General features: G+C 37.7%; 1 protein-coding gene and 2 pseudogenes across 5 annotated transcripts; 2 read left to right on the top strand and 1 right to left on the bottom strand.

Moving 5' to 3' along the window:
• Positions 1-31429: 31429 nt before the first annotated feature.
• On the bottom strand, positions 31430-32754 carry LOC149154546 (BAG-associated GRAM protein 1 pseudogene; annotated as a pseudogene).
• A 16582-nt stretch (positions 32755-49336) lies between these two features.
• On the top strand, positions 49337-53758 carry LOC149154545 (serine hydroxymethyltransferase 3, chloroplastic-like). Of its 5 annotated transcripts, none has more exons than XM_089439798.1 (12): positions 49337-49501; positions 49731-50017; positions 50475-50670; positions 50987-51161; positions 51255-51372; positions 51500-51612; positions 51775-51897; positions 52341-52445; positions 52580-52666; positions 52768-52875; positions 52985-53057; positions 53159-53758. In XM_089439798.1, exons 2-12 carry the CDS (start codon positions 49786-49788, stop codon positions 53449-53451), a joined length of 1623 nt encoding a protein of 540 aa, XP_089295924.1. In that variant the 5' UTR covers positions 49337-49501; positions 49731-49785; the 3' UTR covers positions 53452-53758. The 5 variants fall into 5 exon arrangements, with proteins under 5 accessions (XP_089295924.1, XP_089295923.1, XP_089295927.1 ...); XM_089439797.1 differs by having other exon boundaries at positions 49695-50017; XM_089439801.1 differs by having other exon boundaries at positions 49337-49534.
• A 140-nt stretch (positions 53759-53898) lies between these two features.
• Positions 53899-56699, top strand: LOC149154544 (elongation factor TuB, chloroplastic-like; annotated as a pseudogene).
• The last annotated feature ends 15390 nt before the right edge of the window (positions 56700-72089 follow it).

The following is a 72089-nucleotide window of genomic DNA, read 5'->3' as shown; positions in this document are numbered from 1 at the left end:
GAACTTAGGGGCTCTAAATTGATAATTACCACAATTTTAGCAGGGTCCACCATCAACCCTTTCATACAAACAATGTGGCCCAAAAGTATACCATATGGTACAAAAAATATAGATTTCTTCAAATTTAGGGAGATTTGGTACTTCCTACAAGTATCCAACATTAGATGAAGACTTGAAACATTCTTTTTAACTAACCCGGACACCATCCAATCATCAAAGTAGACCTCAAAAAACTTGTGAATAAATTCCTTAAAGGCGTCAACTACCACCCTAGAAAAGATTGCAGGGGAATTCTTAAGGCCAAAGGGCATAATTGTATACTGAAAAGAGCCCCATTCTGTGGTGAAGGTGGTTTTACTTCGATCTTATGGTGCGATCTTGATCTGGTGATATCCTGAGAATTCATCTGTAAAAGAGTATGCTTCTTGACCACCAACATTTTCCAATACTTCATCGGCGAACAACGTAGGGAATGGATCATGTACACAAGCATCATTCAATTTCCTTAGATCTACACAAATCCTAATGCCATCCTTTGTCTTCTTCTCTTGAACTACCATAGGACTAACCCAGCCTGATTCTTCTACAGCCTTAATAATCCCTGTTGCGAGCATCTTATCTATCTATTTGTGCAACTTTTCTTTGTATTTAGGATTCAATCGGTAGGGGTGCTACTTTACCATCTTTGCATATGGCTTCAAATTGATCTCTCGTCGATAAGGTACATTTGCCATCATGTTCTCTTCCTATCACAACAAGTCAAACTACCATATTTGACCAAATCAACATATATAAAGATATCACATTAGGTTAGCTCAAACACAACCATCATAGATCAAAATCATAAATCAACCAAAATCATAGATCAGATATAATCATCATATACCATAGTCATAAATCACATGCATAATAAAACTGAAATAAAATGATGATACTTATCCTTTCATCAATCCTTAGCTTCTACCTTTGTCTTTATTCCATACGCACTTCGGCTCGGTTTCTACACCCGGCAAACACCTGGTGCCTTCTCCTCAAGCATGTGCATAGACACATAGTGTGCATCACACATACAACCACACAACATACCACACCATGCAATACATGCATATACACCTGACATACAACACATACACCTACACCTAGTGTATACAATACAATGCGTCCATCTACACCCTATGTGAAATACCACCCAATGCATGTACCTACACAGAGTACTGCATGAGTACACACTCCATAATACCATGACTACATAATGCACATACATAATACCACATGCCCATAACACAACATCGATGACATGCACACAATACCACACGTACACTAATACCATATGTACAACATGTACACAGTGCCACCTGTACATTGCACCACCTACACAAGATGTGCACAAAATCACATGTACACGGCGCCACTTGCACAACGTGTACACAACACCACGTGTACATTACACCACTATACAATGTGTACACAATACCACATGTAAACAGTACCACATGCACGATGTGTACGTGACACCATATGTACATAGCATCACATGCATGACATGTACACAGCACCACACGCTCATAACACTCTATGTACAACATGTACACAACACCACATGCTCACAATACCACTTGTACAATCATGCACACAACACCATATGTACAACGTGCATGCAACACCACATGTACATAACACTGCATATCCAACATGTACATAGAATCATCCGCACACAGCACTGCATATCCAACATGTACATAGAATCATCCGCACACAGCACTGCATATCCAACATGCACATAGCACCCTATGCACACAGCACTGCATATTCATCGTGCACACAGTACAATATGTACACAATACCACATATCAAACATGTACATAGCATTGCATAAATAACATGTACACATGCTATGTATACACAACACCACAAGTTCACACATCATAGATGCAACATGTACAACATATACAACATATGCATAATAGTAGTACCACACATACAAAACCACACTGTCCTTACCAAGAAACCTTGCTTCCGGTATCTCATCCATGCTTATCCTAGCATGCCGCAGACCACACTGCTTTCACTTTGTTGATGTATCCTTCAACATTACCTATCATAACATAAACATAGGCATAATACAAGTATACAATACCAAATCATATCCACATGATACTGACCTCATATATTTGTCATGACTACTCTTCCCAATTGATTCCTCATAAGACCAGGAACCTCTTCATGTTTTTCTCCTGCATAAGCAATCATTCCTCCACAAGAATGATCCCTAACAACCCTGTTAGATAGTAACATAGATACATGGATACATACATACATATATAAATGTTAGCATAAAACAATCATGATCCTGTCAGACAACGACATACATACATACATGTATACATATATATAAACTTCAACATAATCATGATCATAAAATAATTACCAGATAACATAAGGTCTAGGTTAAGAGAACTTCCTTATTTATGCAAAAGCATTGAGAGAAATAGTTCCCAACATATCCAAAGCATATGACACAGTTGATCCATTTACTTTACCTTTTCTTGTTACATTTCTTGTGTTTGCACTACTACTATCCATTTACCACAATGGACCCAACCATTCCAACAAACTGTCATAGTCTTACCTTCCACTGCGCTTACTCATGCACAGAGCTTCATCTGAATCTTACATTACCTTTCGGGTACCACACAGCTCTCCCTGAGCTCCATCAACTTTCCTCTTTCCCAACCAATTCCCAAGACTCAAAACAATAAAATAGAAGACAAGAAACAAACAAGAAGAAGACCATAAAAACAAATAACAGCATGACTCTGCAAACAAAGTGGTATGGCCATACACTAGACATAAACAAAGCCTCAAATCAAGCTCAACAATTCATAAAAGACCAAAATCACAAGACTAACAACAAACACCATGACTCAATCCCCATGGTTCTCAGGGAAAGTTCAACCTGAGCCTTATTCAAGATTTCATGGCAACCTCTCTTGCCATGCAACTCCCTGCATCATGCTCACACATGTCAACTACATGTTCCAAATATCAAGACAATCATATCTATCCATTTTAAATCAACTCTTACAAACAATCATGTCATAATCCATAATTAACTCATAGTCATTAGACATAATGCTACAACTATCACATGCTAAACTCAAGTAAATATCAATTGTCTCAACACATAAGTGTTAGCATAATTATCTTAATACAATATCAATCCTTCATGCCACTATATAGACTCATACTCATATCATGCAATAAATCAATCATTCAACAAATTATAAATATACCATGTCAGATAATTCAACTAGGTGACATAATAGGCACCAAACACTCAAACACCAAATAGATGTCATAATCAAATAGTCAAGCACCAATATACGACATAAGAAAACTCATACCTTCATGTATATCAGGGGAGGCTATCTTGTCTACACAATAAAGCTAGGTTAGCATGATACAACTTCACAACATATCAACTCAAACATAAATCATGACATCCCTAACAGTAACTAACTAGCATGTTCACGTCATAAGCTCATAAGCATTTGTCATTCATGCATAACAAGCACATATGTATGATCAATCTAGATTAGTATGACACCATATCACAAATATGTCGGTTCATACCTAAATATCACAACCATAACCTTTTGTATAGGTCAAACTAGGTTAACACAATACATATAACATCAAGATCTTCAAGGCAATGAACATAACCATCGCGCATATGACCAATCCAAATTGTAACATCAATATCTCAATGAGATGTCCCTAATCATCAAGTTAATAGCATATAACAACAATAAGCTATATATCATACTCATCAACAACATACAACATAATCATCAGGTTATCTAATATAAAACAACAATAGAAATGCATACAACTACAGGTTACTATCATTCTTGACTATCTGACACATGTGCATATAACTAAACTAATCAATCAACATCTATCATGAATGTAATCATAACATCAAAAGACATGTACACAAACCTAATGTATATAAACCTAATGCATATATAAAAATCCTTAACTTACATACCTGCATGCCGAACATACAATACATGTATGACGATCTGCTCTTACCCCAAAGTCCAATGCTGCAACCTTATTATGATGATCTACATCTCCTGCTCTATCTCAGCCAACACATTAGCATAATAAAAACCAATAGCATCATGATGACCTAAATTGCATACAATGACTTCACAAGGCATGTTTGACCTACTATACATGCATAATCATAGCCACGTCCATACATGCATAACAACAACCATTACTCCATTGTACACATTGCCACATGCAACCAATAGTATGCATAAGCAATTCCAAATCAACTACACCTATGCATAAACGCATGTAGTTGAACATAAGCGACCAATCCTTGTAATCAACCTACAAGACTGATACATGAAATCAAAATATTCAAAAATGTAACCTAACATACGAGGATGTATGTAGGTATCATGTAATCAACATGTAAGCGACATATGATCCATACACAATCAATGACATGTTCCAAAAATCAAGACATCGTGTCTATTAATTTGAAATCAGTTTTTACCAATACTAACAACCTATAAGCATACCCCCTTACTATCCATGGTCCACACTAAGGTAGAAGGAGGAAGTTACTATAATGGCCTGATCTCCAATGTCCAATTATGGAAATGGGATCTCCAAATCTCTACTAAATTTAACCACACTTGAAAAGAAATTGATTTTTATTTATCATACATTTGTATGAGACTAAGTCAAAAATATTGCACTTATTCCACTTGTAACATCATAACTAAAAACATGCCACTTTTCCAATTCCTTACATGCAACTTTTCAAATTCCTTGCATGCAACCTTTCAAATTCCCTACATGCAACTCTTCAAATTATTTGCATGCAAATAGGCATAGATCAACTACATCTAGATTATCATACTCCATTACTATCCCATCCAAGAAAAAATAACATTTTCTTCAAACAATTACCATACTTTTACATTTTCCACAAACAACTACGATACTATTACATTTGCATGTAAGCATTTATTCAAACACTTTACATGCAAACTAATATAGAAAACCATTCGCATACAAGTAAGAATATATCAACTACAGAAACACTATTACACGTCAATACTATCCCCAACCACAAACAACATACTCATTGGGGCATTTTATCAAATAGTTTGTATGCAATTAATCATTGAACCATTTAAGCATTTCATCAAACACTTTGCATGCAAACTAATACAACGAATGATTCAATGCATATATCCTAAACTGTCGCAGTACAAGTTATGGAAACTGAACCATATGATCAGTGGAATTATTCCTGACTATGGTTCAAATTTCAGCTTCTGAGATTTCATAGATGAAAAGTTATAACAAAATACCAACACAGTCTTATTTGGTGCACAATTCTAGGAGTATCCAGAAAGCTCAATTTAAACTGGTCATATCTCCTACAATATAGTGAATAAATGTCTGAAATTTTTATCACAATATAAGAGGGATTTCCTTTCATTGTGGAAAAAATTTCAGCTCTTGAGAGTGCCCAGAATAAAAGTTATAACAAAAATGTCAGCGTGACCTATTTGAGACTTGATTTTAGGAGCATTCAGAAGGCTCGACTCCCTCTGCTCATATCTCCTAAACTATTGCGACCCAATATCTGAAATTTCTACCACATAATCATTGGTATTTCCCCTCAATGTGGAAAATTTTTCAGCATCTGAAAGCCTACAGAAGAAAAGTTATTGCAGAAATGCCAACGTGACCTATTTAAAAGTGCATTCAGGAAGGTCATTTCCTTAGATCGTGATTCCTAAAGTATTGTGAACCAATATCTAAAATTTTTACCACATTATTAGTGGGATTTACCTTCAATATGGACAAATTTTTGACTTCTAATATTCCATAGAAGAAAAGTTATAACAGATATGACAGAAAGGTATAAAATTTAACCTTTGTTCTTCATTTTACCTATGATAGAGCCCATCCAGTCCAAGTGTTTGAACCATGCTCTGATACCACTTTGTAACAACCTCCGAGGTAAATGTGCATATAACCATCATAATAGGAACATAAATACAATAAACATATCAGCCATCAAAATCCATATATGCATTAGTACATTTGCACATGAAAATCAAGGGAATGATTTTTTTTTCATTAATAAATGCAATGAACCAACCGGAGATGGGACTACCACGTTCCACCCGACCATAGATTGGCTGAGCCAAGTATCTCTTCAGCCAATCACCCTCGTGCCATATTCCAAGCATGAATGTGGTATCTCATAGAACACATCAATCAAAACTCATCCACAGCTTCCAGAGGCCACCCACCTCAACCCATCAAATAGTGATTCCACCTCACGGTCGGACATCACCAAAAACCATCATCAGATTGGTCTCCATCCAAGCCTTCCAAGGATTCCAAAGCATTTGTCCAACCAAGGCACAGGGCTTCCAGAGCAATTGCCCAACCAAGGCTTCTAGGACTAGTAACTCAACCCGCCAAGGGCTTCCAGAGCGTTTGTCCAACCAGGGCTTCCAGGACTAGTAACTCAACCCAAGTTGTTACAGGGCTTCTAGAGCATTTGTTCAACCAGGGCTTCCAGGACTAGTAACTCAACCCAATCTATGGAAAAATGAGAACCAACCAAAACAAAGCAATGAAAGTAAACCCACAATCACCATGGCTATCCAGGAAATGACAAGGCTAGGCAATCCACTGTCGATCCAGGCAATCCTCCATGCCAATGATAGATCACAACCAAGAAACCACATGCATGTGCCATGCATGTCAAAACTAGTGAATAAATCATACATGCAACTCGATACCTGCAAGCAAATCTGATGTAGCTGTTGATGTCGATGCTTTCTTGTGCTTGCATGTTCTTCCATTGCCTTCTTGCTCCAAGAATCCAAGTATGCCACACCCTCCAAGAGTGTTCCAAGAAAACTCTAAGTCTCTAAGAGTATGAGAGAGAGAGAGGGAATAATGAGAGAACTCCAAAGCTAAACTTACCAAGTCCTGCCCACTGATCCTCATAAGCCTTTTTATTAATGAGGCCTTTATTTTCTTCATTTTCCATTATTTTCCTTCAATTTCCTCCACACATGTAAAATGTGACCTTTCACCTTCCTTTTCTCCTAATTTCCATTATTTTCATAAATAAATGTGCCAAAATACCTTTTTGCCTCTTTAATGCCTTAGCCATTGCCTTTGCCAATTTCCTTAGCCATAAACAACCAAATGAACACCCCCTAGGATGTCTTGCCCACCATTCAGCTTGGAATACGTGTCCCATCATCCGTGGTATTTATATATTTTTACATGGAATTTTCACAAGGATTTGTTACAGAACCAAGGGCGCAGAGTAGTATCAAAGGAAGATTAGCCCCCGACAGGAACAAAATGCCTTATCACCTTAATTCTAAGCAATAGGTCACATCTCTTAGTCCCATGGAGGAGAAATGCTCAAGGAGCTCAACGTCAGAGAAGCTAAAGACATCGGGACTGAGGAGTATCAGAACACTGCACCACTGTGAAGTTGCGATATGGAGTTTCTCTGATAAGGAAGTACAGATAATTAAAGGATGTATGAGTCGGCAGCTGCAAAATTGAATGCAGGTACAAAGGAGTTGGTAGTTAAAAGGGGCTAAACCTACAGAAGACTGTGTAACAAGAAATCGAGGACAACATTTGTAGCAGAGATGAATTCGAGAGCATGAAGGAAGAAATCAACTATTTCACATGCATGAATGGTTGTGATAAATAAGAATAAAACAATCACCTTTATGGATTGTCAAGATCTATGGAATGATAAATAACCATGGGACTCTCGAAGGAGAGTGCAGGTCACCTGAGAATTAATTTCTAAGCATAGGAGTTATGTGCAATCAAACTATGAAGAACTGCAAGGTCCATCTTTGTTTTGGGTGATGTGACAAGAAACTATCAGAAGACGTAAGAGTGGCAAGAGAAACCATGCCTAAGTACAGATTGGCAGCGAAAGAATAGTGAGGAGAGACTCCCTTATGTAGAGTGCCTCAGTGGAACAAAACCATCACTGACAATGGAAAAGATGGGGAGTGAGCATATGTGTGTGTGTGCGTAGTGTTGTAAGAGAGTGCTTAGAATCAGATAGGTTGAAGCACCTAGGAGGACTATGTGTAATAAAATAGTAAGAACAACAAGAGCACTATGTGGATAATTGCAATGGTAGTGTTGAAGAGAAATCAGTGGAGAGCCCTTGATAGAGGAGGCAAAGCACAGAGGAATTGTTACTGTGAGCAGCAAAACGAGACATGTTGCAAGTGAGTACAGAAGGAAGAGTGCAGAAGTCAAATCTGCAAATAGCCATTATTGGTATTTTACTTGTATTATTTTTGCCTCTGTTTTCAGTTTGAAAATTGTACGAAATAGTAGAGCAATTGCAAGAGCAAGTTGATGCCTGCATACTGAAGAGGTTGGTTCCTCCTGGCAAGTTGGTGCTTGCTAACCAAAGGGGGTCGTACCTCCTGTGAGTGGGTGCTCACAAACAAACAGATGTAATTAAGTGGGTGCTTAATTTACATCATAAACAAACAACAAAATTGGTGGTTTTTTCCCTCTGGGTTTCCACGTGAAAAACACTGTGTCAAATGTATGTTGCTCATGTGATTGTTGTTTGAACATGTGTGTCTGAAATATTGTTGGCTCACTGTTTTTGTGAATGAATTCTCTCACAAGTTAAAGAATATAAGAAGGGACTGAAAGCATAATAAGAAAAAGAAAAAGAGTTTCTTAATTACTAATTCACCCCCCCAGCAATTCCTTATTTCAACAATTGGTATCAGAGCCTAGGTTCCTTCAACAATAGTCTAATCGTTAGAAGGTAGATCTATAAGGAATTATGTCTAGGAAAGAGAGTCAAGAGGCCTACTCAAGTAGAATACTAGCCTTTGATGGGGCAAACTATACCTTTTGGAAAGTGAGAATGGAAGTGTATCGTATGTCCTTGGAGTAGATGTTTGGACTTCAGTACTAGTAGACTACAATGTCCCTGATATTCCTCCCACTGATGCAGATGGTAAAAAATTATATGGGAACAATGCTAAAGCCAAGAATGCCATTCTCTTTGGCCTTAGTCAATCAGAACTTGTAAAAGTTATGCACTGTAAGTCTGTTAAGGAAGTGTGGGTAAATATTAACTAGAGTCATGAAGGAGATGAAAAAGTCAAGCAAGTGAAACTTCAGACTTTCAGAATGAGGTTTGAAATCTTGAGAATGAATGAGAATGAAAGCATAGCAAAATACTTCCTCAGAGTTGATGAAGTGACTAATATGATTAGAGGACTTGGTGAAGAAGTCAAGGAAGAGATGATTGTTCATAAAATATTAAGATCTATACCCATGATATTTAATGCCAAAATCTCAGCTATTGAGGAAATGGCTAATTTAAAGGATCTCAAGATGGATAAGCTACATGGTACTCTCACAGCCTATGAGATGAGAGTAGGAATAGATAAATTTGAACCAAAGGAAGCAACATTCAAAGTATCCAGAAAGGGAAAGGAGCACAAAGATCATCAAGACTGCTCCAGCTATGAATATGATCAGGAGTTAGCTCAACTAGCCAGAAAACTGAAGCGTGGCTAAGGAAATATAACGGGAAGTTGCCCTTTAAGTGTTTTAACTATGGAAGAGTTGGACATTTCTCTTCCAAATTCCCTTATAAAGAAAAGTTTGAAAGGGAAGAGGATTTGAAATTTGGAAACAAGTCTCAGACACATCAGAAGAAAAAGCCCTATAAGAAGAAGGGGTTCTACTCCAAAGAGGATAACTCAGCACCAAAGTCAGACTGTGAAGACTCATCGGAGAATGAGTTAGATAAGTATCTTCTTATGGCCTTTGAAACATACTCCAAGAAACAAGGTATTATGGACTCTGAAGAGGAAGAAGAATAAGGAGTAGTAGACCTTGAAGGGGAACTCATCAGTGCCCTCGACGAGTTAAAGAAATCAAGGAAGAAGAATAAGTAGTTGAAGGAACATTTATAGCATGTAGAGGAAGGTATGTATAACTCTGATAATGAGGAGTTTGCCTATCAAAAAGAAAGGCTTGAAGAAGATATCAAGAGCAAGGACAATCTAGTCCTTCTATTGAAAGAAAAACAAGGAAACTATGAGAGACAGGAAGAGGCGAACAAGTAGTTTAAAAAGGAGTTGCTAAAGTTAAAAAGGGAAATAATCTCACAAATATGAAAAGATGATATTTTGTCTTTGAAATTTGAGATAGAGGAGGCAAAACGAAAAGAAGAGGTTCTTCAAGACCTGATTCAAGAATGGGAAGAGAACTGTCAGAGTCTTGAAGCAGAGGTTGTCTCTCTGAGAACCGATCTTGAGAAAACAAAGACCAAGAAGGGTATAAATGAAAATTTTGCTGAAGGGATAAGGAGACTAGATGAGATTCTGAATAGCCAAAGGCCCTCGGGAATCAAAACCGGTCTGGGATACTCTAAGACACAAGAATATTCTATTGGGAAGATAAACTTCAAGTCTGCAAGATTCAAAGAACCATAGAGCCATGGGAAGAAGCATCATGAAAGAATTAATGAAGACAAAAGAGAATTCGGGCAAAGAGGAGATCGTCAATGGAGAACGAACCAATTAGTCAAATGACCAAGGTATTTTCCTGCACAATCTCATAATGCTTCTAACAATAGGCATGCCTATTTGTTTTATGGTCATTGCTATAAGTGTCATATCTTTTGACATAAAGCCATTGATTGTAGAAGGATCAAAGTTGAAAGAGATGAAAATCCCAGATATAATATGCATTGGATTTCTAAGTCTCAAAACTCTTCTCTTAGAAATCAGAATGTCTTCTCTCCCTTGCTAAGTGAAGTAGAATGCTTCAAATGTAATAATTTTGGGCACAAATCCAGTGAGTGCAGAAGCAGGTTTGAATACCTGTCTAAGTCCCAAAATGTCAGACAGACAACTATCCAAAAGGATAAAGGGAGCTAGAAACTAAAGACTAAAAATAGCATGCAATGTGGACTCACCTTATCAGCTCATAATCAAGAAAACAAATGGTATGTGGATAGTCATTGTTCCAAACATATGTCTGGGGACAAAAGAAAAATTTTGTCGCTTAAGGAAAAGGATAGAGGAAGCAATGCCACTTTAAGATCCAATGCTCTAGCAAGAATCAAGGGAAAAGGAGTAGTCGGTCTTGATCAAAGAATAGAAGCACAAATTGTGTTGTATGTAGAAGGTCTCAAGCATAATCTTCTCATTGTTAGCCAGATGTGTGACAATGGCTATGCTATGACCTTTCGATCTAAAGACAGTGAGATTCGCAACATAAAGAATGGAAAACTAGTGGGAAAAATAATCAGAACCCACAATAATGTATATGTGTTTAATGATTCCAGGGTTAACTGATATTTAAGAAAAACAAGTAAAGCACGGTTGTGGCACAAGAGGCTTGGGCATATGAATTTTTACAGTTTGATAAAAATAAGCAAGATGGGAGAAGTGAGAGGATTACCAAGACTGTCAAAGCCCGATAACACAATCTGTAAGTCATGTCAATTTGGCAAGCAGACTAGGACTCATTTCAAATCAAAAGAGTTCTCCTCATCCAAACTTTTGGAGCTCATTCACACAGACATTTGTGGCCCAACTAGAGCAAAAACCTCAAAATGAGAGAGGTATTTCATGTTGCTCATTGATGATTTCACCAGGGCTACTTAGATTGTTCTCTTAAAAGAAAAATCGGAAGCGTTCAAGAATTTCAAGAAGTTTAAAGCTCAAGTAGAAAATGAGAAAGACTTAAAGATAAAATTCTTAAGATCAGACAGAGGGGGAGAGTACACCTCAAGAGAATTTGAGGAATTCTGTGAAGAGCACGGCATTAGGAGGCAGTACTCAGTGGCTATAACTCCTCAACAAAATGGAGTAGTAGAGAGGAAGAACAAAACAATCCAGGAAATGGCTAGAGCAATGTTAGATGAAGCAGGAGTGTCTCACAACTTTTGGGGAGAAGCGGCCTAGGTAGTAGTATATCTGTCAAACAAAACTCAACTCAGGCCTGATAGTGCTAAAAATCCCTATGAGTTAGTGAAGGGAAGACCTGCATCAATTAAACACCTCAAGGTGTTTGGAAGCAAGTGCTTCATTAAAAGGAATGAAAATAATCCTAGGAAGTTTGATTCATGCTCTAATGAAGGGATATTGCTCGGGTACTTTATTTGAACCAAAGAATATAAGTGTTACAAGAAGCAGACAAGGAAGATTAAGGATTGCATCAATGTAATAGTAGATGAGGTAGGTTCACAACCTGAACCCTATAAAAGAAATATGAACTCAAATGATGAAGAAAGTTCAGATTTGAGGTTTGCAGATCTGGAAGAAACAAATTCAAATAGTGAAGGTGAGGAGGTTGGCACGACTTCAAGGTCAAAGACACCCTCCAGGTATGTACAAAAGGAGAATCCTGAGAGTTAGATTCTTGGAGATCAGAAGGAAACTTGTGGGCAGTACAAGTTATGCAAATTTGGCTCTGTTATCACATATAGAACCCAAGAACCTCTGTCAAGCAAGTGAAGACAAGTTCTAGGTGAAAGCTATGAATGAAGAACTTGACCAGATTGAAAAGAATGATACATGGGAGCTTGTTCCAAGGCTAAGAGAGAAAAATGTTATTGGAACCAAATGGGTTTTCAAGAACAAACTGAATGAACAGGGTCAAGTAATCAGGAACAAAGCTTGATTGGTCTGCAAAGGGTATGCCCAAATAGAAGGGGTAGATTTCGAAGAAACATTTGCACCAGTAGCTTAACTGGAGGCTATAAGGATCTTCCTTTCTCTTGTCATCCATAAGAATATCAAGGTATAGTAGATGGATGTGAAATCTGCATTTCTTAATGGAGATTTAGAAGAAGAAGCTTACATAGAAAAGCCAGAAGGATTTCCACTCACCTTCGATGAAGGTCTCATATGCAAACTAAAGAAGGCTTTGTATGGATTAAAACAAGCCCCCAGAGCTTGGTACGAAATATTAGATAAATACCTTTAGCAACAAGACTTTAAGAAAGGCACAGTTGACAGTAACTTGTATGTAAAATCCGAAGGCAACCATCTACTAATAGTAGTTGTGTATGTGGATGATATAATATTTGGCAGCGATATGGAACAATTGGGACATCAATTTGCAAAATGTATGCAAATAGAGTTTGAAATGTCCATGGTCGGAGAACTATCCTTCTTCCTAGGTCTGCAAATTACTCAGTCTCCACAAGGAGTGTTTATATTCCAATCCAAATAATCTTAAGGAAACCCTGAAGAAATTTGGAATGGAAGATTGCAAACCAATCAACACGCCCATGACAATAGGCTGCAAATTGTGCAACGAAGATGGAACACCGTAGGTAAATCAGACTAAATACAAGTCAATGATAGGAAGCTTACTATATCTTACAGCTTCAAGGCTAGACATCATGCAAGCAGTGGGGACTGTGGCCAAATTTCAGGCCTTTCCATGGGAGAGTCATGTTGTTGTTATGAAGCAGATTTTCAAATATCTTCAAGGTACAACATAATATGGATTGTGGTATGCTAAGAGCGGAGATTTAAAATTGAAGGCCTACACGGACACAGATTGGGCTAGAAGCCTTGATGACAGCAAGAGTACTTCTAGTGCAGCCTTCTTCCTGGGAAAATTCTTGGTGTCGTGGGTCAGCAAGAAACAGGCCTCCATTTCTCTATCGACTGTTGAAGCAGAGTATATTGTTGTTGCTACCTATTGTATGCAAATTCTATGGATGAAGAAAACTTTGAAAGATATACAAGTAGAGTTGATTGATCCCATTCCAATAATGTGTGACAACACAAGTGCCATCAACATCTCCAAAAATCCAGTCATGCATTCAAAGACTAATCATATTCCTATCATATTCCATTTCTTGAAGGAATGGGTTGTAGCCAACACTGTCAGACTCGAATATGTATCCACTAAAGAGCAGCTCGCATATTTCTTTACCAAGCCACTAGCAAGAGAACCATTTGAATATATTAGGCAACAGATAGGAGTTGCGACTCCTCCCTCCAAATGACTTCATTTTGGTAGGAGGTGGTAGTTACTCAGCATGTTGAACTCATGGGAGAGTAGGATGCAATGGTTCGAGGAGAGTGCTCGAGTAATATTATTTTCCACTGATGTCAAAGTGGGAGAAGATTGTGTCGTAAGTAATGATTCCATGTCATGTGTTCCATGTGTATTACAAGTTGTCAGTGAGTATTCTAAGGTGTTATTCGAGTTGTGGTTGTTTCCCATGCGTATGAGTTATTGCTATGTCATGTCCCAATCATAGATCCACTTTCTTAGGATCTACATTTGTCGAAATCAGTAATTTGTATCCTATATATATGTAACCTTTGTGACCAATAAAAATATCAAGTGATTTGTGTGTGTCATAATGTGCTCTCTCTATTTTTTCTAATATGGTATCAGAGCTGGTACTGGCTTGACTCCCTCAAGGGAGGGCCAGGAAATTGTGAGACACCTTGAGTGTTATTGTTTATGTACGTATTAGTATAGATGTGTGAGAGTTTATTTTTAGTGTGTGATTTTTTTTTTGTGATCTTGTGTGTGTAGATCTGTTTGTTTATTTGCAGCATCTTCAAGCATCGTCAGATCCTTCCATTATCTTGCTATATGTAAACTTTTGTTTGTGCTTATATGCATGGAACCTTGCAAAGGAGTTAAATTCATGCATGTAAGGTTTTGTCAAAGTTGTGTGCACTATCATATTATAAATTTGCAAAATCATGCCCATGAATTGTACATGTTGCTGCACGAATCTGGATTTGAGATCTGGGGTGAAGGAGTTTCAAGTGGCCAATGATATATGTCAAAAGTGTTAAAATTGGAGGCAAATCTCAATTTTTCGCTTCTACGGGGAAGAGATCTCTGTGTCAGATGTTTATGTTGCAATCTTGTTCCGATCTCAAATTTTGGAGTTTGCATTTTAAACATATTGAGTTTGGTCATCTCAATATGTGAGTGTATGTTTGTTGGAATTGACCACTCTAACAAATGCTACTTTATGAAGATGAGAAAGCTCCAAGACAAAGATTGAACCAGATGAACAACTTTTGACCTATGCTAAGGAGGGACGTGGTGACTTGTCTATGCCTGAATGATAGTTGATAGTTTGATGATTATTGAGTTTATAGTTGTGAAATATTTCAATTCTGGTTATAAAAATGGTTGGTGGTTCTTAAACTGGAAGCCCTGGTGTCTGAAACATCAATTATTGTGTGTTAGTAAGGTCAAGTTGTTTGATCAACTTTTGAACACATTCAGTATCCAGATCCCCATCCTAGCAACTAGCGGATAGTCGAAAGCGGAATATTTGACAAATGGTGGTTGGTCCATAGGATGATTCATTACTTGACGTCTCTTATCATCAAAGCCCCGACAAGTTGATGTGTCAATATTGTTGATCTTGCAATGTTCATCAACGATGGTCAGAGGCGGTTACATTTTAAATGGAGGTCAAGTGACAACTGAGAGATGTAGTGCTGAAAGAACGTTGTTTGTGAGATTCTAGAGTGGATGTGAGTGTTGATGAAGACCAGTCAAACATAGATTATCCGTGTTGTTGTAGTATGTGTTTTCAATGTTTTTCATGTAAGAATTAAGGGAGGGTGTTGGAAATAATGCTTCCATGTCATGTGTTCCATGTGTATTACAAGTTGTCAGTGAGTATTTCGAGGTGTTATTCTAGATGTGGTTGTTTCCCATGTGTATGAGTTGTTGTTTTGTCATGTCCCAGTGATAGATCCACTTTCTTAGGATCTAGATTTGTCAAAGTCAGTAATTTTTATCCTATATATATGTAACCTTTGTGGTCAATAAAAATATCAAGTGATTTGTGTGTGTCATAATGTGCTCTCTCTATTTTTCTAGTAGATTGACATTAAAGTAGACCATGCCTAGCCTGAGGGGGAGCTTATGGTGTTTCCATCAATACCAAAGGGGGAGATTGTTGGACATTTGATGGTGTATGGGTGGTTGTGTAAGTGTTGGCATTGATGTTAAACAAGGGTCAACATGATGATTGGGTGTTTGGGAGGAATCCCATGGTTGTTGGAGTGCTTTGTTTACCAAAGAAGCCATAAAATGATGATTACCGTGATGGGATAGATGGAATTCCATGGTAGTTGTAGGCTTCTTGTAGAGAATCATCATAATAGCAGGCTTACTGAAGAATCCATAAAATGATCACCATGGTGGATGAGAGTTCAGTTCTCCAAGCACAAAGTAGAAGAATCAAGGAGAAAAGTGTTGCAGAGAAGGTTTGTAGCCATCTCACAGGTAGCAAATGTACTTAAAGCCTACATCAGACCCCATCCAATGTGAAGTGTAACACCCTCCTCCTACATCTACCCAAGCAACTGGCCAACCGGGTAAACATGCGACGCACTATGATATGATTCGACCTCCTAAGTCACATTAAGGAAGTGGAACCGACAGAAAGACACCATGCAGACACCCAACATCATCAACAGAACCCTCAGAAGACAAGTCAACAACTCAGATAGCATGTCCCTGCGTCCCACTGTTGTTTTAGGTCTCTTGGGCCAGTGTTTCTCTCATTTTATGGGCAAGGGAGTGACCCGCAACCTAAAGTCGCTCTCACAGGCCTGCCTACCAGCCACTGTGGACTAGAATTGTTAGTGTTATGCCAGTGACTCCAAGATTTGAGCCACTTTTTTAGGCCCAGAGCCCAAGTCACTACCTAGAACTGATCCATCTCTTCAATTTAGTAAAGTAACAGGGAAATGAAAGTACTAAAGCAAATACTTGTTCAAGACCTTAACTGGATCCCTACTAACCATGATGAGAATTTCATCAAACATATCATCAACATGTAATCTATAGGTGTAAATAATAGAGTTAAGTGTAGGGATCTCATACTTATCTGAGAATCGCTATGAACCATTGTTCCCTTATGCCATTTGCTGCATTATCATATATTAGGTCATAGACACATTATCCATTCACATACAAGGAAAAACATGTTGAGATCCATACATAGATCTTGTCATAAAATATGCATATAACCAACATAATAGAGATAGCAATATCAATAAAATCACAGCCATATACACCACATATAATCCATCATAATACTCATATGAATACCAGGAGATATCACCTTTCATTAATGATGCAAAATCGAAACCCGAGATGGGACTTCTACTTTCCACCCAACCGTAGAATGGTTGAGCCAAATTCTCTCCAGTCATTCACCCCCGTGACATATTCCAAGCATGAATGTGGGATCTCATAGAACACATCAATCGAAAACCATCCAGGGATTCCAGAGGTCGTCCACCTTAACCCATCAAACAGTGATTCCACCTCACGATCGGACATCACAAAACCATCATCAGGTTGGTCTTCATCCAAGCCTTCCAGGGCTCCAGAGTGTTTGTTCCAACCAGGATCCCAAGACTAGTAACTCAACCCGTGGCTATCTCCAAGCTCTAGAGCATTTGTCCAACTAAGGCTTCAAGGACTAGTAACTCAACCCACCAAGGGCTTCTAGAGTGTTTGTCCAACCAAGGCTTCCAGGACTAGTAACTCAACCCAAGCTGTTACAGGGTTTCCAAAGTGTTTGTCCAACTAGGGCTTCCAGGACTAGTAACTCAACCCAAGCCGTTACAGGGCTTCCAGAGCATTTGTCCAACCAAGGCTTCCAGGAAATAATAACTCAACCCAAGCTAAAGGAAACATGAGAAGCAACCAAAAACATAAGAAGGAAATAAACCCACAAACTCCATGGCTATCCAGGAAATGGAAAGGCTATGCAATCCACTATCAAACTAGGCAATCCTCCATTCCAATGACAGATCACAACCAAGAAACCACATTCATGTGCCATGCATGCCAAAACTAGTGAAGAAATCATACATGCAACTCAGTACCTACAAGCAAATCTAATGTAGTTGTTGTTGTCGATACCTTATTGTGCTTTCCTTCTCTTCCTTTGCCTTCTTGCTCCAAGAACCCAAGTATTCCACACCCTCCAAGAGTGCTCCAAGAAAACTCTAAGTATCCAAGAGTATGAGAGAGAGAGAGAGAATAGTGAGAGAGTTCCAACACTGAACTGACCAAGTCTGCGCATTGATCCTTAGAAGCCTTTTTATTAATGAGGCCTCTATTTTCTTCAGTTTCCATTATTTTCCTTCATTTTCCTCCTCACATGCAACCTGTGACATTTAACCTACTTTTTCTCCTAATTTCCATTATTTTCGTAAATAAATGTGCCAAAATGCCTTTTAATGCCTTAACCATTGTCTTTGTCAATTTCCTTAGCCATAAACAACAAAATGAACACCCCTAGGATGTCCTACCCACCATTTAGCTTGGAATACATGTCCCATCATCTGTGGTATTTATATATATTTACATGGAATTTTCACCAGGGTTGTTACATAACCCTCCCCCTTGGGGGAACACCGTCCTCAGTGTTCAATGACACCTATAACCAACAAGACCATTGAAAACAAAACATACTACCCATGGAGCTTTATAACATAGCTCGTTGCAGTATTTACAATGACCATTTGCTAAAACAAAACATCATGACAACATGACAACATACCACATAGTGGAGCTTTATAACACAACTCATTACGGTATTTACAATAATCACATATACACATTTGCTAAACCAACAAATAAAGGATATGATGCCCGTATCAATCAATAAGGGAATCCAGAGGCTCACACCTCCACCCTCAAAGTAGTACCAGGATTCACCTCCTTCCCAGGAAGTCCATAATCTACTGCCACAGTCAAAGCTGCATCCAATGTCTAGCATTGCAATCCCATGCCACTTGTCCTCTCAATGAACAATTACTGGCTCATTGTTCCAGGGCGCACTCCCAATGTGTATCTGATTCCATCTGACAATGCTTATGACCAAAACAAATCCATCCCTGGCCTTCCCTTCCCTGCTACACAATCCCTCAGGCAATCCGGTCAACCCTTCCATGCAGTCACTCACCTTCCAAGTTCCGTTGGCACCCCCATCCCAGGTAGTCCATCCCTTGGCAAGGCTTCCTCGCATCAAAATATATAAAAACCAATGCATATACCTACCTCAAAACCATCATATTGGTCGTAGCATGCTCATGGAAATTAATGGACACTATTGGACCAGTATCCCACAATGGCCCTACTCTTGAAGGCTTTACCAGCATATTGTTGCCTGTTTCAATTCCGTTGTTGCTGCTGCTAATTCTTGTAGTTGATTTCAACCACCCAACTGGGCATTTCATGCATTCCTGTACCAAGCACGTAAATTCCATTAGATTTAAAATAAATTCACATCATACCTCATGGGTAGCCCATCAATAAGGTGCACTTGCAATCTTGTTTACTTCTTGTCACGACACGTCAAACTAGCATCATGTATAAAACATCACATCGGGTTAGATAACCATCAAAATCATAAATCACATGTAACCATCATAAACCAAAATCATAAATCACATGTAATCATCATAAACTAGAATCATAAATCATATGCATAGTAAAACTGAAATACAATATTGACACTTATCCTTCATCGATCCTTATTTTTGCCTTTGTTCTTTTGTACACACACCGGATCGGTTGGCACACCCAAAAAACACCTAGTGCCTTCTCCTCCACCAGGTGCACATATGCATAATGTGCATCACACACATACAACTACACATGCCATACAACATCATGCAACACATGAACCTATACCTGACATACAACACATACACCTACACCCAGTGTACATACGTATACATGCACAATGTACATCAGAAGAAATTCATCCCCACATAACGTGTGACACCACAAAATGCATAAACGTACACCCAATATACAACACAACTCATACACCTATACTTGATGTACAACACAACTCGTACACCTACAGCCAGTGTATAACATAATACATATGCCTACATCCAGTGCATAACATAATACATACACCTACACCTGATGTGAAAAACAACATAATACATCTATACCCGATGTACAACACCACACAATACACCAGTACCACATGTACCAAGCACCACCTGCACAATGTGTGCACAACATCACATGTACATGACACCACCTGCACAACGTGTACACAACGCCATATGTACACTGCACCATTGTACAACATGTACACAGTTTCACACACACGACATGTACGCGACACCACATGTACACAACGCCACATGCAAGACATATAGACATTACCACCTACACACAGTGCCACTTGTACAACATGTACACAACACCACATGTACAACGTGCACACAACACCACTTGTACCTAGCACTGAATTTCCAACATGTACATAACATCATTTGTACACAACACTGCGTATCAAACATGTGCACCTCACCATATGCACACAACACTGCATATCCATCATGCACATAGTACAATATGTACACAATACCATATATCCAACATGTACATAGCACCATCTATACCCAGCACTGAATATGCAACATTCATACAACACTATCTGTACTACACCATGTACATAACATTACATAATCAACATGTACACACACTAAATATACACCACACTGCATGCACACAACATCATAGGTGCAACAAGTACAACATATATGACATATGCACAACAGTCGTACCACACATCCAAAACCACACTGACTCTTTACCAAGCAACCTTGCTTCCAGTGTCTTATCCATGCTTGTCCCAGCATGCCACAAACCACACTTCTTTCACTTTGTTGATGTATCCCTCAGTATAACCTATCCATAACATAAGCATAGGCATAATACAAGCATACAATATAAATTCATATTCACATGCTACTGATCTCATATGTTGTCATGGCTACTCTTCCCACTTGATTCCTCATAGACCAGGAACCTCTTCGTGTCATCTTTGCGTAAGCAATCATTCCTCCACAAGAATGATTCTTGATGACCCTATCAAACAGTGACATAGATACATGTACACATACATACATCATAAAATAATAATGATCTCGTCAGTCAACGTCATACATACATACATATGTACATATAAACATTAGCATAAAATAATCATGATTCATGATCACCCTGTCAGACATGACATACATACACGCCTACATGTATACATATATAAACATCGACATAATCTTGATCACAACAAAATTGCCAAATATTATAAGGTCAAAGTTAAGAGAACTTCCTTTATTCATGCAACACATGTGCAATGTTGAGAACAATAATCCCAACATAGCCAATGCACCCGACACCTTAGATCCATTTACTTTACCTTTTCTTGATTACCTTTCCCATGATTGTTCTGTCATCATCCATTTACCACAATGGACCCAACCAGTCCAACCAACTATCATAGTCTTACTTTCTGTTGCGCTTACTCATACACCGAGCTTCATCCATGTCTTACATTACTCGTTGGGTACCACACAGCTCTCCCCAAGCTCCATCAACTTTTCCTCTTTCCCAACCAATTCCCCAGACTCAAGACATAAAAGGCAAGAATGGAAACAACAACAACAAGAAAACCATGAAAACCAATAACAACACAACTCTGAAAACAAAGTGGTATGGCCATACTCTAGACATAAATAAAGCTGCAAAACAACCACAAGCAAATAAAAAAATTCCAAAAGCACAAGACTAACAACAAACACCATGACTCAATCCCCATGGTACCCAGGGAAACTCAACCAGGGCCTTCTTCAAGATTTCATGGAAACCTCTCTTGCCATGCAACTTCCTGCATCATGTTGTCATTAACACATAACTGTTAGTGCATAAATAAACATAACAATACACTAGTTACCTCATCTTGTTGTGCCAAGCACGTTGCTGAACACATCCACGCCATCTCTCAAGGGACTCCAATCCTTTGATAGATCCACCTGTCACTAAGGACTAACTAATATACCTGTCAAGCACATGTTCATGAATCTAGCACATATCCACAATGTCAAACAAAATCAAGGTTAAAAAGACTATGCAAAGCACTCATTTGTTTGGAATTTAGGGTTTCCAAACATAGCCAAAGGAATTCTTACCTGATTCCTTTCTTTTACCTTTACCCTGCTACAATCGAGTCTGACTATATATTGTCACGTCACCCAACTGTTAGTTATATAAACACATCAACTATTACCTCATCACGCTAATACCAAGCATGTTTCCTACAACTTCTCACACATGTCAACCACATGTTCCAAATATCAAGACAATCATATCTATCAATTTGAGATCAACTTTTACAAACAATCATGTCATAATCCATAGTCATTAGACATAATGCTACAACTATCACCTACTACACTCAAGTACCTATCAACTGTCTCAACATATATGTGTTAGTAAAACCATCTTAAAGCAAGATCATTGGAATGCATACTCATATTATGAAATTCATCAAACATTCAACCAACTTGCAAACATACCATGTTAAATAAATCAACTAGGCACCAAACACTCAAACACCAAATAGACATCATAATCAAGCAACCAAGAACCAAATATACGTCATAAGAAAACTCATACCTTAGTGTATATCATAGGAGGTTATCTTGTCTACACAATAAAGCTAGGTTAGCACGATACAACTTCACAACATATCAACTCAAACAGAAATTATGATATCCATAACAGTAACTCACTAATATGTTCATGTCATAAACTCATAAGCATTTATCCTTTATGCATAGCAATCACATATGTACGATCGATCTAGATTAGTAACACACAATGTAACACAATAAGTCGACTCATACCTGAATGTTGTAACCCTAACCATATGTATAGGCCAATCCAATTTAGCATGATACATATGACATCAAGATCTTAATGAAATAACCCTAATCATCAAGTTACTAGCATAAAACAACCATAAGCTATATATCATGCTCATCGACAACATATAACCTAATCGTCAAGCTAACTACCATATAACAACAACAAGTTAACCTATAACATACTCATTAACAACATATAACATAATCATCAAGCTAGCTAATATAAAACAACAATAGCAATGCATAAACCTACAGGTTACGGTCATTCTTGACTATCTAACACATTTGCATATAACTACACTGATCAACTAACATCTACCATGAATGTAGCCATAGCATCCAAAGGCATGTACATAACCCTAATGTATATAAATCTAATGCATATGGCAATCCTTAACTTACATACCTGCATGCCAAACATACAATACTTGTATGACGATCTTCTCTTGCCTCGAGGTTTGATGTTGCAACTTCACTTTAGTGATCTGCATCTCCTATTCTATCTCAGCCAACACATTAGCGTCATAACAACCAATAACATCATGATGACCTAAATTGCAAACAATGACTTCACAAGGCATGTTTGACCTACATTTCATGCATAACTATAACCAAGACTATACATGCATAACAACTACATATAGACATGTAACACATGAGTACAAAACCATATACACACCATTCTAGCTAGAGTTCAGTCATCAATGTATGACCATACCAACTACAAAAACCATGACCTCATGCACGACAATAAAAAACACCTCACATGCACTTGATAATATGTAATCACTGACATGCATAACAATGCATAATCAACCATGCACACATGAAGACATAATCCACAACCACACCTTCAACCTTCACACGGAGACATCACTACAACCATGATCAACACCATGAAAATGTAACAAACACATGAACTACATGCATAAGGAACATATATGCAATCAACATGAAAGCATGATCAACACATAGCCCAAGGAGAGCGCAAACATGCTCTAATACCACTCTGTAACACCCTCCTCCCACATCTATCCAAGTAACCGGCTAAGCGGGGTAAACATGCGATGAGAGGCCTCTATGATATGATTCGACCTCCTAAGTCACATTAAGGAAGTGGAACCGACGAAAACACACCATACAGACATCCAACATCATCAACAGAACCCTCAGAAGATAATTCAACCACTCAGACAGCTTGTCCCTAAGTCCCATTAATGTTTTAGGTATCTTGGGGCATAGTTTCTCTCATGTTATGGGCAAGGGAGTGACCAACAACCTAAATTCGCTCTCACGGGCCTACCTGCCAGTGACTGTGGATCGGAATTGTCAGTTCTATGCTAGTGACTACGAGATTTGAGCCACTTTTTCAGGCCTAGAACCCAGGTCACCGCCCAAAATTGATCCATCTCTTCAATTTAGTAAAGTAATTGGGAAATGAAAGTACTAAAGAAAATACTTGTTCAAGACCTTGACTGGATCCCTAATATTCATGACAAGCATTTCGTCAAACATATCATCGACATGTAATCTACAAGTGTAAATAACAAAGTTAAGTGCAAGGATCTCATACTTATCTGAGAATCGCTATGAACCATTGTTCCCTTATGTCATTTGTTGCATTATCATCTATTAGGCCATAGACACATTATCCATTCACATACAAGTAAAAACATGCTGAGAGCCATACATAGTTGTTGTCATAAAATATACATATAACCAGCATAATAGGGACAAAAATATCAATAAAATCACAGCCATATACACCACATATAATCCATCATAATACTCATAGAAATACCAGGAGATATCACCTTTCATTAATGATGCAAAATCCAAACCCGGGATGGGATTTCCATGTTCCACCCGACCGTAGAATGGTTGAGCCAAGTCTCTCTTAAGTCATTCACCCTCATGCCATATTCCAAGCATGAATGTGGGATCTCATAGAACACATCAATCGAAAACCATCCAGGGCTTCCAGAGGCCATCCACCTCAACCCATCAAACAATGATTCCACCTCACAGTCGGACATCACAAAACTATCATTAGATTGGTCTCCATCCAAGCCTTCCAAGGCTCTAGAGTGTTTGTTCCAACTTGGCTCCCAAGACTAGTAACTCAACCCACGACTGTCACTTTTGTCCAACCAAGGCTTCTAGGACTAGTAACTCAACCCACAACATTATAGGGCTTCCAGAGCGTTTTTCCAACCAGGGCTTCCAGGACTAGTAACTCAACCCACCAAGGGCTTCCAGAGCATTTGTCTAACCACGGCTTCTAGGACTAGTAACTCAACCCAAGTTGTTATAAGGCTTCCAAAGCATTTGTCCAACCAAGGCTTCCAGGACTAGTAACTCAACCTAAGTCGTTACAGGGCTTCCAAAATGTTTGTCCAACCAAGGCTTCCAAGAACTAATAACTCAACCCAAGCTAAAGGAAACACGAGAACCAACCAAAAACACAGGAAGGAAATAAACCCACAAACTCCATGTCTATCCAAGAAATGGCAAGGCTAGGCAATCCAATGTCAATCCAGGCAATCCTCCATGCCAATGATAGATCACAACCAAGAAACCACTTGCATGTGCCATGCATGCCAAAACTAGTGAAGAAAGCATACATGAAACTCGGTACCTGCAAGCGAATCTGATGTCGTTGCTAGTGCTGATGTCTTCTTGCGATTTCTTGGTCTTCCTTTGCCTTATTGCTCCAAGAATCCAAGTATGCCACACCCTCCAATAGTGCTCCAATAAAACTCTAAGTATCCAAGAGAATGAGAGAGAGAGAATAATGAGAGAGTTCCAACACTGAACTGACTAAATCTACCCATTGATCCTCAGAAGTCTTCTTATTAATGAGCCTCTATTTTCTTCATTTTCCATTATTTTTCTTCATTTTCCTCTTCACATGCAACCTATGACCTTTCACCTCCTTTTTCTCCTAATTTCCATTATTTTCATAAATAAATGTGCCAAAATTCCTTTGCCTTACCCATTGCCTTTGCCAATTTCCTTAGCCATAAACAACCAAATGAACACCCCCTAGGATGTCCTGCCCACCATTTAGTTTGGAATACGTGTCCCATCATCCATGGTACTTATATATATTTACATGGAATTTTCTCTAGGGGTGTTACACAAAGTGCCCTAGAAGAGTATTCCAATGATATGCGGAAGTGCAAAAATGGATTCTTGGATCAAAAGATATGGTATGCTAAAGTTCATGGATTTGAAGCCTTATGAAGGAAGGAATATTGGAATATCGAAGGTCCGGGACATAGGAGGATCGTAACATTGGGGATAGGAATGTCAGAGGTCAGTAGATCAACGCATCGGAATATCGGAGGTCAGTGTATTGACTCATTGGCATATCGAAGATCTGGATACCAGAACATCGGGGATTGAAATGTCAAAGGTCAGCATATCGGTGCATCAGAATATCAGAAGTCAGTATATTGGCGCATTTGCATATCAGAGATCTAGATACCAAACCATCAGGGATCGGAATATCAGAGTTCAACAGATCAACGCATTGGAATATTAGAGGTCGGCGCATCGACGCATCGGAATATCGGAGAACCGTGTCACTGGGGTATTAGAACTTCTCCATTGTGGTACACTAAGAGTTTACGATAGTATTAAAAGTGTCGAGTAATGCCAAAGAAGATTAACAAAGGATTTTGTTGCAAATCCTAGGGTTGACGGGCCCTCTTCTCTCTCCTCCCAGTAGGACACATGGCAACATGAGATTGGTTCCAATAAGTTGCAATGTTATCTGACATCATCATGATATTGTAGTATGACATGACATGTGGCATGTTGATTCAATGATATTGGGTGCCCTAGTTTTCCAAATCAAGGTGACACGTGTCATCGTTTTAAAGACACCATGTGGAGTGATGACGTTATATCAGAGCTTGGCATATCGAAGGATTAAGATATCGGAACTCTAAAACATATGGTTATTGAAAAGTTTTGATGGAGGGGGCTTTTGATATTGGGTTGGCTCTTGGTCATGTAAATCCAAAGAACCAAGGGCGCAAAGCAGTAGCAAAGGAAGATTGGCCCCCGGCAGGAACAAAACGCCTTAGCACCTTAATGCTAAGCAGTAGATCACAACTCTCAATCCCATGGAGGAGAAACACTCAAGGAGCTCAGCGTCAGAGGAGATAAATACACTAGGATTGAGGAGTATAGAAACACTGCACCACTGTGAAGTTGCGATATGGAGTTTATCCAATAAGGAAGTACAGAGAATTAAAGGATGTATGAGTCAGAAATTGCATAATTAAATGCGGGTACAGAGGAGTTGGTAGTTAAAAGGGGCTAAACTTGCAGAAGACACTGTAACAAGAAATCAAGGACAACATTTGTAGCAGAGATGATTTCGAGAGAATGAAGGAACCAATCGATTGTTTCATGTGCATGAATGGTTGTGATAAATAAGAACAAAATGGTCACCTCTGTGGACTGTCAAGATCTGTGGAATGATAAATAAGCATGGGACTCTCAGAGGAGTGTGCAGGTCATCTGATAATTAATTTCTTAGCACCGGAGCTCTGTGCAGTCAGACTATGAATAATTGCAAGGTCCATCTATGTTTTGGGCACTGTGACAAGAAACTATCAGAAGACGCAAGAGTGGCAAGTGAAGCCATGCCTAAGTATAGATTGGCAGCTAAAGGACAGAGAGGAGAGACTCCCTTGTGTAGAGTGCCTCAGTGGAACAAAACCATCATTGACAACAGAAAAGATGGGGAGTGAGCATATGTGTGTGTGCGCAGTGTTGTGAGAGTGTGCATCGAATCAGAGAGGTTGAAGCACCTGGGAGGACTTTGTGTAATACAACAACAAGAGCAACAAGAGGACTGTGTGGATAATTGCAAGGGTAGTGTTGAAGAGAAGTCAGTGGAGAGCCCTTGACAGAGGAGGTAGAGTGCAGAGGAAGTGTTGTTGTGAGCAGCAAAAAGAGACCTGCTACAAGTGAGCACAAAAGGCAAAGTGCAGAAGTTGAATATGCAAATAGCCATTGTTGGTATTTTACTTGTATTATTGTATGCCTTTGTTTTTAGTTTGAAAATTGTATGAAATAGTAGAGCAGTGGCAAGAGCAGGTTGGTGCCTGCATACTGAAGAGGTTGGTGCCTCTTGGCAAGTTGGTGCTTGCTAACCAAAGGGGGTCATGCCTCCTGTGAGTGCATTCTCACAAACAAACAAATGTAATTAAGTGGGTGCTTAATTTACATCATAAACAAACAACAAAATTGGAGGTTTTTTCCCTTTGGGTTTCCATGTGAAAAACACAGTGTCAAATGTATGATGCTCGTGTGATTGTTGTTTGAACATGTGTGTCTGAAGTATTTTTGGCTCATTGTTTTTGTGAATGAATGCTCTCACAAGTTAAAGAAAATAAGAAGGGACTGGAAGCATAATAAGAAAAAGAGTTTCTTAATTACTGATTCACTCCCCTCTCAGAAATCCCGTATTTCAACGTGATGTTGCGTCAATATCTCTCTCATGATGAGTTTGAACAATTCTTAAATGATTGCCACATTAGAGCATGTGATAATCATATATTTCGGTATACCACTGCTCAAATTTTTTTTCGCACCAAGTAATTTTGGTCTTCAATATTTAAATATTGTATCAAAATGGTCCAAAAGTGTCATCCTTGTCAAATATTTACTCAAAAGATGTACACTCACCTTGCTCCACTTCACCCTTTGGTTGTTGTCGGACCCTTTTCTAAATGGGGCATTGATTTTATGGACACCACTACATCATGGTACTAGTGTACTACTTCACTAAGTGGGTTGATGCCATGCCTACCTTCTCTATGATGTAACCACCATTAAATTATTTTTGTTCAACCACATCATTACTAAGTTTGGGGTACCTAATACGATCGTGATGGATCACGTTCACATTTTTGTAATCATATGATGGAAGAATTAACATCCAAGTTGGGTTTTCCCAAGAACATTGAACCTCAATCATCCCTAAGATAATAGACAAGTATACATTGTAAACCATGTCTTGAAAACCATGATCTAAAGGATGATAGGGAACCATAAGTCGAATTGGCATCTTATGCTTATTTATGCATTTTGGGCCTATTGAACCTTAGTCAAACTATCACAAGCTTCATTCCTTTCCTACAAGATGGAGGTTATACTTCCGATTGGGTGTGAAATTCCATCTTTCAAACTAGTTGTTGAACTATTACCCAACACTTCCATCGAGGAAGAAAATCTCTTACATTTGGGATTAATAGTGTCGCTATGCTACTATAGCCAATGAGACTCATAGGAAACATATTAAAGTCTAATATGATAAATTCATTTGACCTTGTGTTTTCAAAAAAGGGGATCTGATTCGGGTCTATGATCAAGATCATGACAAGTTAGGTGTAGGTAAGTTGGAGCCCCTTTGTCATGTGACTAAGGCCTTCTAGTCGCTCCCACAACAAGGCATGCCAACGACTATGGAATTTTTCAGACAGTTCTGTGCTAGCGACTCCAGATTCTGAGCCACTTTTTCAGGGCTAGGTCTCAGGCCATTGCCCAGAACTTCATGAAACTTTCAAAAATGATAAATAACAATGGAATAAGGCTACTAATATAATCACTGGTACAAGTACTTGACCTTACCCCTACTAGCAATGATAGGCATTTTTTCAAACATGTCACAAATATGTAATCTACAGGCCATAACAACATATTTGAGCATAGGGGTCTCATACTTATTTGAGATTCGTAAAGAAGCACTGCCCCCTTATCACAATAGCAACATCATCATCTATTATGTCATATATTCATTGTAAATTAATTTTCTAATCAAAACATGGTGAGAGCCATACATCAATTTTGTCATAAAACATACTCATAACAAGCATCTAACCAACAAAATTAACAAGGATACAACAACCATAAAAATCACATGTGAACCAATACATTTGCATATGAAATACCAAGGAGAAAGAGCTATTATTAATGCATTCATAAGTCAACCAAGTCTGGGACATCCATGAACCACCCGACCATAGATTGGGTTGAACAAAATCTTTCTTTCAGCTAATCGCCATTGTGCCATATTCTAAGCATGAATGTGAGATTCACAACAAAACCAATCCAAGTTTCCTCAGGATTTACCGAAATCCCCACCAGATCACTAGGCCCTAAACAAGCATGGATGCCTCTAGATCTCTCCACATACACTGTGAGGAATTTTCCTATCTCCTAGATTCTAGGTTTTACCGTATATCCTGTCATTCACTAGTCGAGGACTCCTAGGCCTAATCGAGACTCCACCCTCTAGGATTTACCGTATATCTTGCCATTCATAGGTCGAGGATTCCTCAGCCTGATCAAGGGCACACATCTCTAGGATTTATCGTATATCCCGCCATTCACCGATCAAGGATTCCTAGGCCCAACAAGGTACACAAAATATGGATTTACCGCAATCCCACCTTCTCTAGTTCAAGGATTCCTAGGCCTTGTGTTCTTCTTCAGAGACCACCTCACTCAATTTCAAAACCATCTGACAATCTAGCTTAACCAAATAAAAGAGAACCCATCATGCCATGGCTATCCGAAAATGGCAAGGCAAGGCTGAAAATCACTGTCACACCTGGCAGAACCCATGCCAACAACAACAAGAGAACCAAATACACATGTGCATGTACCATGCATGTCAAATCTAGCAAGGAAAACACACATGCAAATCGATACGTACAAGTAATCTTGTTGTAGTCATTTGATAATGCTCTTCATTACTTGATCTTTGCTTCCCTTTGCCTTCTTTTTTCTTCCTTTGCTTTCATTGATCCAATGCTAGAGTGCTCCAAGAATTCTCTAAGTGTCCAAGGGTGTGAGAGAGAGAGAATAGAAAGAGAGAGCTCCAAAGCTGAACTGACAAAAAGGTACCAACTGATCCTCATAAGCCTTTTTATTAATGATGCCTCTATTTTCTTCAATTTTCCATTGTTTTCCTTCATTTTCCTCCTCACATGAAACTTGTGAACTTTCACCTTCCTTTTCTCCTACTTTCCATTATTTTCATAAATAAAATGCCAATTAATGCCTCATTCCTTTCCAAAGCCTTTGCCATTGCCTTTGCCAATTTCCTTAGCCATAATAAACCAAATGAACGCCCACACTAGGATGATTTTCCCAACATTTAGCTTGGAATATGTGTCTCATGACCTTGGTTATTATTTTTCCTTTATTAACTTTATTACATGGATTTTTGACTAGGCTTATTACAAGTCCCACCATGACATTATCTTGGCATTAGGAGGGGTGTTTTGTCATAGTTGGAAGTAAGATTCAAGATAGTCAAAAAATATATCACAATCACCATTGGTACCCTTAGATACCAAATGTATAGCTAGAAACACAAAATACAAAGCTCCAACATGCTCGGTTTGGCTTGCAAACAAATAATGTATCAAGAAGTATGATGCCATAAGGATGCCAAATGATGCTAGCGAGCTTAAGGAGAATGATTCAAATGAATGTGAAATGCTAGTAACTTTTGAGCCTGACATCCCACAAGCACCGTGCACCTCCTACGCAGAATTTATATTGTTTCCTTTGACATAGTAAACATCTAAGTCAAAACCTAGAAGACAAACTCTGACCATCACCAAGAAAACCAATTTGTAGTAATGGGAACCAACTAAATGTTGAAACTTTGTCATAGCAGTATCTGGGGGACACATAGGATTGTTGCATATTGATCTGAAGGATATCTCTCGAATTATCCCATTGCACTCATCAAGAACATGCCATTTCTCTAACTCAATGTGTGTATCCTTATGCTCAACACAATATTGATGGGTAAATTTAAAATCATCATTCAAGAACTTGTTGAAAAACTACTTTGCTATACAAGGGAAAACCTCCTTGGTGATTATAGGAACCAAAAAATCCTCCTTAATGAAAGATTGGAATGTTTGATCAATGTCTCAGAGTGTAGTGTCATATTGGGTGGATTCCATCAACTCACTAGCTTTATAAAAGCCTTAATTGAGTTGTTATGTGCATGTAAAGCATACTTTTTAACTGCCCTCTGGAGAGTTTTATGTACATAATTTTGATTCTAAAAAGATTCAATCTTATATTTAGCGCTTCCACATGTACTTGGTAATAGAAGTACTCCTTGGGCCCCATCACCAACCTGGAGAATTATAGTGATTAAAGGGTTAATGAATTCATGTTGAATTTTATTAATCTCTTTAATATCTCCAAATGGGAAAATCACCACCATTTGCTTTGAAAAAACATTTGAGTGAAAGAAAATGTGCCATGCTAAGACATATGTTCACCCATTATATAACACTGATCTTTCTAATACATATGAGTAGTTGTGTTCAACCACCTCATTTGCTGGTACATCAAAAATTGTTTACAAAGGCCCAAGTTTTTGGTGGACTACCATGCGCTCTTGTTTATCTTCAAACAACCTTCATTGTGCCACAACTCCTACAAACCCATTGAGAATTCCTAAAAATTGATAGGAAACTTCTTTGCACTTTTATGCATGAAAACATTAGGCCAATGAACTATCTAGTGAGTGCCAAATAGCCTCACTTTGACCTTCATCATCCATTATGAGTGTCACTGAGATGAAAATTTTACTTTTATAGATGATATCCCAACCATAGATTGTTACATTAATCTTCACAAGAAGCTCTTCAACATAAAAATCAAATTCTTCTCCCTATATTGGATTCCTTAAACCAAGAACTGTGGAACTAAAACGTTTCTGTGAGTCACAAGTGATGACAACATCAAGATCCAATGTGCCATTTATGTTTGCACCAATTAGGTTTTTTGCTTCCAACAATTCTAGCATAAATGAGCTATGCCATTCCACTTTGGTTGAAACCATCTCATCGCTGCAATGGAGCAAATTGATGTCGGGTGAGAAGGATGAATTTTAGGTAAAGGAGAAAGTCTCATCGGGATGTCTAAAGAAACTTTATTAAATATATTGAATAGAAATATGTTTTCCGTCTCTACCAGATCAATGCAATGATTAAAGATAGTCATCTGATAGAACACATGAAAATTTAGTAAACTGGATATATGTTGGTTTCTTTCTCTGAAGTAGCGTACATATGCAGGTTTCTTTATGAATAGTAGCGTACATATTTCAGAATATAAAATTTGAAAGTTAGAGTTTAAAACACTGATTCACCACCCCCCCTCTCAGTAGTTTTCCCAACACTTGGAATCAGAGTAGGTCCCTCAGAAGAAGCTTGATCACTTAAAGGGAGATCCATCAAGATGAGTAGTCAAGAAGGAGAATTTTCTATTAAGCCACCTTTGTTTAATGGAACTAACTTTGTATTTTGGAAAGTCAGCAGTCGCTTGGATCCGATGTATGGGCAATGGTTGAAGGTGGATATCAATACCCATCCTCCATTCCCACAGATGATGCAGGGAAGAAACATTATGAGACCAATGCAAAGGCAGTCAATGCTCTCTTAGGAAGCTTGGCTGAATCAAAATTTGTGAAGGTCATGCAAGTGACAAGATTATCCAAAGCTATGAAGGTGACACTAAGGTAAAAAGCGCTAAACTTCAAACATTTAGAATTCAATATGAGACTCTTAGAATGCATGATGATGAAAGTATTGCAAGCTTTTTCCTTAGAGTAGATGAGATCATTAACTCAATGAAAAATCTTGGTGATGAAATAAAGGATTCTACTGTTTTTGAGAAAATTCTAAGATCTCTAACCTCAAAATTTGATTCCAAAGTCTCTGCCATTGAAGAAATGCAGGATTTGAAGAATCTCACTATTGAACAGCTCCATGGGATTTTAACAACTTATGAAATGAGAAAAGGAGGTCCATCAAATATCAGAGAAGAAACATTCAAGGCTACATATAAAGGGAAGGAAAAGGGAGAGCTTAAGGAAACATGTTGCATTTCAAATGAAGAAGTGAAATTTTTGAAGAAACTTTAGGTATGAACTGACAGGTTTAGAGGTAAGCTTCCTTTTAAATGTTTTTCCTATGGAAGAGTAGGTCACTATGCTGCTAAATGTCCTTATAAAGAAAATCATGAGAAAGGGAAGAATGTTCCAAAAGGGAATGTTAAAAGAAGTTTTGATAGCAAGAAAAGCTTTTATACTCATGAAGATAATGAATATTCTTCCAATAATGAGGATGTTGAATCTGATCAAGATTATCAGTTGCTTATGGAATTTGAAGAAAAATGTGTGGATGAATCTGATGATGTTTTTATGGATGCTCTAGAAGAAAAGGAAAATTGTATATATAAGGAAAATACTCTTGTTGAAGAAATAACTCAACGAAAAATATGTTTAGAAGAAGCTAAATCAGCTGAAGAAGGTTTGAAGAAACAAGTTCTATAAAAGGAAAGGCACTGTAAAAATTTAGAACTTGAAATAGTGGGTCTAAGAAAGGAACTTGAGAAAACAAAGGCTCTAAATTTTAGATTTGCTAAAGGATCTGAGACTTTAGAAGAAATCATCAAAGTGCAACTCTCTCCTCTAATCAAGACAGGTTTCAGATATAGTTCAAATGGTGAAAGATAAAAAACTATGAAATCTTCTGAAACATGTATAGAAAACTACATCAATGCAATAAAAGGAAGCAATCACCATAATTGTAGTTCTCAACAAAAGAATGGAGGATCAAATCCTTATCATGCAAAACAACCTTACCATAATTAAAGAGCAAGCTACTCAAGAAGGTATTATACTCCCGGGTATTCCTACTTCAATGTTCAATACTTCACTTGTCACAATTTTGGTCACAAAGTTGTTCATTGTGTTGCTTATAAAACTATTGTGACTAGAGAAGCAAGAAAACAAAAGAATGAGATCGGGTCAAAGAAATCTTCTTATGATGTTTTTTCACCTCTTCAAAATGAAATTGAATGTTCTCTTTGCAATAACTTTGGTCATAAAGAAACTGAATGCAGAAGCAGAATGGGACCATCTTACCAACATGAACAGAAGATAATACCACCCAAGGTATGGAAAAAGAAAATTACAGATACTGAAAATTGTGGTCTAGATTTGTATGTAGGAGATCAAGAAAATCTATGGTACATTGACAATGAATGTTCAAAGCATATGACAGGTGACAAAGATAAGTTTATTTCTTTTAATGAAATAAAGAAAGAAAATAATGTAACTTTTGGTAATAACTCACCTGTTGCTATCAAGGGAAAAGGAACTGTGTTGTTGAAGAAAAGGGTCAAGGCTGGAAATGTATTATTTGTTGATGGATTAAGACATAACTTATTAAGTGTTAGTCAAATGTGTGGCCAAGGGCATGAAGTTATTTTCAAATCAAAGAATTGAGTGGTAAGAAATGTAGAAATTTTGAATAATTTAACACATATTCAACAAAGATTATCCTGATCATGTACTATTGCGGAATACATACACAATACATAAGATCCTCTACGTTGATCATCAATTTAGCAGCATCAATAACAATAAAACATCAAGAGCATTCACACATTAACACAGTATGTAACCCGGGGAAAGCATCTCGCTAAAAACCCCAACTATCTGTATATTAATGATTGACAACATGTAACATTACAAAGTACAATGCTTATCACAAGCAATCCAGTACCAGCTCCACCTATTACACACAATACAGCTAAGATCTGATCTCCAAATCTATTCCACTGCTTGCCTGCCTCCACTGCTCAATACCTGCTCAAGAATGAATGAGAATGGTTTACCAAACTCGTATTTCACCTCCAAAGAATCACTCACACTGTGTAAGACGTGAGAAGAGGCTATAATACTGGGAAAATACATGAGCAAACTCATTAGCATACTCAATCCCTTGATTATGCAAGATCTGATGTACAACTATAGTCACAACTGATAGCAATCTGATTCTCTAACACCTGTCCCTGCTGAACTGAACATGCACTGACATGCAACTGAGTTAACTGATGTATTCTATAGTTGCATTATGAGTTAATAATTAGTTTAACAACTCATCATTAGTCTATTTGCAGTTAGACTAACTACAACTAGTTTAACCAAGTCAAATTGAACACAACTCCATCAACTCCACAATCAACTCCACCAAACTCAACTGATTGAGTTCTAACTGAAGTCATGCATGAAACAACTCAACTGACTCATAAGAAAAGCCTACTTCCTTCTGACAGCTGCATGGGCCACATCTGTAGCTCAAACTGAAGTGCTCCAAGAGAATAAGATCAAGTTTATAGTCCAAATATTATTATGAGACAATAATATTTGACTTTTCTATTTTGGACAGCCAGTCTAAAAATATACTTTGATCACTCCTGATGTGATCACTCCTGCTGTGGTCACTCCTACTATGATCACTCCTGCTGTGGTCACTCCTGCTGTGATCATCCCTGCTGTGGTCACTCCTGCTGTGATCATCCCTGCTAAGATCCAAAAATAGAACTTGCGCCATAATTTGCCTGCGGGCCCACTTAGTGAAGGCGACTCTTTTCACTAAGCTCCATCATCTTGTTGCAATCTCAACACTCCCTCTCGACAAGAGATGGATTATCAGCAACCCCTATCCTGCCTCGGTGGTATTCGAATTTTCTCCTGGTGAGAGCCTTCGTCAGAATATCAGCATCCTGATCCTCCGTTGGAATGTATGAAAGCAACATGATCCTCCGCTGCACACAATCTCTGATATGATGGTACCTGATGTCCTTACTGCCATATACTCGGCCTCTTGAGCTCCCTGCCCAATCTGCATCCTCCTATCTGTACCAAGATCCATATCCCGATGTGCCTCTCAAGTAGCGCAATACATGCTTGCCCGCCTTCCAGAAGAGCTTGGTAGGCTTAACCATAGCTTGTGAAAGCTGGTTAACTGCATAGCATATATCGGGTCGTGTATTGACCAAATACATCAGTGACCCCACCAACTGTCGATAAACAGTGGCATCCACTTCTTCTCCCGAAGTGGCATCCTCCTTCCTCCAACCTCCAGGAAGAGGAGTATCAACAGGCTTGCAGCCATGCATGTTGAACTTCTCCAGTATCTCCCGAGCATACTTGCCCTGAGAAACAAACAGTCCACCACTGCGCTACCATATTTGCAATCCTAGGAAATAGTGAAGGAGGCCCAAGTCCTTCATCTCAAACTCTGTAGCAAGATCCTTCTTGCATGACAATATCAACAGCTCATCACCCATTAGAATCAAATCATCAACATACAGTACAATGATAAGCAACTTACCCTCCACCACAATCTGGTATAGGTTAGGATCCGCCTCGCTCTTGGAGAATCCAAGTCCTGTGAAATAGTTGTCTATCTGTGTGTACCAAGCATGTGGTGCTTGCTTCAACCCATACAGCGCTCTCTTGAGCCTGCACACATGCGACTCGCTGCTGAAGACCTCAAAGCCTTCGGGCTGCTCAATGTACACCTCCTCCTTAATGACTCCGTTGAGGAACGCAGTCTTCACATCCATCTGATGAATGTGCCATCCCATCTGCGCTGAGAGAGCAAGAATCATCTGTATGGAAGAATACCTTGCGACAGGTGCAAAGGTCTCCTCATAATCAATCCCCTCTATCTGTGAAAAACCTCGGGCAACAAATCTTGCCTTGTACTTCTCTACACTCCCGTCAACTGCCTGCTTAACTTTGTAGATCCATCTCGAACCCACCACTGATTTCCCTTCCGGTCTAGGAACAACCTCCCATGCACTGTTTCTGACAATAGAATCATACTCTTCCACCATGGCGTCTACCCATGCGGGATCCTCCACAGCTTCCTCGAAAGAGGATGGCTCAGTCGCAACACACTTGCTCATAAGAGCCATGTATCCAGTGTACCGATCAGGTGACTGTCTCTGCCTGCGTTGGGCTGTAGGTGGTCCTACAAATTTCTCTGCATCTTGAGCTAGTCGCTCAGCTTCTGTCAAGCGCTTTCGCCCTCTGATGGTTGGCACTGCATGAGTGGTCTCTTCCACTCCATGAACCTCGTCCTTTGGCTGATCCACATCCTGAAGCTCATCCTTAGGAACTAATAGCTCCTCATCTACATGAAAGTGTAGCTCCCTCTCAAGCGAACACTTCATGACTTTCTCCTCCTGAAATTTTATATCCCGTCGCACAACAGTTTTACCACTGTCTGGCAAATACACACGATATTTGTGGGGCGTATCAGTGTACCCCACAAATATCCCAACCTCTGCGATCGGCTCCAACTTCTTCCTGGCATCCTTCGTCACATGTATGTAAACGTTAGCACCAAAAATCCTCAAATGAGAAAGATCAGGCTTCTTACCAGAATAAGCCTCCTCAGGTGTACTCATGCCAAGTATCCTATGAGGATAACGGTTCTGCACATAAACTGTTGTATTGCATGCTTCCGCCCACAAGTGAAGGGGTAGGCCCTGATCATGCAACATTGCCCGTGCAACACCCACAATCGTTCTGTTCTTCCGCTCAGCTACCCCGTTCTACTGTGGGTTATGGGGAGCTATGAGCTCTCTACGAATCCCTTCTGCCTTGTAGAAATCCTTGAACTCGTTTGAGATGTATTCACCACCATTATCGCTCCTAAGAGCCTTCACCTTCTTCCCTGACTCCTTCTCGACCAGTGCTTTGAATTCACAGAACTTTGAATATGTCTCCCTCTTCTTCTGCATGAAGAAGATCTAGCACTTACGAGAGAAATCATCAACAAAAATCACATAATACCTGTGTTTTGCTGTCGAAGCAACTGAGAAAGGTCCACACACGTCTGTGTGAATTCTCTCAGGGATCGTCGTGGCGCGACTATCCTTCTCGTGAAAGGTGGCTTTCACAAACTTCCCCAAAGTACACCCCTTGCACTGATCTGACTGCGTAAGTGTGCCTTTAGGAAGCCCTGTAGTGATCTGCTGTCTTCAAGGCCCCATGGTGAAGGTGACCCAATCTCCCGTGCCACAACTCGCCATCATCCCGGCTCACCAATCCTTCTGCCTTGCCTACCATTGTTGCGCATCCATCTACATGCAACTGATAAAGGTTCCTCACTCGAACCCCTATCTTCCGGGTCTCACCAGTTGTCTTGCTACGCAGGAAAGCCTTTCCCTCGCTGAAAACAACATCATACCCCTTGTCTTCCAACATCGCCACTGAGATGAGATTCTTCTTCAATCCTAGAACATGCATGACTTCCTTCAATACGAAGGGTTTACCAGACTCCCTCTCAAAGGAAATGGTACCGATACCGGTCGCACTGTATCTACCATCATCGCCCATCTCGATGTGCACTCCAAGATCTTTGTCCTCCAGATCAGAGAACAAATCTCTATCTCCCGTCATGTGAAAAGACGCACCACTATCCAAGAACCACATCGATCCCATCACACTTGAAACCAAGCATGCGATCAATGAAAAATCAAGCTCAAACTGCGAGGCTAGAGCCTCTCCTGCTGCTGATCTAGCAGCCTGCTTGTTCTTCTTCTTCTGCGGACAGTTAGTGGCATAGTGTCCATGCTGGTGACAGTGAAAACACTTCACCTTGGACATATCCTGCTTCTTGCCTTTCGCACCAAACTGAGAAGCTTTCTTGCTCTTCCCTTTCTTTGCTTTGGCAGCCAAAGCGCAATTCTCTTCATCAGATACCTTTGATGAAGATCCATTCTCACCTTTATTGTTTCTGAGTTTATCCTTGAGCACCAAGTCGCTCTTGCTTTGGAATAACATTTGCAATTCGTTGAAAGACATTTCAACAACACTGCTGCAAATTCAATTTCCACCAGCTCAAACTCAACCACTTCCGATCTAAAATTCGTGAGAACAAAATATTTCTCGTACAGAGATTGACTGTATGGGCATTCACCGGATATCTCACCTTCCAAAAGAAGGATGAATCCAGAGGCTACCTGGCCCGATTACAGACTCTGCCTGAAGAAATAAAATGTAAACACTTTCTGAATAATAGATCCGATGATCAATCCTCGCTTGATATCCTGTAAAAATCTCTTCTACAAATCAAGCAACTCCGATACCATGTAGAAATTTTGAATAATTTAACACATATTCAACAGAGATTATCATGATCATGTACTATTGCGGAATACATACACAATACATAAGCTCCTCTATGTTGATCATCAATTTAGTAGCATCAATAACAATAAAACATCAAGAGCATTCACACATTAACACAGTATGTAACCCGGGGAAAGCATCTCACTAAAAACCCCAACTATCTGTATATTAATGATTGAGAACATGTAACATTACAAATTATAATGCTTATCACAAGCAATCCAGTACCAGCTCCAACTGTTACACACAATATAGCTAAGATCTGATCTCCAAATCTATTCCACTGCTTGCCTGCCTCCACTGCTCAATACCTGCTCAAGAATGGTTTACCAAACTCGTATTTCACCTCCAAAGAATCACTCACACTATGTAAGACGTGAGCAGAGGCTATAATACTGGGCAAATACATGAGCAAACTCATTGGCATACTCAATTCCTTGATTGTGCAAGATCTGATGCACAACTATAGTCACAACTGATTGCAATCTAATTCTCTAACACTTGTCCCTGCTGAAATGAACATGCACTAACATGCAACTGAGTTAACTGATGTATTCTATAGTTGCATTATGAGTTAATAATTAGTTTAACAACTCATCATTAGTCTATTTGCAGTTAGACTAACTACAACTAGTTTAACCAAGTCAAACTGAACACAACTCCATCAACTCCACAATCAACTCCACCAAACTCAACTGATTGAGTTCTAACTAAAGTCATGCATGCAACAACTCAACTGACTCATAAGAAAAGCGTACTTCCTTCTGACAGCTGCATGGGCCACATTTGTAGCTCAAACTGAAGTGCTCCAAGAGAATAAGATCAAGTTTATAGTCCAAATATTATTATGAGACAATAATATTTGACTTTTCTATTTTGGACAGCCAGTCTAAAAATAGACTTTGATCACTCCTGCTGTGATCACTCCTGCTGTGGTCACTCCTACTGTGATCACTCCTACTGTGATCATCCCTGCTGTGGTCACTCCTGCTGTGATCATCCCTGCTGGGATCCAAAAATAGAACTTGCGCCATAATTTGCCTGCGGGCCCACTTAGTGAAGGCGACTCTTTTCACTAAGCTCCATCATCTTGTTGCAATCTCAACAAGAAATATGCATACAGATAAGATCATAATAAAGGGAACAAGAACTCCAGGCAATGTCTATGTCTTAGAAGCCGGCTAAGAGCATCGTTATTTAAGTAAATCTAAAGAAAGTTGGCTTTGGCACAAAATGTTGGGGCACCTTAGCTTTTATCAATTGTACAAATCAAGCAGAATGGGAGAAGTTCGTGGCTTGCCTAACATCTCTCCACCCGAAAATAGCATCTGCAAATCATGTCAATTTGGTAAACAAACCCAAGTTTAGTTTAAAGCTAAAGAAGCTACTTCAAGTAAGCCACTTGAACTTATTCATACTAATTTGTGTGGTCCTATGAGAAAGAAGTCTCCTCGTGGTGAACAATACTTCATATTATTCATTGATGATTTTACAAGAATGTGTTGGATTAGCTTACTAAAACATAAAGATGAAGCATTTGATAAATTTAAAGTATTCAAGGCTCTAGTAGAAAATGAGTTATATTTGAAAATAAATGTCTTAGATCTGATAGAGGAGGAGAGTTTATATCATATGAGTTTTTCAATTTTTGTGAACAACATGACATCAAAAGACAATTTTCCATAGCTAAGACTCCTCAACAAAATGGAGTGGCAGAAAGAATGAACAAAACAGTCCAACAAATGGCATGTGCCATGCTTGATGAGTCAGGAACACCTCACACCTTATGGGGAGAAGCAACACATACAACCACAGATATATTTAACAAAACTGATGTTTGAGTAAACAATGATAAAACTCCATAGGAACTTTTGTTTGGTAAGCCTGCATCTGTCAAACTCTTTAAATTTTTTGGAAGCAAATGTTACATAAACAAAAATGATGATAAGCTTGGAAAGTTTGAATCTAGACCTGATGAAGGAAACTTTCTTGGATACTCTTCTAGAAGTAAGGGATATAAATGTTATAATAAAAGGCTTCAAAAGATTGTTGAATGCATAGATGTTGTGATTGATGAAGCATCCACAAGTACCAAAAAAGAAGCACCAACAGATGATGAACCTCTTCCTACTACAATCCAAAATGTCATAGGAGAAGGAAATAGAGAAGCATAAGAAGAAGGAAATGAAAATACAGATACATCAAAAAAGACTCCTTCAAGGTATGTTCAAAAAAATCATCCCGAATCTCAAATTATAGGTGAAAAGGAAGAAGGAATACAAACTAGAAGAACTCTTGTTGGAACTTCTAGTTACTTAGCCTTACTATCCACAATTAAACCCCAAAATGTAAATCAAGCAAGAAAAGATGAATGTTGGGTTAAGGCAATGCATGAAGAACTTGATCAAATAGAAAAGAACCATACATGGGAATTAGTACCAAGGCCTCATGATAAAAATGTTATTGGGACAAAATTGGTGTTCAAGAACAAACTGAATGAAAATGAAGAAGTAATTTGAAAGAAAGCAAGACTCATATGCAAAGGCTATGCTCAACAAGAAGGGATAGACTTTAAAGAAACATTTGCATATGTAGCTAGACTTGAATCCATAATAATGTTTCTTGCATTTTCAAGCTTTCATAACTTTAAAGTATATTAAATGGATGTTAAATCTGTATTTTTAAATGGGGATCTAGAAGAAGAAGTTTATATTGAACAACCTGAAGGGTTCATTCTTGGCAATGATACAAATCTTGTTTGAAAGCTTAAGAAGGCACTGTATGGGTTAAAACAAGCTCCTCGTGCATGGTATTATCATCTTGATAGGTATCTTCAGCAACAAGGCTTCAAAAACGGGTTTGCAGATAGCAACCTATATATCAAATTTGATAAAGACAAACTTTTGATAGTTGTTGTCTATGTAGATGACATCATATTTAGAAGCCATGTGTAATCTGTGAGTCAAGGATTTGCTTCAGTTATACAACAAGAATTTGAAATGTCTTTACTTGGTGAATTAACATACTTTCTTGACCTTCAAGTTCAACAAACTAAGAATGGTATCTTTCTTTCTCAAACCAAGTACCTCAAATAGATTTTGAAGAAATATGGAATGGAAGACTACAAGCTTGTATGCACACCAATGGTAATAGGATGCAATCTAAGTCAAAATGATGATTCTCCTTCAGTCAATCAACTAGACTATAGATCTATGATTGGCATCATGATCTATCTTATAGATACAGGATTAGACATTATGCATGTAGTTGGCATTGTTAGATGATTTCAAGCAAATCCTAAGGAAACTCATCTCCTAACAGTTAAGATAATATTCAAGTATCTACAAGGAACTCAAGATTTTGGTCATGGTATCCAAAAAACTCAGGCTTTGCACTTCATGCTTACACAAATGCAGATTGGGCAGCTAATATTGATGATCGCAAGAGTACTAGTGGAGGAGCATTTTATTTGGGACCCCGCTTAGTTTCATGGTTCAACAAGAAATAAAGCTCCATTACTTTATCTACTGCTAAGGCAAAATATGTTGATGCTGCATCTTGATGTACTCAACTTCTATGGATGATCCAAACATTCCAAAATATTCAAGTCACTTGTCCTCAACCTGTACCTATTCTCTGTGACAATACTAGAGCCTTAAGTATCTCTAAGAATCTTGTCATGCACTTAAAAACCAAGCACATTCCAATTAAATATCATTTTCAGAGAGAGGAGGTGCTTGAACAAAAGGTCAAATTGGAGTATGTTCCTTCAAAAGAACAAGTTGTAGATATATTTACAAAGCCACTTCCACATGATTCCTTTGAATATCTCAGACAGAAATTAGGAATGATTCCTGCCTCATCACTTTGCTAATTGTTCTAACATGTATATCATGTTTAGGGGGAGTTGTGATTGTATATTACTATAGTTTACTTTTCGTATGTGGATGGTGTGAAGGACAATCGCATATGTACGCGATTTCTGAGTTAGACAGAGGAGTATACATCTCAAAGAGTGGTACGGATTCAGGGGGAGCTTCCTATATGCCTTCATAATTTTATGTTTGATATTCTAGTTCGGACATTGGTTTGCTGCAGTCTATTGGTTCAGGGGGAGCAGTTGTTATGCCCCTAATAGTTCCTTGTTGGCATTATGGTTTCTTGAGCATGTCTTGTTGCATATCTTTTCTGATGTCTGGATGTTACTACTGTTACTACTGAAGATTCATATGTTGTTGTTCTGTCACTAGTTATCAATGATACATGGATTCCAAATGATAAAGTTATGAATGATGCCTATATGTTGATATACTCGATAAGGAGGATGTGTATGCTATGGTCAGTTTTGATGTTGGTTGTTGGTTTGCTGGAAGCATTTTAGATTTGGTTACCTATTGATAATGTTGGAAAGACTGGTGCTACATTACCTTATCTTACTTCTTAATGATGAGGATGTTCATGTTGCTTCTATGTTACTGCAATCAAATGTTCATGTTGCAGGTTCCTATATGGTGTATGATGGTTGCTGACAACTATCATAATCTTGCTACCTCACTATTGAGGTCCCTGTTTTGGTTATAAGTGTCATATATGTCTCTTGATGTAAAGGTCATGAAAAGACTCATGTTGTAAATCATTGTCAAATTTAGTGATATATGGGCTATTGGGACCATGTCATGTAATGTATGTAATCTCATTTTAAGGGAACATTGATGTAAATTTTTTGGTCAAATATGTAAACCCCATATGTTGGGTAATTGATGTAATCATGGGAGCATAGAGTCATTGATCATAGGAAAGGTCATATTTTCTTAAGTCATAAAGTCATGTACTCTATTGAATACATTATGAAGGTTTAAAATATACTTAGGGGGAGCATGGTCAGTATGTAGTTCTCATATTCAACAGATCAGACCTATAACGATCCTCTTTACAAAGGGGGAGAGAATCCTTCTTTCAGCATTGGTTAGTCCTTTGCCCTTAATGTCAAATGGGGAGAGACGATTGGTGTTTGGAGAAGAATGCTTGGTGTTGTAGATATTTATAGGTGATGACCAAACACCACAGTGGTTGCCATCAAGTCCAAAGGAGGAGATTATTGGCATTATGGCTAATGTATTGTCCTTGATGACAACCTACTTAATAAAGATGTCAACATTGTGACAACATGATGGTTATGTAGATTGATACAAATGCTACAGATGTATGGACAGAGAAATGACATTTCACAGACAGATGGATGTTAAAGATGAAGTTTGAGAAAGTATACGCAGATCTTATGAAGAAAGGTCACATAAATACACAATACCTATAAGGGAAAGTCACATACATAATTTGAACCATGGTAATTTGAATACCAAGGGTCTTGACCATGGTATTGACCCATAGTAATTGGTGCAAGAATGATTATTTGATCCCGTCAAAGAATACTAATGACATTACCAAGGGATTTACCTAAGGTATTGGCTAAGGCTAAAACTATATAAGGAGATGGAGATCAAGGTGTCATGGGTGCAAGTGATGAATTGTTTATGAATGATTTGATCTGAAACAGGTGTGCACCAGGGAGCATGGAGATGACTCAGATCTAATAAATATGAAAGAAATACATATTGCTTAATCTGTTTGTGTCCATGGCTAACAATGATAGATCTATGATGATGGTATGAATATGCATATAATGATGTATGATTGTGATAGTGTGTGGGCCAAGATTTGGGTTTGACAGATATTGCGAAGGTATGATTTAATGACTTTAGATCTGTGCCTTGGTTTTTTTTGAATGGTTGTGTACATACACAAATCTATTTCTGTAGGGTCGCGTATATATTTTGAGATATGGTCTACAATTTGTTGAGATCTGTATGCTGGTGTAATTCATGATAGTCATATACATACACAGATTTATACTATGGTAGTCACGTATATATGTTAGGGTTTGCAATGCGCTTTGATGATGACACTTGATGAGTTCTGCTCTATTTTCTGTTGTCTGTCAATGATGTCTCTATCTTGATGATTTGTGTCTGACTATGATGATTGGGTTGGTTGATTGGCAATGATGCTACAATGTGGGGATCTGTGATTGGTTTAGTATTTTGTTATTGTTCTATGTATGGTCCAGTGATTGATTCAACATTACAATTATTCATGATTCAGTTTGCAACAATTTAAGATATGTACGTAGGTATTATACAGAGGAGGCGTGTACATACGCGAGTCTTATTCAGTACAGTCGCGTACAAAATATGATTTTTGTTGATTCTGGTTGGGTTCTACATTCAATGATTTGATGCTTCAGAAATTCAATTGATTTGTAGTGTTACAGTGTCTCAGATTCAGTGCTTCAGTTTGACATGTTTGTTTGGGATTATTGTTGATATGGGTCTAGTTTGAAAATGTGATGAAAGGTGGCCTACAGGTTGTTTGATGATTGTTTGACAGGTGGATCCAGTCTGAAACATTCTGAAAAGTGGTCCACAAGGAGCTGAGGGTTGCAGCCTTCAGAAAGGACGTAGAAGATTCCTATCTATAGAAGATGTAAACAAGATCAGGGGGTTGTAGCTCCCTTCCAGTAGGAGCTCCCCCCCCCCCTCCTCTTAGTATTTTTCCCAACAACCTCTTCCTTCACAACCATGTTGTTAACTTCTTCTGCCATTTCTATGTGAAAATTATCACCTGGTTGTCCTACAAGTGGGTTGTCTATCTCTTAAGTTATTTTCTAAGGTAAGTAGTATCATAGTTACTTGTTTGTTGAAGTATTGATACTTCCTTCAAGGAAGATGTATTCTACTTGGTCTAAGGATGTTGCTTCTATAGGAATAATTGAGTTTGTAGGTCAATTCCTAGCCAAGGAGCTGGTTATAGGAGTTAGATAATTAGCTGGTTGAATCGTTGTCATTTGATTGCTTTTCTTACAATGTTAATATCTTGGGGATTCTTTGTAGAATTACTAATTCTACCTTTAATATATCTATTTTTTTATTATTAGTCTTTGAAAAACACTATAATTTATAATTTATTCTACCTACTTGCCTTAGAAGTCAAGAAAATAGGAACTCGCCATTGGAAGTCTGTGGTGAATCTGCACGTTCTTACTTCTCATCTTACCACTTTGTATCGTCCTTCCTTTAATGTATGCTATCGAAAAATAAAAGTACTCAAGCAAAATATGCAAAAATAAACACACTAATTCAAAGAAAAACAAGTTGTAAAGTAAACACACTAGCTATATAAGAAATAATCACAGAGGCAAAAAAATAAATTAAAAAATAAACACACCACTAAAGGCTAGGAACATTAAGCTTATATGTAACTTGCAAACTGCCATGCATTATATATGTCAAGGTAATCTATTCAATTATTATTCCAATGAAGAAGTTGTAGTAAGAAGTATTGATTACAAGACAACAATTTTAAGCACTTTTGGCAAATTCACCACACTAAACTATTCTAATTGTAATGAACTAATTAATCCAACAAAACATAGGAAGCATCTCTGTTGTAATCCCCAATTGGATGAAACATAAATGACAAGATATAAAACTATTATAGTCTAGTTGGTATATGAAGCTTCTTTACTGTAACCTCTAGCTGAACAAAACAATAGATGCAGGATAGGAATCTAAGCCAATCTAGTTGGCATGGTAAACCTCTCTATGGTAACCCCCAACTAGATAAAAATAGTAAAGAAAGCTAATCTAACCCCATTGGCATAAGAAACCTCTCTATGGTAACCCCTAGATGGGAAAATAGGAAATGTAAAGACTAACTAAATTGCAGGAAAGAAATAACACACATTGTTGTTCAAAATGGAAATTGCATGAAAGTAAAAGCTAATTGGTGATTATGTTTCCAAGTGTCTTCCAACCCTCAACCCTATGAATAAATTCCAACTTTGTATACAATTGATATTAATCTAATTAAACTACTATAAATTCAAAGAATAACACCACTGCATAAATAAATTTGTAAATGTAATCAAATCAAATTGTAGACAATAAATAAAGGGCATGAATCGAGATTGTTATAACATATAGCTAATTCTAGAAATAAATCAACGACAAATATCCACACACACACACAAGAATTTTAGCTTAAACAAAAAATAACTATTCTAGGTTACATTGTAATAGTTCTTGGCTAAGGAGGGGGCCTTATCTCCTTAAACGAGGTATTGGATGAGAGTTATAGTAGCATATCAAACTTAAATCAACATTTAGTCATGAAAACATAAAGCACAAAAATAGAAACATAGTTTTGTTATTAATTAGAATCAAAGTATTGAAATTACATCCATGATTTCTGTCCTCCCTTACTTGAATCGAGCATGGTCTTTATACACTTCTTTCAATGCCTTATCTTAAATCATGGAGTTGAAGATAGACATGAGAATCTACGGTTCTCTAGATGTCTCACTTCTCATTACAACAATTTGTTAAAGATAGATAGTAATGCCAACAAGTGACTTGGTGTCCACATCAATTTGTCAAGATGTTGACAAAATGGGTTGGAGTTGTTTTCGTTAACCAGTGTGGTCGAGTTGTCTCAAATTAGCAACCTTGTCCTTTTCCAAACAATGCACCATCCACTTGGCAGATCATTGGCTCCGAGTGTAACAACCCAATAGTATAACAACAATGAGAATTGGTAGTGACAATTATGTAGTGGTGGTGTAATAATAGTGGCAGCCATAGGCGTTACAACAACAGATATTGTAACAACATGCATTACAACAATAGCATGTTACAACAACTAATGATAGGTGTTGCAGTAACATTATCTTGTTGGGAGGTATTACAATAGTTCTCTGGCAAGTGTTATAACAATTGCAATAAGTGTTACAATGGTATAATCGACGGGTATTGCAACAACATAACATTAAGAGATGTTACAAAAATTGTAATAGCTCTTGTGGCAACGTCAACACCTATACTGATACTTGTAGTAGATTGTTTGTAACGTCTTATAAATCTTTTTATTAACAAACATACCAATACTAATTATTCCTTAATCGTACTAATATAATCTTAAAATAACATAATTCATGAGAAAACATATCTTGAGCAAAAAAAACGTCATTGTCAATAAAAAAAAATAAGTGTTAAGATACTATTCTAATGAACAAAAATAGTGAAAAAAAAGAAGTAAATGTGTGTGGACAAAGAAAGGTAAATGTGTGGAAAAAATAAGATTTTAGATGTCCATCCATTATCTTTTTATAAATTTTATAAATATAATTTGTTGTAGGTGTGAAGTCATCTTACGAATAACACTAATTGTCTGTATATATGGTGTACCATCAAATTCGTTTAAAACACTAACATTTACAATGGCATATATTTATACAAGTGGCGTATTTAATTATACGATGGGTTAAAGCCAGCATTTTTTATTTAGATACTTGAAAGCAAGCATTTTTTCAAAATCAGATTTTAACATTGATTACAATAAAGTTGGCATCAATATAGGGAAAGCGAAGAAGAATAAATGTTGGGCCTCACAAGCATTTTGACTGGAACGACTGCTGCGTGTAACCCTTTGAAAACACATACTCTCTTATTGCTCCTTTCCCCGGGCTATTGTTCAGGTCTGTGATATCCTTATCGTTTGGTGATAATCTGTGAGTACTTAAATATGTCATGCTATTAACATCCAGATGTAGCAAGGTCCTCTCAATTTGGGATATTTTTATATTAAGGATGTGGCAGGATAAATGATAGTATATGGTTGCAGTATTGATTTTTATCAAATATAACGATGTTTCCCTGTTTTATTCACAGGTCTCACGATATTTGATTGTTTTTCGCATTTTGAAGTGGGCACAGAGCATAGCTCTTGTTTCAGGTGAAAACGTTTTCATTGCAGATCATAATGGACGGTGGAGCAGCAGGGATGGGGTTGCTGGGTCAATATACTTTGAACCCAACTGCAAGTTTGATGCCCAAAACTTCACAACTAGTTTTGGGGGTTCCCGGGCAACAGAAAAGCAGCAAACTAGGAGGTTTGAGGCCGTGCCCATCATATAAATCTTTTTGTATCACAGCAAGCTTGACAATGGGAAAGCCTTCGGCGTCCGTGCCGGCACAACCCTGCAACTTCCCAGGTGTGCATATTGTTTGCCATTCAAGCTATGATTTATTTATTTGTGTATTTATTTTTGGTTGAAATTGCTGCATGTATAGATAGCCTGTGTGACATCCTTGATCATCCTGCCGTTTTAAGATCAAGTGAAGACAGCACAGATCACAGTTGAATCTAGTTCAACTTAGAGGTGCTTAGAAGGTTCATTTGTGAATTGAGCTGCTGCAAATAAGCTTCTTATTTTCATTTAATGAGCTATGCCAAATAACTCAGTTTTAGTTATAGTTTTGTTGAGTTAATGGTTAGTGAATGGCTTGATAAAGACTCTGTTCTTGATCTGGATTCCTCTGGGATGCCAGCAAACAGAAATTGTAGACCTCAGTAATACAATTAATGCTCCTGTCAAACCGTGCCTTAGTTACCGAGGGTACTAAATTTATTGTGATTTCTTTAGCTAGTTTGTTGATTACTCCGTGCAGAGGGCAAGCAGAGCTTTGTAGATCCTCCTCTGAGTGAGCTCGATCCTGAAATGAATGCGATAATTGAGCAAGAAAAGCAGCGGCAATTCAGAGGCTTGGAACTTATTGCTTCTGAGAATTTTACATCCCGGGCGGTGATGGAAGCTGTTGGATCATGTCTAACGAACAAGTATTCAGAAGGACTCCCTGGTAAGAGGTAAGTGCCTGAAGTTATAACTTGGAATGTGAAGAATGGCAACGTCATGATTTTGATTGTGTCTGAGCAGCTTGGCAGTTTCTTCTTGCCACTTGGTCTTTTTTTAATTATTAAACTCAGTTTCACTTAGCTTTTGAACCTCTACTTTTTTAGTTTGAATGTTTGACATGTGTGTAATGGTTTCTGGGTTCAGCGTTATAGTGTTGAGACCTGTAGTTGTTGCATGAGTATCTGTTATCACAATGAAGGATACAATTTTTGGACACTTTTCTATATTTATTGACTACTGTGTTGGGTTGGGATTTATGCCATGCAGATACTATGCTGGCAATGAATTCATTGACCAAAGTGAGAGGCTTTGCCAGCAGAGGGCCCTAGAAGCATTCCATCTTGACAACAGTACATGGGGTGTTAATGTTCAACCATTATCTGGATCCCCAGCTAATTTTGTTGTTTATACAGCTCTCCTCCAACCACATGATCGCATTATGGTGTGTATGGTTCTGAACTACGAACCTCCTTTGATAAGATTATCATTCCTATTTGGGCATGTAACATGTGAAAAATTGCTTTGCAACATTTAGGGTTTGGACTTACCACATGGAGGGCATCTGTCTCATGGATTCATGACAGCAAAAAAGCGAGTATCTGCTACATCAATTTACTTTGAATCAATGCCATACCGTCTAGATGAGTCCACAGGTGAGCTCGCATTGCCAGTCTAATAATAATTAGGAGGGAAACAGTTCCATGATTGACAAATATTGAACCAGTCTTTTGGGGAAGTGTTCAAACTGTTAATGGTTGTGTTTGTTTTCTTGGGTTATAGGATTCATTGACTATGAGATGCTTGAGAAGACTGCCACCCTTTTTAGGCCCAAGCTTATCATTGCTGGTGCTAGTGCATATCCCCGAGACATTGATTACCCTCGCATGAGGCAGGTATTGAAGCTGGGTATTTCTACAGATCTTATAATGGCAGTCCTTAAAAAATTTCTCTTTCCAGCAACGTTTATTCTAGTAGATTTTATTAATATGTTCTTTTAGTATGTAATGTTGGATTTTTTATGCTTTTTAGTACTAAAAAGTTTGTGGTTTGGGAAGATTGCTGATACAGTTGGGGCATACTTAATGATGGACATGGCACACATAAGTGGTCTCATCGCTGCTTCTATAATGGCCAGTCCATTTGACTTTTGTGATGTAGTAACAACTACAACGCACAAGGTGAGTTGATGCTATTAATTTGCTCTGCACTTCACCCTTTCGATTTAAAATCTGACTATATTAGATGGATCTTTTTTTGGATCTATCTTAATGCTATCCATCTGTGCCATTCCCCCCCTTGTAGAAGAAAAATAATCCCATTAATGTTCAAGAAACGGTGAAGAACTAAAACAAATATGTCATTCCCATCATAGGAGGAGTGATTCTAGAGTTAAGAGGTGTAGATTTTCCTTTTGATTCTCTTACATGTTCTCTGATTCAGTTTCCTGTTTCCATTTGTTTATGTTCTTTCTGTTTCTTATCACTACTAGATCAAATCTTCGATGAAACTCATTATGTTCCTTGAATTGTTCGTCAATTGTTTCACTTTTTTCTTTTCGTTTTTATATTTTTGATATTTTTCATTCTGAAATATTCTTGGAGTGGAGGGTTATGATTTTTAGTCTTTACGAGGTCCTCGGGGAGGCATGATATTCTTCAGGAAGGAACCAGTATTGGGGGTCGACCTAGAGACAGCTATCAACAATGCAGTTTTTCCAGGATTACAGGTCAGTCTGAGTTCTCCTTCCTTTCCTCCATCATCCATATTGTTCTCCTGCTCACTAATATCATAATATTGGATATATGGATTTTTTGTATCATTGCGTTTCTAAAAGATACATGAAATAATCTGGCTTTCTAGGGAGGACCACATAACCATACCATAGGAGGGCTGGCTGTTTGTTTAAAGCAGGCTGTAACTGCAGAGTTCAAGGCTTATCAAGTACAGGTGTAGCACTCTCACATGTCTAAGCTTCTGTAAAATTCATGCATGCAAAATATTTTGTGAATGGCTTTTGTTTCTGATCAAAAGTAAAATATTTTTAGCAGGTTGTAGCAAATTGTCGAGCCCTTGCAAAGAGACTAATGGATTTGGGTTACAATTTGGTGTCTGGTGGTAGTGACAATCACCTAGTTCTAGTTGATTTGAGGCCCTTGGTAAGGATCCTCTGTTCATATGCTGGAGTAAACAACCTGCTTGTATATTGATTTCTATTGGATTTAGCTGGTTGAATGCAACATGGTATATATTAATGGTCTTGGACAGGGCATTGATGGTGCAAGAGTAGAGAACATTTTGGATGCTGCTTCTATCACACTGAACAAGAATTCTGTACCAGGTTACATGAATTTTTGCTTTGTATATTTAGATGTAAGGGAGTCATTGATTTTCCTTGCTCCATGGGATGATATAGCTTACTTTCAGACCTTACATTTTCAGGTGATAAAAGTGCTATGGTTCCTGGTGGTATTCGCATAGGGACTCCTGCATTAACCACCCGTGGGCTTCTTGAGGATGACTTTATTAAGGTTGCAGATTTTATCCACGAGGGGGTGCAGATAGCCATTAAGGCTAAGGGCTCTGTGCAAAGTACAAAATTAAAAGATTTTATAGAATTTATTAAGTCAGACAATTTCCAGCTACGAAATAACATTTTTGATCTCAAAAAGCAGGTTGAATCATTTGCTAGCCAATTTCCATTGCCTGGTGTTGGCACTGAAAATCTTAGTTAGAGATATGACGTGCTCACAGCCTCAGAAGTGTCCTTTATTAACTTTTAGGTTGGGCTTCAGTGACAATAACCAGGTTGGTAAGATTTGGTTCCATGTGTAGATTATAGTGATGAATAATGTTGGAAGCTGAATTTTGTCTGAATTTATGTGCTTTCCCAGCATTAGCATTAATGGATTCTGTTCCAATGTGTTGGATGTTGAGTTTGCCATTTTTATTTATTGGCAATTATGTACGGCTCTCTTTTTGTTCATAACAAGAATTTTGGGTTGAAAAATATTGATAACTTGTATGGAAGCTGTTATACTACTTTATGTGGTGTGAATATGGATATTTTATATAGCCTGTAAAGCAATATTCCATACTTCTCAAGGGCCAAGGTATTGGCCCAATTACACAGTTTCATAAAGTGTGTTCACTAAGATACTTCTACACATGCACAGATTCCATGTATACATGACACGTTTGCAATCAATTGGGCTTATAAGATTTTATTGTTACATTCATCATCTCACATAGGCTGGCAAGAATTGGTCCCATTTGTAGATTATAGCAATGAACCATGTTGAGATCTGCATTTTGTCTGAATTTATGTGCTTTCCCAGTATAAGCATCAACAGATTCTGTTCTGGTGGTGATGGATATTGAGTTTGATATTTTATTTATTGGCAAAAAAGGTCTACATAATTTGTATGGTACTCCTTTTGTTCCTCACATTTGGGTTGAAAGTTATTGCTAGAAGCCATTATCATACTTTATTGTGTTGTGACTAGAGATTTTATTAAGCCTGGAAAGCAATATTACATACTGCTTGAGGTCGCAGATATTGTGGCAATCACACAGTTGCATATTAGTGTGTGCACTGACATACTTTTACAGTGTGTTCGCTGACATTCATTTACACATACACAGATTTCATGTAAACATCACATAATTGCAATCCATTATTAGTAGTGCCTCTATGAAATTGTTGCATTCATCATCTCACATCCAAGGTGCATGCGGATGTGAATGGTTTTATTTAGATAATCTATTACTATTATTATGCCGATAGGCATTTTATTGTGGGGTTCTTGTTGGTGACACTGTTGAGATTCATCGTCATTGACAGCTGGCGCGAATCTCAACAGTGCCCCAGAGCTCGCTTTCACACAGGATTATCATTTAGTTACAGTAAAAACGGCGGTAGTTACAGTAATGAAGTCTCCACATACCTCCACCAGTCGGTAGTTACAGGATTATCATTTAGTTACAGTAAAAGCGGCGGTAGTTACAGTAATGAAGTCTCCACATACCTCCACCAGTCGGTAGTTACAGTAATGGAAATCTCAACATACCTCAATCAGTTTTGGTAACCTTGGAGCTTACCAAAATTTGCCCATGTGACCTTCTTAAATGCTGGATGTACGAAAACGTAGAAACGTATTGAAAATCTTCAAATCTTGAACTCAAGACTCTCAACTTCTGTGAACACTGCAAATGATCGACGTAACCCATTCATATATATTCAGCAAACGATCGGCGTAACCCATTCATATATATTCAGCAAACGATCGGCGTAACCCATTCATATATATTCAGCAAACGATCGGCGTAACCCATTCATATTTATTCATCAGTAGCAGCACCCAATTCTTATTTACACACAAATTGGTGGAGATTGGATAATTGATTCTTGAACATGGAGGATGAGCAGTTCCGACATCTGCTAAATCTCTTCCCCGTGGTTCGATCTTGTGACTACTGCGTAATCATCTGATCCTTCAATTTTTTTTTTTTTTTTTTTGGTTTTCTTTTATTGGTTTATCTTGGTGTTAATTTCAATTCAAGCATCGATGGAGTTTGTGCATTATGTTACATCCCTTGAATTGAAGATCTCTGCAACCCCTCGGGAAACGGCAGAAAAATGCTGTACGAGCTTTTGAGGCTATTTAAGCCCTAGAATTTAGGAATCTATTTTGCGTTCTGGCTGGTTGATCGGGCAAGGCGGTTGAACTCGTGACAACCTAGTTGCCCATTAACATTTAATTTTGCTCAGCCTACATCTACCGGAACAAGGGATAAGGGTTCTCCTTACATTCAGATTGCTGTGGCAGCAGCTCAAGAGAGAACACAGAGAGCTCTCAAGCAAATCAGATGATGGCAATCATGACGGGGTTATTCATGGGAGCAATGACAGTCCCTTCAGCTTTGTCATCACCGGTGAAACCCAGAGGGGAACTTTCACAAGGTGCATTCTCAGTCTCTCTAAAACCCAATTTCATATACCCAATTTTATATACAAACGCTTTTGGAGACCATTCCCCTTCCTCTTCCTCTGTGAATACTGTCAAGTCGTTCCGGTTCACAGTCCGGGCAACTCAGGGAAAATTTGAGAGAACAAAACCTCATGTGAATATTGGCACCATTGGCCATGTTGATCATGGGAAAACCACCCTGACTGCTGCCCTGACCATGGCCTTAGCCTCCATGGGCACCCGTGCCCGAAAAAATATGATGAAATGACGCGGCGCCTGAAGAGAGGGCCAGAGGTATTACAATCAATACTGCTACTGTCGAATATGAGACTGAGAACAGACATTATGCCCATGTGGATTTCCATGGTCATGCTAATTATGTGAAGAATATGATTACTGGGGCTGCTCAAATGGATGGCACAATCCTAGTTGTGTCAGGAGTGGACGGCCCTATGCCACAGACGAAGGAGCACATCCTGCTGGCCAAGCAGGTGTGTGTGTCCAACGTGGTGGTGTTCTTGAACAAACAGGATCAGGTTGATGACGAGGAGTTGCTTCAGTTGGTTGAGCTTGAGGTCAGGGAGCTCTTGAGTTCTTATGAGTTTCCAGTGGATGAATATATTCCAATTCCACAGAGGCAGACTGAGCTTCCTTTCCTGATGGTTGTAGAGGATGTTTTTACTATCACTGGTTGTGGTATTGTTGCAACTGGACGAGTTGAGAGAGGGTCCATTAAGGTTGGAGAGTTTGTGGAGATTGTTGGATTAAGGGAACAGATCATTAGAGCAGCTTGAGGCTGCACAGGCTGCTAACTTAGCTGTGGAAGCTGAAATGAAGAGATTGAGGATACAGACTGAGCAATGGAAAAGGCAGCAGATGCAGCAGCAACGGTTCTGGCAGCTGCGCATAATGGTGAACTAAATGGCAAATTAGTGGAAAGATCAGCCTCATTGGATACACACTTACTATCAGATTCTGATGTTCTCAACATGGAATTGACATCTCCAATAATGTCAGAGGACTTGGAGAGCTCGGCAAATTCAAAGGAAAAGAATGCCATGTTGTGAAAAATCAGATATTTGTGGAAAAGCAGAGCCATAAATGAAGTGCCTCAGCTCGGGCTTCGACAACTTCAAGTTGTTTTTACAGGCTTATTCTTTCATTATTGGTCCTTTCTACAAGAGGTTGCTTCTTTTAGAGGGTATGCATTTTGGCTGAAAAATGAAAACATCCCTTGTTATGCTATATTGTTTTTGCTGGTAAGTTCAACTGATCCTTGTAGTGCCATTAGCTCTTTCGAGGTTCTCGATCATTCTGCAACAGAGCCACTGACTGGAAGAAATGTTGAATAATCGTTGGCCAACATTTTAATAATTTAATGTTTGTTGGATTGTACAGAGACTTCTTCTCTATATTATGCACCAGTGAAGCTCATTGCCTGAGCTGAAACTTGGTGATATGTTAAGGGCAATATTGTGGCATTGTTGTCAGAATCACCACCAGCTTCTGCTCCTCTATTCACACTCTTTTTGGTTTACTTACTACTGTAACTATATTTAGACGAGAAATTCAATGATTCTGTATGTTTTATGGTTAATAGATGACATTTTCAGCTCCTTTGGATATGAAATAGCATATATCATCTTTTGAACTGCAGTGTTTACTTATGCTTTGTGCACTTGATGAGAGCAAATCGAGAGGTAAAGCTTCCCTTGCTTTGATTATCTAGAGTATAGTAGGATTATTAGTTGCAAAGGTCGTATGTGGATATAGAAGCTAAGTTTTATGCATTTTCACTGCAATTATTATAGGGATATTCTCTATTTGTTTGGTTTGGAGGACCATGGACTAAGAGATTTTGTGATTTTAATAGTCAAATGCTTGCATGTCCCTCCAGAACAAATTCGTTTCAAAATATTCATGCTTGAGTGCATTCACATGATCTGTAACTAATAAGAAGCTTGGGATTATTATGATGTCTGTCAATGGTTTAATTAATTGCTGCCGTACACGGGTATGGATAAAGTTCCTAGTTTTCTATTTAATTTTGAAATATGTACATTAAATGCTCACAGGATATCAAATATTGGTTTTGGAAATGTGTTTTATAATTGATAGCTTTGCTGAATCATACTTTTTATGGTTATTATTGCTTAATAGTTTTTTACCTTCTAATTTGTAAAGCCGCATGGTTCTTTACTGGGATAACTATAAAATATGTGGCATGGTTCAGGGGAAACCTGACAAGACAAATCCAAAACTAGGGGGTTCAGGTCTGTACATAATTGTTTTCTATTGAATGAGAGCAAACAGATATCGGTATCCTTTGAATGCACTGGCTTTCTCATCTTCTAATTTTTTTCTCTTAAATTCTCTTATTATTTACCCAATCTAGATGCAACTTTCCTCAGAAGAAAGGTAGAAACATGTATTTTGAATTTTCATATCTTGAATCTAAATGCGGACTTGTTAATCATGGTAGGCTACTGTTTCCATTAATGACGTCTTGCATCATCTTCTGAACTGAGCGGTCTTTAAATATTTGGAATGCAAAATAATGACGAACAAAATGCCAGGAATTAATATTTTATATTTCTTCTTTCAATTGACACCATTCTTCAGCTATTTCTTAAAAGTAGTATTGTTTTCTGTTTTCTTTGGGCAGGAGTTGCACACCTATTCACACAATTGTTTATTTTATTGGACCTGATTTTCCGGGCTGGTATTTTTCTTCTGCGTTAGTGTTTTAACCATTGAATAAGTGATTCTCTGTAAATGCCTGAGAAATGTACTTCAACTTGGACCCTTGCTTCTGGAAACTTCCTGTTATGGAAGAACCCTTAAAATTCTAATTGTATTCGTTCAAGTCCTCATTCAGTCCCAGAATTTGCGGCTATTGTCAGAGTTCCTGTGTTCAGTCGTTGTTCTGATCAGTGGTTCCTTCCATCTAGCCAAGAAAAGCAATCAGGATGATTGACAGGGTGCCTTTGAAAATATTATTTTGTGATTGGCTTCCACTTGTGAAGATGTAGGTAGCATGTCTTAGCCCATCTAGGAGAGTGTGAGTAACAACATTCAAATTGGATTCCTTCAGCTACACGCTGTGAGTGGGGGCTATATATTATGCCAAAGAACCCAGGATTTGCATCTGACCCCAACCACTATTATTTGCACTAGCACAAGAACAAGCTTATCATTGGTGACACTTGAATTCTGCGGGGGCAATATTAACTCCCTATTTTTATTACGCTGGCAAGCCAGCGTTGGCATTTTGAAAATGATTTAATGAGCAAACTCTCTAAAGATCATGGAATTTTGACTCTAGATTTTAAATTATCTAGTGAATTTCACAATGCCTGGTATATTTTCAAAGCATTTTTACCTTCTTATTATTTTTGTCATTGCCCTGCTGCAAAATTTTGTCCACAGTTTCCTTTCAAGGAACAAGCTGAAGTTGGGAAGGGGCACTGTTCTGTCCTGATTCCATAGGTAGAATTTTATGAATATAGTTCTCCTAAACTCTTCCGATCAATCTCTGTTACTTCTTTCTTTTCTTGGGGCCGCTTGTGTGTGAAAATCAAGGAAGATATTATTTGACAATAATTTTGCAATACAAGGAGCAACAGACTTGCATCTTTCTATTTGAAGCTTTCAGGTAATGTGAATTCTTCCCTAGATTTGAAGGAGGATGAATGGAACACGGTTGTAACAACAAATTTGAGAGGCACTTGGTTAGTGTCCAAGGCAGTTGGCAAGTGCATGCATGAAGCAAAATGGTGTGGGTCAATCATTAATATTTCATCCATTGGCGGCCTCTGGTGTGGGGAATTAACTGGAGGATTTGCATATTCAGCCTCTAAGGCAGGAATAAATACGATGACGAAGGTAGCTAATCTGTTATAATGTCATATGCTCTATGCTGCTTAGTGAAACAACTTTTGGGATATCAACAATTGATGCAACAAATGTTCATACATTTTGGCTAAAGTCTTTTAACAAGTGTTAGGGAGCAATGAAAATGTTGTTTTTGAACATTACTGGGTTAGTTTTAGGCAGCTGGAGTCTATGAGGGTAAGATGAGTGTGTGAAGGAACTTCATAGGCTTACTCTATGATATGGATATTGTATGAAAGATATATATTGTAAGCATTCTCTTCTGTCTCTGCTCAATTTGAATTGTTTTTTCACCACCTTTTTGTATGCTTTTATGTCACCATAGTTTCCAAGATATTGCTTTAGCAATATTCAAATGCGATTGTTGTTGTATGCATAACTCACGTCAGCCATTTATGTTCTATGGTGAAGCATACATGTTATATATTAAGCTTCACACAGTAATAGCTCTTTAATTCAATTTACCACTTGATAGTGCAAGAGGAGTACTTATACAAAGACAACTCTACTCTAGTTAGTTCTGATAACTTCAAATTCATGCTGTTTGTCAGGCAAGGTCGCCAAATTTGATGATGCTGTTTGTCACCCAAATATGGGCTGTTTGGCATGATTAACCTTCCCAACATTGTTCTTTTCCCATGGTTTAAACTCTGGTCATAATTGTTTTGGTGATGATATTATGTTTGGTGTGATTAATCTTCCCAACCTTGTTATTTTCCCATGGTCTGAACTCCGTGGTTATAATTGTTTCTGGGTTAACTGGTGCTAGGCACTATATCTTAGCTGATTTTGTGGAAATTTCAGGATGGCTAATGCAAGTGTGGAAGGGGCAACTCTGAAGTGTAACACTTAGTAACATCAGGTCTATAGAAACAAAAGGACCTCATAAAATATGAAGACCATTGACCTCCCAAAAAAGATCAAACACACCTATCCCAACACTTTTTAAACCTTCAATACTATTTCTTATCAATACTGTGACAAGTGGAGAGCCCACAGGTACTGCATTATCTCAAGTTCAAGTAAGTGATTCTATGAAAAGAGAGCTAAGAAAAAATAATGAAGCTAAGAAGAACTAACGACAGAACAAATACACCCTATCCTTGACCAAGAATATTCAGTAGCAATCCATGCAACAGAATATAGAAATGCCACAACAAAAATATTAACTTGAAACGGCGAGCTGTAAATCCTTACTCGAGGAGATCTCTACTATAGTCTATCAATATGGGTTGTCAATTAACATTTGATGAATATAGACCCAGATAATGGGCAATGAGAAGATAGATAATGTCAAGAATTAATACATTATTGATAGAAGGAAATTGTCCAACCAACTATAGACTAGAAAATTCTACCTTCTGGCACAAAATGTGAAAAAAAAATACTTAATATAGATGCCTTGAAATTTATTGGTTACATGACAGCCCCTTAGCAAATTACACTGGTAGAAATGAAACAAACTTATGAATTAACTCAACTTTCTGTTTATAGAAAAAACTTGAAAGACAAAAAAGTATAATACCTATGGAACTTGTCAAAAAAAGAAAGACCACACTAGTTGGAAGTCTCAAGCCATTGAACAGATGGGATCGTACATATAAGGAGCTCATAAGTTGCCTACCAAAAACAATAAAGATGGTCAAATGCTTATAATATTTGACTTATTAAAATCACAAAAATGTGAACCACAAAGCAAAACATTGCAAGAGTCTTTTATGGCCAACATAAAAATGTTATATGTAACATGGAACTAAGTTTGTGGGGAATTTTCAGAAAGATTTCAAACTTGAGCAGCCATTTAAAATTTAGTAACGCGGATCACATAAATGGACATGGAAACAAAGTATAAAATTTAAGTACAACTGCAATCACAAGATTTTCTTCTAACACTAGTGTCAAGTGCCTAGGGAATGCTTGGGTGACAAACATAACCTGTGGCTAAGTGAGAGAGGACAATAAATAAGATATAGTAGAGAATTAACAAATAAGGATAATCATACAAAAATAGACACAATTCAAATATATCTCTCTCAGAATTACTCAACTTTATATTACAACACCTATAATGTTGCATGAATAGATTGTGTATAGTACAAAATCCTATATAGGATTTCAGGGCAGGGGTGGTTTGAAAGCCTAAGAGAACAGTGTAGCTCAGGTTGTGCTGCAGGTCTACATCCATGTTGTTGTGATGCTCTAGACTCCAGAGACTTCCTGGAGTATGAACCCATTATGCTTTTCTTAGGAATCTTTATGCAAACATCAAATACTATTCAACCAGTGATATAGAATTCTCATTTTCCCATGGTTAAGCAATGTTTCAGATCATGTCATTCATGAAGTTCTTTTGGCAGATCCTCAACATTCCTTCAGCTATGGTGAACTTCATTTGCCATTCCATCAGCCTCGTTGTGAACTCATATTACCAATACAGGAGGAACTGAAATGGGTGAGAAAAGAATTTTGCACTCAGTTTAAGGAGGCACACCCTTTTAAAGGGCACTTGCAAGCAAACATGTCTTTGTCAGTTTCAAGGTATTCTCATAATCAAAATATCAACCATATCAGCCTCTCATACTTTCTGAAGTCATGATGGTATTTCTTTGTTATGAATTCTATTTAATCTAAGAAAATAGTTAAGGTTGAACTCATATTACCAAGACAGGAGGAACTGAAATGGGCGAGAAAAGAATTTTGCACTCAATTTAAGGAGGCACACTCTTTTAAACAAGTTTGATGAACAAATTTGAAGTATGAAGCTACATGCTTGTGCTTTCATCTTTATTGATTTTCAGAGCCTAGTTTTAGTATTCCAGCAAATGTAATAATTATGGTGCAAGCTGATCCATGATAAATTGAGTATGAGGAATATCAATAGTTATATCATCCGTGGAAACATCATCTGCAGCAACCAACAACCATTATTCAGTGGTTCAGGGAAGACATTGATGGACCAACTAAAGTTTCAAGGGAACATGACATCGGATTGTCAAGAAGAATGCATCTGGAGTCCTTTACTTGGAGGTGATGAAATTGCTAGTGCTGGAAATTTGTGCAAGGACAGTTTCATCATATCAGTTGGGGCTGATGGGCTCCTGGAATCTAACCTGTTCAATTCAGGCGGATCATAGTTGACAAACTTGAAACAGATAGATGTGCAACCCTCCAGTCCAATATTTTAAGGTCATGCTGGTCATTCTAATAACTGCTCATCACCTTCAAGCTTAGGCACATGCAACACCAAGAAAATGGAAGATGTAGAGAGTATTTCCTACAATGTTTGTCATGGTAGCCTTTCAGACTTCTAATTATAGATATGAAGACTATGGAAGGTGTTCGAGGCATTTACATTTCTTGCGGGATGTTATCCATTGTTGTAAGCTTGAAAAGTTGTTACTAAGTTTGTTTTGGAGTAAAAACTACAAAAACTTTAGTGCATAGAAAAACATTCTGTTTACTCAATCAAAAAGTGCAGGTAGCGTAGTGGAGGTCTGTCTCCTGAGGTTAGGGATAAATTTTCATCCATATATTTATGATGCAGAATAATGTTTAGGGGCTAATGACTGTATATGAGATTGGACTTGTTTCAAGGGATTTTTGAATATTATAGGACTAAGACGGCCTTGAACCAAAAGATCAAATGTGTTTTTCCAAGGCCAAAAGTTATTCAAAGGGAGAAGAACCCAAGCCATAGAATACGGCAGGCAAGAAAGATTGAGATTTACTACAAATGTTCCATGGGCATTCATTAAAGGAATATTTCCGAGAAATACAGTTTGTTTCTGTCAATATTTCCCTCTTGGATCCGAAGATATGTTCCCGGATCATTCATTCCCGACATAACCCTGCAAATATTCGCACGCCTCCGTTACCTTTTGGGAGGCCTACGCCCCATAGAAACTGTCTACCTGAGACCGGAGTGCTCGACCGACGTCACGTCACTCTCTTTTTCATGGTAATTAGCATAAATAAGTCAGTGCATAAAGAACACTGTTTCACTGCTATTTTTACCCACTCATTTCATCAAGTCAACGATGAAACGTTTGATTCAGGTTGACCTGGTATTTTAGTCAACTTATGAAAACTACTGTGAAATAGGTTTTGCTTCTATGAAATCATTTTGAAATAATATTCTCAGAAATTGTCTGGAAGTTAAAAAACCATTTTATTTTCTTCTGAAAATACAATTTTTAACTAACATGAAGCAAACAATAATCAGTTGGTACTTTTTTCATGAGGTAAAATCACGTTGGCATAATTGTTTTGCCAAAATAAACAATCTCTAATTGACATGGATGATCTGAATGCTCATGGGGATTTGGGGACAACAATCCAAACACTGGGTTTGAACTATTATGGAGGAACCATTTGTTTAGTCTTGCACATATGTAACCTTAACAACTACAAAGAACACAAAATGTGGGAGCAAGAGCATGAAGAATGAAAACAGTGCAAAAGATAATATTTTTTAAGAAACAGAAATATAAATGATAAAGCAAAGAATATTGTAGTGAAGATAAACCCACATACATGACATAGAAACAGAGCATGAACGGTGAATTTTAAGGAGCACAACTTTTAACTTTAACGAAAGAAATGCTCTCAAGGAATTAAACTCCAGAATGGTATTAATGCTGTGATTAAAAAATGATTATTTATAATTGACCAAAAAAGCGCAATACCTAGAGATTGAAGTTAGTATGTTTGGATCTAGACGTGATGGGGATTATGGTAGAAACAAAGGTTCCCTTAGCACTATTCAATATAGTAAATTTGTTTAAAATAGCCAGAGGGGTGTATAATTCGCAGGTCGTGATCTGGTTCGGTGTTGCCTTTCTTTTCAGGACTATGCTTCTGTTGACCTACATTGAACAGTTTGATCTCCCTATTTGGCTAGCTGAGAGCTCCCCTATTCTGTTTTGTTCTCCTGTTAACGTCATGAAAGGTTATTGTATAAGAATCCATTAGGTTGTTGTCTGCTTGTATGTAGTTGCTGACACATGGACAGTGAGCTCCGCTAGCATGTTTCTCTTCGCATGTGAACTTGAGTCCAGATCAGTTAATTCCCATTAGGCAATGGTTGTCATTATTCTTTTGATACTACATGAACCTATGTGATAGTTTGTTGGTTTTAAAATTTATTGAGTAATGTCTGAATATTGGTCGATCATAGTTTGTTGGTTTTAAAATTTATTTATGATGTTTTTATGGTTTTTGTAGGTAATTGCAAAATTATCATTTGGAATTTTTTTGTCTTCAAATTTATTTATTATATTTTAATGATCTGCCATCTCTGTGATGATACACTCTAATGGAAAAATTGTATATTAATGTTATCCCGCCACCCCATATTAACTGGTAATATTTACTTATTTATTTATCTTAACCAGAAAAGGAAAATTGGGAGTTAATGAGTGGATAAAACTTCAAGTACATGATATAAACTATAACTTAGTCAAAAAGTGAAAAACACACTTAACCCAGTTAAAAAAGTAAAAAACACACTTAACCTAGTAAAAAAATTGGGTGTTGCATTTTTTCTATATATTTTTATATGCCTTTTTTGTTTTATAGATAACTTAAATAACGTCATATTCATTTATCATTCTATGAAGATCATCTTATAAATAAAATACATCCCCGAGTATTTGAATTTTGTAAAAATCAAGGCTATGTTCAAGAATATTTAAAAGTTTTGGCCCTTCTGCTGTTTTGTTTGTTTGTTTTTTCCAAATATATAAGACTTTAACTTCTTTCTTCACTAGATGAAGAACATCGTTTTACAGATTATATATACCCATTTCTTGAATTTTGTACAGATGGATAAGTAAGAGGCTTGTATGTCTGCAAAACTAGTATGTAATTAATTATTTATGAGAAATATCTTTATATATTATTGAAGGTTGTTAAGAATTCCAATATTTAAAATGGTAGCTATATTACAAATGTTTGTAGCCTCTATATGGAATTTTGAATCCTTTGCAATTTCTTAGTTTCATGATCACTTGTAGGAAGAATTGATATCATGGTATATCACTATATTGACTTATTTGGTATATATAATCACTAGTTGAGATTGGGGCTAGAGATAAAATATGTTGTTGAGTGCGTGAAATCATAATTGTGTTGACATTATTGAATACAAATAATCATCATTGTGTTGATAGATGTAGGTGCTTTTTACAAATATATGTTTATATGTTATAATTTTTTTTTGGGTAAGATCAGGCAGATTGTATTAACTTTCAAGAAGAGGGTCACATGACTATTTTTTCTTTTCTACTAGTTTGCTACTTGGGAAACTAGATCAATAATAAAGCTTCAAAATTTTTACATGGTACGCTGAGGTAGCCACGTAAATAATAAATACAATTAAACCATTTACATAGCCTATATTAACCATCATAGGCAAAACATAGATAATGCTGAAATATAAACCAAAATACAAATTGTAGAGCTAACTCGCTTGATCATGTCATGCCGTGGGAAATGTTGAAATTCTAGTGATTCAATGACTAGAATATTTTTTAACAATCGATAACTACTTCTATTGATATAATCAATTCTTTCTTTATACTTTAATCAACAAGTAGTTATACATGAAAAACTTCAACCACTAATTCTTCAACAAGATCAGTAAATAGAGATCACAGTAGATAATGAAAAATACTCAATAAACAAGAGATAAGAGACACAAAGATTAGGCTCACAACGAAGGCAAAACCCACAAGAGGAAAACCCAAAATTCTTTCCTTATGAGAGAGATAATGTCCATCAAAAGTACATCAATCAAATAAGTCTTCAATGAGCAACACCAGTGAAAGATTAACTTCAATATCATTGTACTAAACTCCTCAACAAGACCAAAATTAAGGCCTGAGGTCACTATTATAGGAGGACGAAAATATCATTATAGTCACCACAGAAAATGCCAACGAACTATTCAAAAAATTTGCCCAAAATTACAGGCAAAACCCTCAGCCAACTTTAGGTTAATTCCACATCAAAAGAGAAAAATTCCAATCAAGTTCTATAGTTATCGACCTAAAAAATACGAACATAACAGATGCCAAATAGATGCTGAAACAACTAAAGTCAAGAGTAGTCAACGAGCCTTGAAGAAAAGAGTCAATGCAGCTGAAATGAAACCATTATTTGACCTTCACACATGTGGACAAGCTCTGAGCTTGCAGACCGATTTTGATGATTTGATGATGATGAAATGAGAGCCAACAAGCACTTATATATAGGCGTCTTATGTGGGCTAATTAGTCTTAATGGAGATGACATGTAGGTCTTCTTGGAGCCAACTTGTAGATGACAGATTAATTTCTTCTTTATGTTTTTGCAATGAAAGATACCAATCATATCTACATTATTTTTCAATGCTCCATCTTAGCTAGGGAGGTAGTTTTTCATTCTCTCTCAAGATCAATCATCCCGACCAATCCATAGGTCTCGCAACCCACAACCTAAGGAAGAGAACACAATCCAAGTTTCTCTCTCTCAAACTCATCATAAGGAAAGATACACAACATCCATCTCAAAGCATCTCCCTGACCACGAGGTCTCATGGCACACAACCTAAGGGAGGAACCAAAGAAGCATCTCCCAGACCATAATGTCTCAAGGCACACAACCTACAAGGGGAGTCATCAATACATATCCTAGACAACAATGTCTTACAACGCATAACCTACAGGAGGAATACATCTCCCAGACCACAAGGTTTAATGGCACATAGCCTATAGGAGGAATCATCAATACATCTCCCAGACAAAAATGTCTCACGACACACAACCTACAGGGGGAATACATCTCCCAGACCACAAGGTCTCACTGCACACAACCTACAGAAGGAATCACCAATACATCTCTTGGACAACAATGTCTCATGGCACACAGCCTATGGGAGGAATCCATCTCCCGGACCACAATGTCTCATGGTACACAACTTAAGGGAGATGGTCTAACCATGATGTTATGTAATCAGTGCTCCCTCTCACTCAGAGAGGGGTTCTTAACAACTCCAAGTTCTCTAAAATAACCAAACTTCATCTGGGACAACAACTTTGTCAATACATCAGCAACCTACTCATCAGTAGGAACATATTTGAGCTTCACAACTCCTCTCTAAACAATATTCTGGATGTAGTTATATTTTATTTCAATATGCTTTGATCTGTCATGGAACACCGAGTTCTCAGATGGCTTCACGCAACTTTGACTATCACAATAGATAGCAATTGGCTCCAACATTTGATCAAATAAATCAAAGAACAATTTTCGAAACCATATAGCCTTGCAGAAAGCAATATTAGTGACAATGTATTTAGCTTCAACAACACTCAGAGCAATAGAGGTCTATTTTTTGCTAGACCATGAAACCATAGCGGAGCCCAGGCTAAAACAATATCCAAAGGTGCTCTTTCTATTATTAAAGCTACCAACCCAATCAACATCAATGAAACCATATAATTTCCATTCACCAATAGAAGCATACTTCAAACCATACTCAATGGTACCTTGCAAGTACCTCAATATGTGTTTTACTGCAACCTAGTGTACATGACGAGGGTCCACTAAGAATTGGCTCAATGTATTCACTCCACAACAACTATCAAGTTTGATGTTCATAAGATAATTCAACGAACCAATCAATTTACGATAACTAGTAGGATCAAACAACTCGAGTCACTGTCCTGGATCTTCTTCAAGTTTGTAACCATAAGAGTGTCCATGGACTTGTAGTTCATCATGCCAAATCTCTGAAGAATCGAAACAATGTATTTTCCTTGGTCCACAAAGATCCTATCTATTTTTTTCCAAATTTCCAATCCCAAATAGTAATGAATGAGGCCAAGATCATCTCAAATTCGGAAACCAACTCCCTCTTGCACTGAATAATCAATACTTTGGCTCCTGTCAAGAAAAAATTGTCTACATACAATAGCGATATCAAGGGTTCACCTTCAACAACCTTGAAATATAAATTTGGATCAACAATGCTCTTCTTGAAGCCAAGACTCAACAGATAACCATCAATGCGGGAGTACCATGCATGAGGAGCTTGCTTCAGGCCATACAGGGCCTTTTTCAACTTACAAACATGTGTCTCTCTATTATGGACCTCAAACCCTTGAGGTTGTTCAATATAGACTTCTTCATCAATGACCCCATTCATAAAAGTTGTTTTGACATCCATTTGATGCAACTTCCAATCTGCAATAGATGCAAGAGAAATAACAAATCTAATAGATGCATACATGGCAATGAGAGAAAAGGTGTCTTCATAATCTTCTCCCTCTTTCTGGGAGAATCCACAAGCCACGAATCTAGTCTTGTATTTTTTGACACTTCCGTCAGCAACATGTTTTATCTTGTAGATCCATTTTGAAGACACAATGGACTTTCCTTTAGGTCTAGGCACGATCTTCCAAACATCGTTCTTCAATATAGATTGATATTCTTCAGTCATCAACTCTTTCCATACTTGCTCTTCAATAGCTTCCTCATAGGGGGATGGATCAGACTCAATGATCTTGCACATCAAGGTTGTATAACTAGAGTGCTTTTAAGGCTTCTTGCTTTCCCTGAAAGTTTCACAAGCATCAACATGACCTTTAGCTTCCTTCAATGTTTTCTTTAACCAAGCAGGTCTCTTTCTTGTCTCGACAAACAAGAGCTTCTGTAGATTCAACAAGTTCATGATCAATGCCTTTTTCATGTGGAGCTTCATTCATAGATATAGGTTTCTAGGGCCTTGGTTCCACATTCTTTGGAGCAGTTTGAAGTTCATCATCAGCATCCAAGTGTGAACCCTTGGACTTCCAGAATGCAACATCCTCATCAAATATAACATCCTAGCAAGTCTCAATATATCGTTACCCTAGAATATAGACCCTAAAGGCCTTTGAATTCTCAATATATCCAACAAAGGTACCTTTCTTCCTAGATGGTTCCAACTTTGTCCTTTTCTCTTTGGGTTCATGAATAAAAATAGGAAAAACCAAAGATTCTTAAATGTTCAACATTTGGTCTCTTGTAAATACTTCTTCAGGAGTCCTATAATCCAAGATTCAATGTGGGCATTTGTTTTGAATGCAGACAATAGCCCTTGCAACTTCACCCCAAAGAAACATCGACAACTCTTGATCATGAAGCATTGCTTTGACAACTTTCATTATAGTTCCATTCTTTCTCTCTATAGTTCCATTTCGTTCGGGGTAGTAGGGAACTATTAGATCCCTCGTAATTCCGACATCCTTGCGGAAATCAATCGATTCATTTGATGCATACTCCTCACCATTGTCAAACCTTAGAGTCTTGATTCTTCTTTCTGTAGCATTTTCAACTTGTGCTTTGAATTCACAAAAAAATTCAAACACTTGATCCTTGGTCTTGAGAAGATATATCTAGGTTTTGCGAGAATAATCATTAATAAAAGATACATAGTATAAGCATCCACCCAAGGTTTTATCAGGCATGGGCCCACATACATCAAAATGTATAAGATCCAATATTCCTTTGGATCTACTATCATTGCTAGTGCATCTCCCTTTAACATTTTTCCCAAGGGCACATCCTTTGCATATGCCATCACGATCTATCTTAAGTACTCCTTTAACAAAATCCTTCAATCTTCCCAAAGCTTTGTAGTGCATATGAGCATACCTTCTATGTAAAATCTCACTAACTTCTGTAGTGTTATGAAGAAGAACTTGGAATGAATGACCAAGGAGATGATATAGTCCTTTAATTCGTACTCCAATGACTTTAGCAGATCCAAAGGATGAAATTTTCTTCCATACTAAGACTTGTCCATCGACAAAATCAACTCCATATCCTTTGTCTTCAAGAGATGATATGGACAACAAATTCTTCTTCAAACCAGGAACATATAAAATATTGTTAATGGATACATTACCTCTAGATTTCAATTGGAAGGATGACATACCAATGCCCTTGACTTCATATTTTCCATTGTCTCCAAGCTCGACCTTTTGAGTGAATTTATTTTCAAGTAATTCAGATAGATGATCACGATTTCCAGTCATGTGCCTAGAAGCACCATTGTCCACAAGCCAAATTTCATCATGATTTTCAATGGAACCTGTAAGAGCACAAATAAATGAGTGTTTAGATTCATAATCATTTCTTCTATGCCTACTCTTTGATGATGGCTCATTTAGATCAACAACAGATGCATGATGTCTTCTTCTTCTTTTACGATCATCATCCCTTTCATAGTCATCTCTTCAATTCTTTTGAGGACATTGAGCTTGATAGTGACCATAAGCTTGACAACGAAAGCATTGAACATTTGTTAGATAATTTCTATCTCTTCTATCTTTGTTGTCTCTTCTATCTCTTCTACTTGGAGAGGGAGGAGGAGGTATTTTATGAGAGATATAATCCTTTCTTGAAGCATATATTGGAAATGTCTTTTGCCAACACTTCTTTAGAATTTTCCAAACTTTGGTTTCTTCTTCTTGTTTCCCTTAGCATGAGCTGCAAATGCTTCTATACTTGGATCTTCAATTTCTCCTCTAGAATAGAGTCTTGACTTTTCTTGAGTGCATGCTACCCATAAGTTGTCAAAGGTTGGAGAATTATCCCTTGCACTAATAACTGATGCAAATGAGTCCCAAGATCTACGGAGACCACCCAAATCAACAACTACCAATTCCTTATCAGATACTTCTTCATTAATGGCTTTGAGTTGGTCTCTAATTTGAGATATCTTGACAAAATATGATGTCACTATGTCATTTTTTGTCATCTTGATTTTACGAAGATGACCTCTTATATTGATGGATTGATTCACATTATTACTGGTATACAATCCAATGATAACATCATACATAGCCTTAACAGTCTTATGTTTATCAATATGGGGAATCAAATGATCCCTAACAAAATCAAACAAAATACTTGCCAAAATATCATCTTCATGATACTTCTCATTTCTTGCTTGATCAAATGGTTCAATGCCTTTACGTGTGACAATTCCCAAGACTTTGTTCCTTTCAAGAATGATCTCAACCCTAGCTTTTCAAGCCTTGTAGTTAGTGGATCCTACAGGATCACTTTCAGTCTTCATGAAGGAAGAATTAATGATAAAGATAGCTGGTCACAATAGAGGACATAATCCAAAAAAGCTTTCAAATTCTATTCAATATGCTTTTCAAGTGTTCTTCAAGAGCACTCTCTACTCTTTTCCTTCACCAAAGATTTGTTATCAGGAACTTGAAATTCTAGTGATGTAATGACTAGAATAGTTTTTCACATTTGATAACTACTACTATTGATACAATCAATTCTTTCTTTATACTTTAATCAATAAGTAGCTATACATGAAAAACTTCAACCATTAATTCTTCAACAAGATCAATGAATAGAGATCAAAATAGATAATGAACAGTAGGCAACAAACAAGGGACAAGAGACATCAAGATTAGGCTCGTAGCCAGGGGAAAACCCACAAGGGGAAAAACCAAAATTCT

This window comes from Pinus tabuliformis, chromosome 9, assembly GCF_031772625.1.
Source record: "Pinus tabuliformis cultivar Carrire ecotype Pingquan chromosome 9, CPIR1, whole genome shotgun sequence".
NCBI classification, from domain to species: Eukaryota; Viridiplantae; Streptophyta; class Pinopsida; order Pinales; family Pinaceae; genus Pinus; species Pinus tabuliformis.
This window is presented reverse-complemented; position numbering and strand designations above follow the sequence as displayed.

Excerpts from the sequence above, each read along its gene's own strand:
- LOC149154545 (XM_089439798.1), top strand. The coding sequence starts at position 49,786 with ATGGACGGTGGAGCAGCAGGGATGGGGTTGCTGGGTCAATATACTTTG. Across the intron at positions 52,446-52,579 it reads CAGTTTTTCCAGGATTACAG|GGAGGACCACATAACCATAC; the intron begins GTCAGTCTGAGT and ends CTGGCTTTCTAG. Across the intron at positions 53,058-53,158 it reads GAACAAGAATTCTGTACCAG|GTGATAAAAGTGCTATGGTT; the intron begins GTTACATGAATT and ends TTACATTTTCAG.